At 50.0% G+C, this 71,578-nt stretch overlaps 1 protein-coding gene across 1 annotated transcript; it reads right to left on the minus strand.

Moving 5' to 3' along the window:
• Positions 1-28,047: 28,047 nt before the first annotated feature.
• LOC147116782 (hyaluronan synthase 3-like) lies at positions 28,048-54,616 on the minus strand. The gene is made up of 3 exons (XM_085991966.1): positions 53,682-54,616; positions 39,207-39,308; positions 28,048-30,013 (listed from the first exon to the last, which is right to left on the minus strand). The coding sequence occupies exons 1-3, from the start codon at positions 54,303-54,305 to the stop codon at positions 29,084-29,086; spliced, it is 1,656 nt and encodes a 551-aa protein (XP_085848092.1). The 5' UTR covers positions 54,306-54,616; the 3' UTR covers positions 28,048-29,083.
• Between the last annotated feature and the right edge of the window lie 16,962 nt (positions 54,617-71,578).

Raw genomic sequence — 71,578 nt, forward strand, 5'->3', positions numbered from 1 at the left:
TAGAGACCTTACTTTGACTTTAACGACTGGACTGTAGAAATACTCACCAGGTCCTACTTACCAATTAGCTCCTTCCCTGGTTGTGACGTCACTTTAGCGGTTTCGCAGTTGTTGTTTGACTGCTCCCGCTCTCGGACTCTTTCCTTGGTGCACAGTAAGAACCAATTCTTACAGGGTGAAATGTTAGGCTTCTACAAGTATGCAAAAAGGAAGAGATTAGCAAAAGTAAACGTTGGTCCCTTAGAGGCTGAGACAGGAGAAATTATTATGGGGAATAAGGAAATGGCACAAACGTTAAACAAATATTTTGTATCTGTCTTCACAGCAGAAAACACAAAAAGCATACCAAAAATGGTGGGGAACCAAGGGTCTAATGAGGGTGAGGAACTTAGCGTAATTCATATAAGTACAGAAAAAGTACTAGAGAAACTAATGGGATTAAAAGCCGACAAATCCCCTGGACCTGACGGCCTACATCCTCGGGATCTAAAAGAGGTGGCTGAAGAGATAGTGGATGCATTGGTTTTGATCTTCCAAAATTCCCTAGATTCTAGAATGGTCTCAGCGGATTGGAAGGTCGCAAATGTAACACCGCTATTCAAGAAAGGAGGGAGAGAATAAACGGAACTACAGGCCAGTTAGCCTGACATCAGTCATCGGGAAAATGCTGGAATCCATTGTTAAGAAGTGTGATGGGCCTTCAATAACCACAAAACTAGAAGTTATAGACTTAAACAAGTTGGCTTTTAATCACTAAGATCAGAGCTAACATCTCAACACGCCGACTGGTTCACAGGAATGAGTCATACAGATCCTGGGATCTTTATGTAAGAGAAGTCAGGGGCGGAGCCAAGACCTGGAACCTCCCAGGTTAGTCGGGAAAGAGGAAGTGAAACTATACACAGTGGGGGAGGGTAATATACATGAGTGCAAAACGAATACAGGATCAAGACAAACAGATTTCATTACATTCACCCCTTCTATAGATTTAGGCCATCGGGGTGATGTTTCTTAAAAGTTGGTATAAGTGAGTGTCAGGAGGTTTTGCAGTTCTCAGTGATCGTCGCAGAGCCGGTTGGGGTGCCTCTAGGGGAGTGGATTCTGGTTCCTCCGCTGTCCGGGCCTCCGCAGTGTCTTCCAGGTTATCTGCAGTGTCCTCCAAGTTAAAGTTGGGTATTGATACCTCTGGGCGTCCTGTCTCTTTGTAGTGTAGGTCTTCATCGGGTAGTCTCCCATCGTTCTCTCCGCTCCCCGAGGGAGCGAGGTCTTTTATGGAAACAGTATCCTCTCGCCCGTCAGAGTATTCGATATAGGCGTACTGAGGGTTTGCATGGAGGAGCTGTACCTTTTCCACAAGGGGGTCCGTTTTATGGCCTCTCACGTGCTTCCGCAATAGTACTGTCCCCGGAGACGTCAGCCACGCGGGTAGAGATATGCCCGAGGTGGATTTCCGGGGGAAAACGAACATCTTTTCGTGAGGGGTAGCGTTAGTGGCAGTACATAACAGAGACCTTATGGAGTGGAGCACGTCTGGGAGGACTTCCTGCCAGCGGGAGGTCGGAAGGCCTTTTGACTTTAAGGCTAACGTGACAGCCTTCCAAACAGTAGCATTCTCCCTTTCCACTTGCCCATTACCCTGGGGGTTGTAGCTAGTGGTTCTGCTAGTGGCTATCCCCTTCGAGAGCAAGAACTGGCGCAGCTCGTCACTCATGAATGACGTCCCCCTATCGCTGTGTATGTAGTTCGGCATGCCAAACATGCAGAATAGATTACAGAGACACTTGATGACCGTGGCACTGGTCATGTCTGGGCAGGGAATGGCGAAGGGGAAGCGGGAATATTCATCAATGATATTGAGGAAGTATACGTTACGGTCGGCAGAGGGAAGGGGTCCCTTGAAGTCCAGACTTAGGCGCTTGAATGGCCGTGTGGCTTTGATAAGGTGTGCACGGTCAGGCCTGTAGAAACGAGGCTTGCATTCCGCACAGATGCGGCAGGCTCTGGTCATTGCCCTGACCTCCTCGATGGAGTGGGGCAGATTGCGGGACTTTATAAAATGGTATAGTCGGGTGACCCCTGGGTGACAGAGGTCGTTGTGGAGACCCTGTAATTTGTCCGTATGAATGCTGGCACACATTCCCCGCAATAGGGCGTCTGGGGGTTCATTAAGGGCTCCCGGCCTGTACATAATATCATAGTCGAACGTGGATAGTTCGATCCTCCACCTGAGTATTTTGTCATTCTTGATTTTCCCCCTTTGTTATTAAACATGAAAGCCACCGACCGCTGGTCGGTGAGCGGGGTGAAACGTTGCCGGCTAGGTAGTGTCTCCAGTGCCGCACTGCCTCCACTATAGCCTGTGCCTCCTTCTCGACAGAAGAGTGCCTGATTTCAGGTCCCTGAAGGGTTCGGGAGAAGAAGGCCACAGGTCTCCCAGCCTGATTGAGGGTCGCAGCTAAGGCAAAGTCTGACGCATCGCTTTCGACTTGAAAGGGAATGCATTCGTCCACTGCACACACTGCAGCCCTTTCAATGTCCTGTTTAATACTGGTGAAAGCCTCCCGAGCTTCAGCTGATAGTGGGAAGGACGTCGATTTAATGAGGGGTCGGGCCTTATCAGAGTAATTGGGCACCCATTGGGCATAATACGAAAAAAATCCCAGGCACCTTTTTAAAGCTTTGGGATTGTGTGGCAGGGGCAGTTCCTTTAAGGGGCGTAATCGGTCAGGGTCCGGTCCAATTACCCCATCTTCCACCACACAGCCGAGGATACAGAGACGGGTTGTGTTGAAGACACATTTGTCTTCGTTGTAGGTTAGATTCAGCTTTAGGGCAGTTTTTTAAAATCTCGCAAGATTTAGATCGTGGTCTTGCTGGTTGTGCCCGCAGATAGTGACATTGTCCAGATAGGGGTAGGTAGCTTGTAGTTTATTCTCGTCAACCATGCGGTCCATCTCACGTTGGAAGACCGAGACCCCATTTGTTACCCTGAAGGGCACTCTGAGAAAATGGTAGAGGCGCCCGTTCGCCTCGAAGGCGGTGTATGGGCGGTCCTCCGTTCTAATGGGGAGCTGGTGATACGCGGTTTTGAGGTCGATAGTCGAGAAGACTCGGTATTGCGCAATCTGGTTGACCATTTCTGATATGCGGGGTAAAGGGTAGGCGTCCAGCTGGGTATAAATATTAACAGTCTGGCTGTAGTCAATTACCATCCGTTTCTTTTCGCTATTTTTAACTATGACTACTTGGGCACGCCACGGACTGGTACTGTATTCAATAATGCCTTCCCGCAGGAGTCTGTCCACTTCCGCTTTGATAAAGTGTCTGTCTTCCAGACTGTACCGTCTACTTTTGGTCGCTATGGGCCTACAGTTCGGAGCGAGATTAGCGAATAAAGAGGGCGGGCTGATTTTTAAGGTTGATAGGCCACAGACTGTGAGTGGCGGCTGGGACCCGCCATATGCTAGCGTGACACTTTCGTGGTGGCACTGGAAGTCCAGGCCCAAGATTACATTAACACAAAGTTCTGGCATCACGAGGAGTTTAAAATCCTTGTAGTCCGTGCCTTTTACAGTCAGTGTTACCACACAATAGCCCAAAATGTCCGAAGTGTGGGGCTTAGCAGCCATAGCAATTCTGCTCCATGTAGGGGCTACCGTTAATGAGTGCCGCTGTACCAGGCTAGGGTGGATAAAACTCTCAGTACTCCCACAGTCAATTAAACATTTCGTTAAATTCCCATTTACCTGTATGTCCATCATGGATTTTGTCAACGGGTATGGCCTGGATTGATCCACCGTGATCGAAGCCACTGTTGGGCCCTGGGCGGCCGTTGAGTCGGGAAAAGATGGCGGATCCCAAGATGGCGGCCCGCACAGCACGCACGAGGCGGTGACGGAGTTGGAAATCGGATTCCCCCTGCAGACTTTGCTAAAATGCCCCTTTTTCTTACATTTGAAGCATGTAGCGTCCTTCGCTGGGCATCGTTGTCTGGGGTGCTTGGCCTGGCCGCAGAAGTAGCATTTCGGGCCTCGAGACATTGCCGCTGTAGTAGGACTCCTGGGTGAACTTCTGTGTGGGGACTCCGGCGGCGTAGAGCTGGTCTGAGACCTGGATGGGGAAGATGGCTGATTCCAAGATGGCGGCCCCCTTGGCGCGCACGAGGCGGTGAGGGCCGCATGGCCGGAAGAATAAGAGTCAAGAGTTTCTCTGGGCCACGTCCAGCAATCGCGCAGTGGCCACTGCCTTTTTTAAGTCCAGGACCTCCTTCTCTAGCAGTCTCTGCCGGATATAATTTGATTTGAGGCCCGTGATGAAGGAATCGCGGACCAATTCGTCAGAGTACGCGTTGGCCGTCACGGCCTTGCAGTTACAGTCCCGGACCAGGTCCTTTAGGCCCTGTAAGAAATTGTCCATTGATTCCTCTGGTCGCTGCCTGCGTGTAGCCAGCAGATGTCTGGCGTACACTTCGTTTACCGGCCTCTGGTATTGGGCCTTCAGGATAGTGATGGCCTCCGTGTAAGAGGTGGCGTCCCGGATGAACGAATAAATCCGATGACTTACGCGAATAGTCAGTAGACTCAGTTTATCTACCTCGCTAGCGGATGAGGCCCCCCGCGAAGAGTTCGAAGCATTTGAGCCAGTGTCCAAATTGATTTGATGCTTCAGCAGAATGTGGATCCAAGTCCAGACGCTCTGGTTTTAGGAGTCGATCCATCCTAGTATTCTTTAGTGATTAAAATTGATGGGCCTTCAATAACCACAAAACTAGAAGTTATAGACTTAAACAAGTTGGCTTTTAATCACTAAGATCAGAGCTAACATCTCAACACGCCGACTGGTTCACAGGAATGAGTCATACAGATCCTGGGATCTTTATGTAAGAGAAGTCAGGGGCGGAGCCAAGAGCCAAGACCTGGAACCTCCCAGGTTAGTCGGGAAAGAGGAAGTGAAACTATACACAGTGGGGGAGGGTAATATACATGAGTGCAAAACGAATACAGGATCAAGACAAACAGATTTCATTACAAAGTGGTATCAGGGCACTTAGAAAATCGCAACATGATTAGGCAGAGTCAACATGGTTTTATGAAAGGGAAATCGTGTTTGACAAATTTATTAGAGTTTTTTGTGGATGTAACTAGCAGGGTAGATAAAGGGGAACCAGTGGATGTAGTATATTTTGATTTCCAAAAAGGCATTCGATAAGGGGCCACATAAAAGATTATTACACAAGATTAGTGCTCATGGGGTTGGGGGGTAATATAGTAGCATGGATAGAGGATTGGTTAACGGACAGAAAACAATAAGGATAAACGGATCTTTTTCAGGTTGGCAGGCTGTAACTAGTGGGGTGCTGCAAGGATCAGTGTTGGGCCTCAGCTATTTACAGTCTATATTAATGACCTATATGAAGGGACCGAGTGTAATGTATCCATGTTTTCTGATGATACAAAGCTAGGTGGGACAGTAAGCTGTGAGGAGAACACAGAGTCTGCAAAGGGATATAGATAGACTAAGTGAGTGGGCAGTAAGGTGGCAGATGGAGTATAATGTAGGGAAATGTGAGGTTATTCACTTTGGTAGGAAGAATAGAAAAACAGAATATTTTTGAAATGGTGAGAAACTTTCAAATGTTGGTGTTCAGAGAGATTTGGGTGTCCTCGTGCAAGAAACACAGAAAGCTAGCATGCAGGTACAGCAAGCAATAAGGAAGGTGTAAGATCTTAATGATCTCTGAGTCCTTGGACAAGACACCAATAGGCAGCAGCCAGTATGTTTGAGCAATAGATCAAGATTTATTAAGCATACAGCGTAATATACTTAATATTAGGCGATAGTTTTAATGAGTAGCTCGCAACCCTTGGTCTCTGGAACCTCTCGGACACAGATGACGTCGTCTTAAGTCTGTGTAAAGTAGTTCTTTGAGTATTGAGGTTTTAACCCTTTTCTTTCCAACAGTTTGTTTGGCCAGTGTCCATATATGGTCTTTAACAAAAGCACCTTTTATAATTGGTTCTAATGGTCAAAATACCATTGTCACTCAGACTAAGGTAGCATCCCGCCTTTCCAGTATTTTTCCACCAACTTTGCCATGTTCAGTGTTATCTTGTTTATAGTTTTTCACCCCATTGGAATTTACTTTATCTCTTTCATTTCTAGCTTCCCTGGTACAAGGCCTTTATACCAAGGGCCCATATCAGCGCTGTTTCACTAGTCTTGAGTTACCCAGGAGTAATTATGGGTAATATTATTTGGTCAATGGCTACACTTGAATTTATATGTATATGATTCTCGTCTACTAAATATCAGCCTTTCGTACAAGTCCCCACCTTGAGGATGAAATGTTTTAAACATTGATTCCTCAACTATTTCAATCTATTCTCTGGCTAGCATTGCTGCAAATCGGAGTCCTCTAATTGAGGGGAATGGAGCGCTTCTCAAATGAGGTTTTATCCCCCTTTTCATTATAGGCCTGGGTGCTAACGATGACACTCAGAGGGGCCGACCGCCTATCCTCATGGCTGGGGGACACCCCGGGGTCTCCTCAACCATCATATCAGCCGTGCTGATATGTCTTGCCTTCTAGTGCGTCCCAGTCTATCCTTTCTCTTCCGCCCGCTGCTCCTATTGCTGCATCATACGATCTGGCAGTATCGGCCCTGATCTGACCCCTTACTTAAATTCAATTCACTGTTCCGGTGTTCCAATTCTGCCCCGCCTGGGGTATCCTCTGTTTCTTCTATCTTTCCTGATGTTACCCCGCCTGGGGTCTCCTCTACATTGCTTCGGATCTTCTCTTTTGGTGTGCTCAATTAATTTGTTAGTGCTGGTTAGTCATAGGCCTGAGTACCCAATTGGCTTACATATCAAAGTCTTACTACACGGGTTACATATATCAAATACACTATCGTTATAAGTTGGAGAACTACCAGAGTGTGTGAAATAATACGAACCTAAGGGTGTGCTGATGTATTAAGCCCAATATCCCACCAGTGTGAGTTGTCCTCTATGCTGTCAATTTCAATATCTATTCTCGAGTTGTCTTGCTCCAAAACATAAAAATGTTTTAGGGAGTTCAGTTGCATCACGAGCTCACTGAAACCCTTAGACAACAGGGAATGTAGTATCCGAATTGTGCCACATAATTGTGCAGCTCATACTTAAGTATCTCATTTACTGTCAGTTTCACTTGAGCTTAGGTTTTGATATTGAGTAAAATGTGTTGGTTGATGGGACAGGTCCTGTTAGACCCATAAAGCATGGTAGTTGCGGTAGTAGTGACACAGGAGGCACCACCAAAATCACCTCACACTGGATTCGTACTGACTTTTCCCACGCTCTGTTACTTGCAAAACACAATTATTACAGTTACAAGTTATAATTCAGTCTTACAATCATTTCAAGCGACATTACAGTTTAACATCTAATTAACAAATCATGGACTTAAAAGATTCTCCAGATCTCTCTTTTACTCGTATCCATCTTGTGGATAATTCTTACTAAACATGATTTCTCCTTAGCCCTCAATTGTCCCAATCCAAATTCCACGTAATTCTCCACTTCAACGTCAATTTCAATCCCTCTAACAGGTACCAGTGTGTTTAGCTCTATTCTGATTGTTTCATTAATTAGATAGTTTCTTGATGGAGTATGTGTCAATGCTTTAAAAGTTGTCTTGCTTTCCTGAGCCACATTAACCATTTCATGTCTTGCTGTTGTCAAGTAACTGAGCATGTCTGAGACCCATTCTTCAGTGCAAATTCAACATACATTCCCAGATAGTAATTGCTTCATATGTAACAAATTACATTTGCACACTCATGTCGGTATCTCCATATTATGCCACACGTGCCATCCGATACAAGCCATTCTCGGGCTTTCAGGTGATCTTATCAAAAGATTGTAGTCGTCTAAAGATCTTTGCTCATCTTCCTCTGCATGGCCCCGATGTCTTGGATAGTGGCCAGACTATCAAATTCAGTTTTCTTAGAAAGTTCATTATAGGCAGGGACACAAATGTCTCCAAGAGAAAGCTATCAATTTACTATTCTTAACTACACTTTCTTGACTTTCACGAGAAAGTTTGGAAAATTCCCAATTGGTGGTGTAATTCTCCTGTTTCTATCTCACACCCTCAATCGCTTCCTCTCTCCATTTTACACATCCCATTAATTACCATTCATATCTCATTCATGAGCCCTGGAGGAACTGTACTGTCCAGTACAATATTGATTATTAACACTTTTTATTCATCATTATTTTAGAGGATCTTTTATTTTCCCAAAAGTAACCCAATATATAATGCCTGGGATCATTTTGTTATTTCAAACTGATCCCATATCCAAACAGCAGTATTGTTGAACTGACAGGTTTTGTCAATGTTCAATTTCATTTCTATCACTTTATCTTCCATTTCCAATTTCAGAAATGAGTGATTCCCAGGCTAGGTGGCTTACACAGTGTTTTAACATTAGAGACAGAAGTGCTGCAATTAATTTACAAGGTAACTTTCATATAACAAAAGAAAGAGGAGAATCTATTGTGGCTCTGCTTAGAGCTCAAGGGGTTAATTTATCAAATCATAATTTTCCTTCTGTCACTTTGGGGAAATAGTAACTTAAAATTAAGAAACTTAAATTTACTAATGTCCAATATCTTTAAATTTCATACTAAAGTTGTTGCTTGGTGAACTTAAACAGCTGTCAGTGGAAAGAGTTAAATCCTTTGCAGGTTTTTAAGACGGTGGAGCGAAACATTGTCAGGCGCATGCAATTGCATCACTCCACGTAAATTTAAAAAAACTTTCCCGATCGAAAAGACAGTTGTGTTTTCACACTTTAACTAAACACGAACAGAACAGATAAAACAAAACAAAATAGCACATGCTTGTAGAAAACAGTAAATTATGTCATATTTCTTATTCTTGGGTGGGAAAGCAAGTTGTGCAGAGGACTCAAAGAATCTGCAAAGGGATGTAGACAAGCTAAGTGAGTGGGCAAACATTTGGCTGATGGAGTATAATGTGGGAAAGTGCGAGGCTATCCACTTTGGCAAGAAAAATAAAAAAGCAAACTATTATTTAAATGGAGAGAGATTACAAAATGCTACAGTTCAGAGGGACCTGGGGATCCTTGTGCATGAAACACAAAAAGTTAGCATGCAGGTACAGCAAGTAATCAAAAAGGCAAATGGAATGTTGGCCTTTATTTCAAGGGGGTTGGAGTATAAAAGCAGGGAAGTCCTGCTACAACTGTACAAGGAATTGGTGAGACCGCACCTTGAGTACTGCGTACAGTTTTGGTCTCCTTATTTAAGGAAGGATACATTTGCATTGGAGGCAGTTCAGAGACGATTCACGAGGTTAATTCCAGAGATGAGGGGGTTGACTTATGAGGAAAGGTTGAGCAGGCTGGGCCTATACTCATTGGAATTTAGAAGAATAAGAGGTGACCTTACCGAAATATATAAGACTAGCTGAAGTGCCCGGCGGTGCCGAGGCTTTTTCGAGGGCATATTGTTGTTGGAAGAGAGAGAGAGAGAGCGACTGGGGGGGGGGGGGGAGAAGAGAGAGAGAGAGCGCGACTGGGGGGGAAGAGAGAGAGCGATTGGGGGTAGAGAGAGAGCGACTGGGGGGAAGAGAGAGCGACTGGGGGGAAGAGAGAGAGCGGGTGGGGGGAAGAGAGCGGGGGGGAAGGGAGGGCGGGGGGGAAGGGGCGGGGGGGAAGGGAGGGGGGCGGGAAGGGGAAGGGGGGGCGGGGGGGGTCCCAGGCCGAGAGCCCCGCTCTCCGAGCACCCCCCCCCCTCCAGCTGAGCCCGATTGCGGCTCTGAGAGACGGCCGGCGGCCGAGCCCCGCCCCCCCCCCCACCCCGGCCGAGCCCGATTGCGACTCTGAGAGACGGCCGGCGGCCGAGCCCCGCCCCCGGCCGAGCCCGATTGCGGCTCTGAGAGACGGCCGGCGGCCGAGCCACACCCCCTCTCCCCCCCGGCCGAGGCCGATTGCGGCTCTGAGAGACGGCCGGCGGCCGAGCCACGCCCCCCCCCGCCGAGCGCGGAACAGAGACGCCGCGTCTCACCTGCTCCTGCTGCGCGCGCACCCTGACCCTCGTGGCTGACGCCGTTGCCCTGGGTAACGTGACACGGCGGGGGGGGGGGGGGTGAGGAGCTTAGCAGAAGCGCAATCACCTAGCTTGGGCCTGGCTGGGCAAGAAAGGCGCAGGCTTTGAGGCCTAAGAAAAAAACGGGGAAAGGTAGGAAAAAGAATGTTCAGGTTAGGTTTACAAATGAGTGATTTTTTAAAAAACAATTTAATAAATTCAATTTTATTTTGGTGGAAATGTATATTTGAAAAGAAAGACGCAGAAAGCAGGAAAAAGAATGGAAGCAAGATGGCGGCGACTCACCTCGGTTCAGAACGATAAGGCCCGGCCACACACGCACTGATTGGCCCGGCGGCACACGCCAGCAACCCGGCGTACGATTGGTCGAGCTCGAGGTCACTCTGTCGCTAATGAGCGGATAATGAGATGCTAATGAGCGGAATGTTGAAGGTTTTTGGGAGACCGCGGGCGTGATTTTAGCCCGGCCGAAACGTAAATACGCTTAAAACCGTCTCGGAAGCGTAAGCTTTCCTTGGAGCTAACGCGCGCGTAGGTACGCCCTGTAACTTTCGAGCGCATAGCCCGACAGACGCACACGCGATGACAGACAGAAGTACCGATTTATATATATATAGAAGAAGCTGAAGTGCCCGGCGGTGCCGAGGCTTTTTCGAGGGCATGTTGTTGTTGGAAGAGAGAGAGAGAGAGCGACTGGGGGGGGGGGGGAGAAGAGAGAGAGAGCGCGACTGGGGGGGAAGAGAGAGAGCGACTGGGGGGGAAGAGAGAGAGCGACTGGGGTGTAGAGAGAGAGCGACTGGGGGGAAGAGAGAGCGACTGGGGGGAAGAGAGAGAGCGGGTGGGGAAGGGAGGGTGGGGGGAAGGGGCGGGTGGGAAGGGAGGGGAGCAGGGAGGGGGCGGGGGTGAAGGGGGGGGCGGGAAGGGGAAGGGGGGACGGGAAGGGGGGGGCGGGGGGGGGGGCCCAGGCCGAGAGCCCCGCCCCCCCCCGGCCGAGCCCGATTGCGGCTCTGAGAGACGGCCGGCGGCCGAGCCCCGCCCCCCCCCCCCCCCCCCGCCTGAGCCGAGCGCGGAACAGAGACGCCACGTCTCACCTTCTGCTGCGCGCGCACCCTGACCCTCGTGGTTGACGCCGTTGCCCCGGGTAACGTGACACGTGGGGGGGTGAGGAGCTTAGCAGAAGCCCTAGCTCGGGCCTGGATGGGCAAGAAAGGCCCAGGCTTTCAGGGCCTAACAAAAAAACGGGGAAAGGTAGCAAAAAGAATGTTGAGGTTAGAAAAAATATTTACAAATGAATGAAGTTTTTTTTAAAACAATTTAATAAATTCAATTTTATTTTGCTGGAAATGTATATTTGAAAAGAAAGACGCAGAAAGCAGGAAAAAGAACGGAAGCAAGATGGCGGCGACTCACCTCGGTTCAGAACGATAAGGCCCGCCCACACACGCACCGATTGGTCGACCGTCAGGTCACCAAAGCGTAGGATTGGTCAATCGTCCCGTCACTCGACCGTAGGAGGGCCCGGCCGCACGCGGCAGCAAGCCGCCGTACGATTGGTCGACCTCGAGGTCACTCTCGCTAATGAGCGGATAATGAGATGCTAATGAGCGGAACATTGAAGGGTTTTCGGATACCGCGGGCGCGATTTTAGCCCGGCCGAAACGTAAATACGCTTAAAACCGTCTTGGAAGCGTAAGCTTTCTTTGGAGGTAACGCGCGCGTAGGTACGCCCTGTAACTTTCGAGCGCATAGCCTGACAGACGCACACGCGATGACAGACAGAAGTACCGATTTATATATATAGACTAGCTGAAGTGCCCGGCGGTGCCGAGGCTTTTTCGAGGGCATGTTGTTGTTGGAAGAGAGAGAGAGAGAGCAACTGGTGGGGGGGGGAGAAGAGAGAGAGAGAGAGCGCGACTGGGGGGGAAGAGAGAGAGCGACTGGGGGGTAGAGAGAGAGCGACTGGGGGGTAGAGAGAGAGCGACTGGGGGGAAGAGAGAGAGCGACTGGGGGGAAGAGAGAGAGCGGGTGGGGGGAAGGGAGGGCGGGGGAAGGGAAGGGAGGGGGGGAAGGGGTTGGGGGGAAGGGAGGGGGGCAAGGGGCGGGGGGAAGGGAGGGGGGCAAGGGGCGGGGGGGAAGGGAGGGGGGCGGGGGGGGAGAAGGTGGGGGGAAGGGGGGGCGGCGGGGGGGGAGGGGGAAGGAGGTGCGGGGGGGGCGGCGGGGGGTGCCCAGGCCGAGAGCCCCGCTCTCCGAGCCCCGCCCCCCCCCCGGCTGAGCCCGATTGCGGCTCTGAGAGACGGCCGAGGCCGATTGCGGCTCTGAGAGACGGCCGGCGGCCGAGCCCCGCCCCCCCCCCCCCCCGCCGAGCACGGAACAGAGACGCCGCGTCTCTCCTGCTGCGCGCGCACCCTGACCCTCGTGGCTGACGCCGTTGCCCTGGGCAACGTGACACGGCGGGGGGGGGGTGAGGAGCTTAGCAGAAGCGCAATCACCTAGCTCGGGCCTGGCTGGGCAAGAAAGGCGCAGGCTTTGAGGCCTAAGAAAAAAACGGGGAAAGGTAGGAAAAAGAATGTTCAGGTTAGATAAAATATTTACAAATGAGTGATTTATTTTAAAAGAATTTAATAAATTGAATTTTATTTTGCTGGAAATGTATATTTGAAAAGAAAGACGCAGAAAGCAGGAAAAAGAATGGAAGCAAGATGGCGGCTACTCACCTCGGTTCAGAACGATAAGGCCCGGCCACACACGCACCGATTGGCCCGGCGGCACACGCCAGCAACCCGGCGTACGATTGGTCGAGCTCGAGGTCACTCTGTCGCTAATGAGCGGATAATGAGATGCTAATGAGCGGAATGTTGAAGGTTTTTGGGATACCACGGGCGCGATTTTAGCCCGGCCGAAACGTAAATACGCTTAAAACCGTCTCGGAAGCGTAAACTTTCTTTGGAGGTAACGCGTGCGTAGGTACGCCCTGTAACTTTCGAGCGCATAGCCCGACAGACGCACAGGCGATGACAGACAGACAGACAGAATGACAGACAGACAGAAGGATGTACCAATTTATATATAGATATAGATAGATTGAGGGGGCTCGACAGGGTAGATGCAGAGAGGATGTTTCCCCTCATGGGGAAATCTAGAACTCGGGGGCACAGTCTCAGAATAAAGGGTCGCCCTTTTAGAACTGAGATGAGGAGGAACTTCTTCTCTCAGAGGGTCGTAAATTTGTGGAATTCTCTGCCCCAGAGAGCTGTGGAGGCTGGGTCATTAAATACATTTAAAGTGGAGATAGACACATTTTTGCAAGATAAGGGAGTGAAGGGTTATGGGGAGCGGGCTGGGAAGTGGCTTTGAGCTCAAGGTCAGCCATGATCTTATTGAATGGCGGAGCAGGCTCGAGGGGCCAAGTGGCCTATTCCTGCTCCTATTTCTTATGTTCTTATGTCCTTTCTTCAGATGCCTTTCCAAAATACTGTAAAAACATTGAATATAACTGGAGGAAAATTAGTTTTTCACATTTAAACAAATCAAATCAAACTGCTTTGGAAGATTTCACCATAGCAACCGCAACTCCAAGGTTAAATCTTAGACTGAAACTTAATCTTTTGTTAAACAAACTTTTTGTTGTTCTTCTCAGTTTTAACACACCAGCTTAACTTAAATTGTACAGGAAACTTTTTTTTATCTGACACGGACGGGACCGACGTGGTGCTGGTTCATCAAAAAATCTGGATAACCGAACGCTATAGTAAAAGATACGGAGCTGAGAGCTCCGTATAAAGCAACAAACCCTGTTGCAACAGGTTCAAAACAATGGCCACAAGTTGCAAGCGTCTCTGTAGCTTAGCAACAGCTGCAGCCACACCCTTACACAGCAACACATGGAGGAAAGCAAGTAATAAAAGTTACCTGAACCTACTCCTGAATTTTGCCGGTTAACCGACATTTCCGGTTATTTAGGTGCCAGTTAATCTAAAGTTTCCTGTAGTTCAAAGTTTTTTTTTCAATTCTGGGTGCACAATCTTATTCGCACATTCTTAAAACTTCCAAAATCCAAGACAAGACAATAGTATTAAACGCTTTTAACACAGAGAAGTGGGTGGAGCTAAAACAAACATAACAGAATCTTTCTTTTAAAGAGAGACTTTCAGACAAAAGAAATACTGTAACTTCTTAAATATTTATAGTCAGGAAAACTTTCACACTTTAACACACACTTTCACACAAACTGAAATTCCAGCACTTTTTTAAGGTTCCTTTCACTCAGCAAATCTTGTGTTTTATTTGTCTCGGCACAGACGTTAATAGCTTCCATGTTGGTAAAACTTTAGGTTTCTCTCTTTTTTCGCTTTTTAAATCGGCATTTCAGTAGCTTTTTCTGATTTTCCAAATCCCTGTTTATTCCCTTCCTTTGCTGAGTTTTCAAATTGATTAGCCTGCAAATTAGATCTTTTTCCTTCTTTATCTCTCCCTCTCTCTCCTGCACTTTATGCTTAACCACCTGGCTATGTTTCCCTTTTAACTCGTGTTTTTTCTGAGACAGACTTTCCGGAATAAAGTTTATCACTTTTTCAAAGGGGACTCGGTCTCCTTTGATTAAACGTTCCGTCAATAATCCCTGCACTTCCTCCGCACAGGCGCCTCTGTCTCACTTACTCTTATATGCATTAACACAAATTTTACTAGCCATTTGGTGATTTTCTTAACAGACCTCTAACATCAATAACTATTGACGCACAATTCACGGGCACTCCCCACAGGGTTTATCCCTCCTCAAGAGCAGCAGCTGATCAGGAAGCTACTTTCGAGGTCCGATCTATTACACAATACTAGCCGCTTTGTCTTGTCCCATCTGGGGTGCCAATTTGTAAGATCGTAATGATCTCTGAGTTCCTGGACAAGACACCAATAGGCAGCAGCCAGTATGTTTGAGCAATAGATTAAGATTTATTAAGCATACAGCGTAATATACTTAATATTAGGCGATAGTTTTAACGAGTAGCTCACAACCCTTGGTCTCTGGAACCTCTCGGACACAAATGACATTGTCTTAAGTCTGTCCTTTATTCTCGCAGTACGTCTGTGTAAAGTAGTTCTTTGAGTATCGAGGTTTTAACCGTTTTCTTATCAACAGTGCATTTGCCAGTGTCCATATATGGTCTTTAACAAAAGCACCTTTTATAATTGGTTCTAATGGTCAAAATACCGTTGTCACTCAGACTAAGGTAGCATCCCGCCTTTCCAGTATTTTTCCACCAACTTTGCCATGCTCAGTGTTACCTTGTTTATAGTTTTTCACCCCATTGGAATTTACTTTATCTCTTTCATTTCTAGCTTCCCTGGTACAAGGACTTTATACCAAGGGCCCATATCAGCGCTGTTTCACTAGTCTTGAGTTGCCCAGGAGTAATTATGGGTAATATTATTTGGTCAATGGCTACACTTGAATTTATATGTATATGATTCTCGTCTACTAAATATCAGCCTTTCATACAAAGGCAAATGGCATGTTGGCCTTTACTGCAAGGGAGTTGAAGTATAAGAGTAAGGAAGTCTTGCTACAATTGTACAGGGCCTTGGTGAGACCACACCTGGAGTACTGTGCTCAGTTTTGGTCTCCTTATCTAAGGAAGGATATACTTGCCTTGGAGGCAGTGCAACAGAGGTTCACTAGATTGATTCCTGGGATGAGAGGGCTGTCCTATGATGAGAGATTGTGTAGAATTGGCCTATACTCTCTGGAGTTTAGAAGAATGAGTGGTGATCTCATTGAAACATATAAGATTCTGTGGGGGATTGACAGGGTAGATGCTGAGAGGTTGTTTCCCCTGGCTGGAGAGTCTAAGACTAGGAGGATAAGGGGTAGGCCATTTAAGACTGACTTGAGGAGGAATTTCTTCGCTCAGAGGTTTGTGAATCTTTGGAATTCTCTACCCCAATGGGCTGTGAATGCTGAATCGTTGAGCATATTCAAGGCTGTGATAGATAGATATTTGGACTCTAGGGGAATCAAAGGATAGAATCATAGAAATTTACGGCACAGAAGGAGGCCAAGCGACACATCGTGTCTCTGCCAGCTGAAAAAGAGCTCTCCAGCCTATGGGGATCGGGTGGGAAAGTGGAGTTGAGGTCGAAGATCAGCTATGATCTTATTGAATGGCAGAGCAGGCTCGAGGGGCCATATGGCCTACTCCTGCTCCTAATTCCTATCTTCTTATGTTGAAGTGGTAATAGTACTACAATATCTACTGTTTATTATGGAAGGAATTGTTTCTGACTCTTTCCCAACAAGCACTCGTTCAGATTAATCAGGTTGAAATTGATTAGCTGTGGCTCAGTGGACAGCATGCTTTACTCTGAGTCAGAAGACCATGGGTTCAAATCCCACTCTAGAGACAAAAATCTAGGCTGACACTCCAGTACAGTACAGAGGGAGGCTGCACTGTCGGAGGGGCAGTACTGAGGGAGCGCTGCACTGTCGGAGGGGCAGTACTGAGGGAGCGCCACACCGTCGGAGGGGCAGTACTGATGGAGCGCTGCACTGTTGGGGGGCAGTACTGAGGGAGCACAGTACTGAGGGAGTGCTGCACTGTCAGAGGGGCAGTACTGAGGGAGCGCTGCACTGTCGGAGGGTCAGTACTGAGGGAGCGCTGCACTGTCAGAGGGGCAGTACTGAGGGAGCGCCGCACTGTCGGAGGGGCAGTACTGAGGGAGAGCTGCACTGTCGGAGGGTCAGTACTGAGGGAGCGCTGCACTGTCGGAGGGGCAGTACTGAGGGAGCGCCGCACTGTCGGAGGGGCAGTACTGAGGGAGAGCTGCACTGTCGGAGGGGTAGTAATGAGGGAGTGCTGCACTGTCAGAGGGGCGGTACTGAGGGAGCGCTGCACTGTCGGAGGGTCAGTACTGAGGGAGCGCCGCACTGTCGGAAGGGCAGTACTGAAGGAGCGCCGCACTGTCGGAGGTGCTGTTTTCTGGATGAGACGTTAAGCCGAGGCCCCGTCTGCTCTCAGATGGATGTAAAAGATCCCATGGTACTATTTCGAAGAAGAGCAGGGGAAGTTATGCCCGGTGTCCTGGCCAATATTTATCCCTCAATCAACATCACTAAAACAGATTATCACATTGCTGTTTATGGGAGCTTGATGTGCCCAAATTGGCTGCCGCCTTTCCTACATTACAACAGTGATTACACTGCAAAAAAGAAAGTACTTCATTGGCTATAAAGTGCTTTGGACGTCCGGTGGTAGTGAAAGGCGCTGTATAGATGCAAGTCTTTCTTTTTTTCGACAAAAATCCAGCACCTGATCAGTGGGATAGATCAGCAGCCAGAAACTTATTAATGAGAGCCAGTCTTGCTGCACAGCAGGATCATATTTCAACTTAATGCAATAGAAACAAGTCCAGGGAGTCTTAAACTACAAATTAAATCTTATTGAACAATCTTATCCAAACTGGTTTAAATTTAGTGGGAGTGCATTTATAACCCGAGATCTCGCCTACTTTAAAGTGAAGCTTTTTAAACAAACGTTAAATAGCACAGCATTAAAGATTTCCTTCTCATCCATCAGCTCATGTTCTGCTCTTGAACTTCATAAGAATTAGAAGCAGGAGTAGGGCATACGGCCCTTCGAGCCAGCTCCACCATTCGAGCAAAGTGAGAAAGCAGTGATGCTGTGAACGTGCCCTAAAATGCATCGCTCACCAAACTGTTGAGATTTTTTAAATGTTAAATTTTTAAAACTTTTCCTTTCTCTTTTTTCTCTCTCTCTTAACCCAATCTTTCTTTGCCTCTTTATTCCTCTTTCTGTTCCTGATTTGACTCTAATTCACCCAATTTCCTTCTCCGTCATCCCCGTCGTCCTTAAATCTCAAAAGGGTGGTAGAAGTTTGGAACTCTCTTCCACAAACGGCAATTGATGCTAGATTAATTGTTAATTTTAAATCGGAGATTGATAGCTTTTCGTTAACCAAAAGTATTAAGGGATATGGACCAAAGGCGGGTATATGGAGTTAGGTCGCAGACCAGCCATGATCGCATTGAATGGCGGAACAGGCTCGAGGGGCTGAATGGCCTCCTGTTCTTATGTTCCTATGGTTAAGGAGAGACATGGTTAGTCCCATCGTTCACCAAGGTCCCAGATGCCCCGTTGCCCTCGCCACGCCGTTATCAGCTCACACTTCCAGCAATTCACAGCTCAAAAAATTGTTGAGGTGACGGGTGAAGGAAAAAGTCAAACTATCGGGGCTCGCCACAAGATGCCCCACTCCAGCGAAATCGGGGACAATATAATTAACCCTAACCATAACGGGGCTCGCCGCGAGATACCCCGCTCCCACAAAACCATTATAATTAACTTTGATGAAGTAACCGAGGGAGTTGATAAGGGTAATGCGGTTGATGTGTATATGGACTTTCTAAAGGCATTTGGCAAACTATGACATAATAGACTTGGCTGCATGGATAAGAAATTGGCTAAGTCACAGAAAAATTGATTCCTGGGATGGGAATGTTGTCCGAGGAGGAGAGATTGTGTAGAATGGGCCTATACTCTCTGGAGTTTAGAAGAATGAGAGGTGATCTCATTGAAACATACAAGTTTCTGAAGGGGATTGACAGGGCAGAGGCTGAGAGATTGTTTCCCCCTGGCTGGAGTGTCTAGAACTAGGGGGCATAGTCTCAGGATAAGGGGTTGGCCATTTAACAACAACAACTTGTATTTATATAGCACCTTTAACATAGTAAAACATCCCAAGACAAAAATTGACACGAGCCACATAAGGAGAAATTAGGGCAGATGACCAAAAGCTTGGCCAAAGAGGTAGGATTTATTTAAGACTGAGATGAGGAGGAATTTCTTCACTCAGAGGGTTGTGAATCTTTGGAATTCTCTGCCCCAGAGGGCTGTGAATACTGAATCGTTAAGTATATTCAAGGCTGAGATAGATAGATTTTTGGACTCTGGGGAATCAAGGGATATGGAGATTGAGCGGGAAAGTGGAGTTGAGGTCGAAGATCAGCCATGATCTTATTGAATGGTGGAGCAGCCTCGAGAGGCCGTATAACCTTCTCCTGCTCCTAATTCTTATGTTCTTAATTAAACGGTACAATTTTAAAGGAGGTGGAGGAACAGAGAGACCTGGGGGTGAATGTACACAAAGGTGGCAGGACGAGTTGAGAAGGCTTTTTTTTAGACATTCATGGGATGTAAGCGTCGCTGGCAAGGCCAGTATTTATTGCCCATCCCTAGTTGCCCTTGAGAAGGTGGTGGTGAGCCTCCTTCTTGAAGCACTGCAGTTTGTGTGATGAAGGTATTCCCACAGTGCTGTTAGGTAAGTAGTTCCAGGATTTTGACCCAGCGACGATGAAGGAACGGTGTGTGACTTGGAGGGAAACTTGGAGGTGGAGGTGTTCCCATGCTGCCCTTGTCCTACTAGGTGGTAGAGGTCGTGGGTTTGGGAGGTGCTGTTGAAGATGCCTTGGCAAGTTGCTGCAGTGCATCTTGTAGATGGTACACACTGCAGACATGGTGCACTGGTGGTGGAGGGAGTGAATGTTTAAGATGGTGGATGGGGTGCCAATCAATCGGCTGCTTTGTCCTGGATGGTGTCGAGCTTCTTGAGTGTTGTTAGAGCTGCACTCATCCAGGCAAGTAGAGAGTATTCCATTACACTCCTGACTTGTGCCTTGTAGATGGTAGAAAGGCTTTGGGGAGTCAGGGGGTAGGACACTCGCTGCAGAATACCCAGCCTCTGACCTGGTCTTGTAGCCACAGTATTTATGTGGTTGTTCCAGTTAAGTTTCTGGTCAATGGTGACCCCCAGGATGTTGAAGGTGGGGGATTCATTAAACGTCATGGGGAGGTGGTTAGACTCTTTTGTTGGAGATCATGTGGAGATGCCGGTGTTGGACTGGGGTGGACAAATGTGAGAAGTCACACAACACCAGGTTATAGTCCAACAGCTTTATTTGAAATCACAAGCTTTCGGAGCGCTACTCCTTCATCAGGTGAAGTGAAGAGATGCATACAGACACAGCATATATAGTCAGAGAACACTGCCAGATGATTACAGGTAATCTTTCTAACTGCCCTCTATCACACCTCGGCAGAGAGATAATCACAGCAGTTTTTCATACAGACCCCAGCATCTGCAACATTTGACCCCACCTCATTGTTCTTTGATGTAATGTTTTCCTGACTGAGATGTTTGGACACAATTCACACCTTTGATTGCTGTGATTATCTCTCTGCCGAGGTGTGATAGAGGGCAGTTAGAAAGATTACCTGTAATCATCTGGCAGTGTTCTCTGACTATATATGCTGTGTCTGTATGCATCTCTTCACTTCACCTGACGAAGGAGCAGCACTCCGAAAGCTTGTGATTTCAAATAAAGCCGTTGGACTATAACCTGGTGTTGTGTGACTTCTCACATTTGTTGGAGATGGTCATTGCCTGGCACTTGTATGGTGCGAATGTTGCTTGCCACTTATCTCCCTCATCATCCAAGGAGCCCTTGCTTTGGTTCCCTTACCCTTCCCTCTTATTGGAATGTACCTAGCCTGTACTTGGAACATCTCCTCCTTAAAGATCACCCATTGTTCCATTACAGTTTTTCCTGTCAGTCTTTGGTTCCATTTTACCCTGGCTAGATCCTTTCGCATCCCATTGAAGTTAGCCCTATTCCAGTTTAGAAGTTCCACTCTAGATTGTTCCTTGCTCCTCTCCATTACTAATCTAAATCTTATGATACGATGATCACTCGTACCCAGGTGCGGCTAGTTCTGGAGCACAAGCCGGGATGTTGTCGGGGCCCATAGCCTTTGCTGCATCCAGTGCGCTCAGCTGTTTCTTGATATCACGTGGAGTGAATCGAATTGGCTGAAGACTGGCCTCTGTGATGGTGGGGACCTCAGGAGGAGGCAGAGATGGATCATCCACTTGGCACTTCTGGTTGAAGATGGTTGCAAACGCTTCAGCCTTGTCTTTTGCACTCATGTACTGGGTTCCGCCATCATTGAGGATGGGGATGTTCTTGGAGCCTCCTCCTCCCATTAGTTGTTTAATTATTCACCACCATTCATGACTGGATGTGGCAGGGCTGCAGGGCTTTGATCTGTTGGTTGTGGCATCGCTTAGCCTTGTCTATAACATGCTGCTTCTGCTGTTTGGCATGCATGTAGTCCTGTGTTGTAGCTTCACAAGGTCAGCATTTTTAAATATGCCTGGTGCTGCTCCTGGCATGCTCTTCTACACTCCTTATTGAACCAGTGTTGGTCCCCTGGCTTGATGGTAATGGTAGAGTGAGGGATATGCCGGGCCATGAGTTTACAGATTGTGGTGGAATACAATTCTGCTGCTGCTGATGGCCCACAGCGCCTCATGGATGCACAGTTTTGAGCTGCTAGATCTGTTTTGAATCTATCCCATTCAGCACGGTGGTAGTGCCACACAACACAGTGGAGGGTGTCTTCATTTTGAAGACGGGACTTCGTCACCACAATGACTGTGCGATGGTCACTGCTACCAATGCTGTCATGGACAGATGCGCAGACTGGTAGCTATGTCCTTCAGGACTCGGCCAGCTCAGTCAGTAGTGGTGCGACCAAGCCATTCCTGGTGATGGACATTGAAGTCCCCCACCCAGAGTACATTCTGCACCCTTGCCACTCTCAGTGCTTCTTCCCAGTGGTGTTCAACATGGCGGAGTACTGATTCATCAACTGAGGGAGGGCAGTAGGTGGTAATCAGCAGGCGGTTTCCTTGCCCATACTTGACCTGAAGCCATGAGACTTCATGGGGTCTGGAGTCGATGTTAAGGACTCCCAGGGCCACTCTTTCCCCACTGTATACCACTGTGCCGCCACCCCTGGTGGGTCTGTCCTGCCGGTGGGACAGGACATACCCAGGGATGGTGATGGAGGAGTCTGGGACATTGGCTGAAAGGTATGATTCTGTGAGTATGACTATGTCAGGCCGTTGCTTGTCTAGTCTGTGGGACAGCTCTCCCAATTTTGGCACCAGTCCCCAGATGTTGGTGAGGAGGACTTTGCAGGGTTGACTGGGCTGGGTGTGCCATTGCCGTGTCCGTAGCCGGTGCCGAGGTCGATGCCAAGTGGTCCGTCTGGTTTCATTCTTATTATTTTGTTTCGAGCAGTTTGTTACAACTGAGTGACTTGCTCGGCCATGTCAGAGGGCAATTAAGAGTCAAGCACATTGCTGTGGGTCTGGACTCACATATAGGCCAGACCAGGTGAGGACAGCAGATTTCCTTCCCTAAAAGACATTAGTGAACCAGATGGGTTTTTACAACAATCCGATAGTTTCATGGTTACCATTACTAGTAATTATTACTGATTTTTATTTAATTAACTGAATTTAAATTCCCCAGCTGCCGTGGTAGGATTTGAACTCACGTCTCTGGATCATTAGTCCAGGCCCCTGTGATTACTAGCCCAGTGATATTACCACTATGCTACCAGTGGCAGAAGGAATGGTAATCAGAGGACACAGATTTAAGATGATTGGCAGGGGAACCAGAGGAGAAATTAGGAGAATTTTTTTTTACACAGCGAGTTGTTATGATCTGGAATGCGCTGCCTGAAAGGCTGGTGGAAGCAGATCCAATCATAACTTTCAAAAGGTGTTAAATCTCAAGAGTTTAATAACCTTGCTTGTATAACAATTAAAAGAGTACGCAGGAGACAGAGTTCAGTTAACAGCCATGCCTTTCCAGAGAATCTTCTCAACTTTTATACACTCTATTTCCCATAGTGCATTGCACATCACAACTACGGTAAGCTATGTGGGACAATTCAAATACAACATTCAAAATACACAACATCTCCCCTCTTACATTAGATGTCCCAATAGAACCACAAAATTTTTAAAACACAATAACCTGGGAGGGTAGACTTCCTCCAACCATGGCTATACCCATGGGGATTATTCTGCCCCAGATAAAGGGTAAGCCTCTGAACTATAAGTTCAAACGTATAGGGGCCCGCCGCTCTGGTAGGATACTGGCGGTCAACCTGGCTCTCCAGTTCATTGTCTCTCACAGGTGACGTCAACACAGGTGTAGGCAGCTGAGGTGCCTGTATACAGGTCTCCCTTGCTGATGAGATAGGGGCTGAAGCGGCTGCTTCCTCAGAAGGTGAGCCTCTCGGTGTAGAAGGTGGATGGCCCACAGCGTCACCCAATGGCAGATAAACTGCTGTTGGTGGTTCAGTGGGTGTTGCTGCACTTCGTAAAAGCTGATCGGTGTGTCTCTTCCAGACAATGTCCTCGGGTGTCTGTATAGTGTAGGATACTGGACCAGTCTGTGCAATGACAGTAGCAGGAACCCACTTAGGTCCACCACTGTAGTTCCGTGCCAACACATGTTCACCTGGACTGAAGACTCTGTCTTTGGAGCGTTGTTCACGTCGCTTGATCTGCTTGTCCTGCTGATACTGTACCACGTCTTTCACCTTTGGCGGTTTCAGCAGGTCGAAGTTGGTTCATAGCTCTCTTTTGAGCAGTAGGGTGGCAGGTGATGCTTTTGTGGTCGCATGTGGTGTGTTCCTGTAACTCAACAGGAAACTATTCAGGCGCTGATGAAGCGGTCCTGGCCTTGCGATGCCTTTAGAGAGTGTTTCATGGTCTGAACAAACCTCTCAGCTAGACCATTGGTCGCAGGGTGGTATGGTGCAGCCCTGATATGTTGTACGCCATTCACCTGCAGGAATGTAGCCATTTCTTGTGACACCCACTGTGGACCGTTGTCTGAGACAAGTTGCATCGGAGATCCAAATCGGCTGAACACCTCACCTAACTTCTCGATGGTCTTCTCAGCGGTGGTGGACCTCATTATAACAACCTCTGGCCACTTACTGTGCGCGTCAACAGCCACCAGAAACATTCTCTCCTCGAATGGACCTGCAAAGTCTACATGAATGCGGTGCCATGCTTCCTCCGGAAGGTCCCAGGGGTGCAGAGGTGCAAGCTGTGGCACATTACGAACTCTCTGACATGAGGAACAGGTTTTAGCTTTGTCCTCAATCTGTCCATCCATACCCGGCCACCAGAAGTAGCTCCTCGCTATTTCTTTCATACGAACCATTCCGCAGTGTCCAGAGTGTAGTTGCTGTAACACTGGTTTCCATAGCGATGGTGGAATAACCACTCTCCTCCCCCACAGCAAACATCCAGACTGCACCGACAGTTCATTTCTCCTTAAGAGATACGGTTTCAGGTTTGGGTCATCGCTGTTAAGCTTGCCCTTGACGATAATGTCCAGCACTGCAGACAACACTGGGTCGTTTCTGGTGTTTTGTCGGACCTGTGTTGAAGTAACAGGCGCGTTCTCCACATGCCTAAAATAGCAGATGTCCATGCTACGCGTCATAGGCTTGGTGACAGGCAGCGGCAACCTGAAAAGACCATCAGTGTTGCCGTGCAGGTCAGACTTGCGATATCTAATGTCAAATGTGTGTGCAGACAACAGCAGCGCCCACCTTTGCATTCTGCTCGCAGCAAGTGACGGAATCCCTGTATGTGGCCCGAAGATGGTCGTGAGAGGGCGGTGATCTGTTAGTAGGGTGAACTGTCTCCCGTACAAATATTGGTGAAACTTGCGAACGCCAAAAACGATGCTCAGTGCTTCTCGTTCTATTTGGGCGTAGTTAGTTTCAGCTCTGTTCAAAGTCCTAGATGCGAATGCTATCGGCTTCTCTTCTCCGTTTGGCATGATATGAGAAATGACCGCTCCCACACCATATGACGATGCATTGCAAGCTAACTGTATTGGTAATGAAGGTGTTGCGTTTGCAAAGATAATCCAGAGGCCGTCTGCAGAGCTCAGTTCATGTTGCTTTTAATGGCTGATCCAAACACACTCTACAAGGAAAAGCAATCGAATACCTATATCCAATGTCAGACACAATACAATGATAACAGCACTATCAAACTCCATGTGCTCAGGCCAAGGCAATCGAGTACCCATCACCAATGTCAGACATAACAGAAGGGTTAAAATGCGTCAAAGCCTCTGACTTCAGGAGCATGTCCTTTGCTGTTATGAACGCCTCCTGGCACTTGTTAGTCCATTCCCACTTCTTGTCTTTACATAGCAACCAATGCAGCGGCCTCAGCATCGAGGCTAGGTTCGGTATGAACCGTCCATAGTAGTTCAGTAACCCTAGAAAACAACGCAGCTGGCTGATATTTTCAGGTGCTGGAGCATCCACGATTGCCTTGGTCTTGGACGGTGCCTTGTGAAGGCCTGTGGCATCGATCATATGACCGAGGTACTCAACTGATGCCTGAAAAAAATTTGCATTTATCCCTGCGAACTCTGAGTCCGTAATCCCTCAGTCTCTGTAGCGTTGCGTCCAAGTTACACAGATGGTCTTGGTCATCACACCCGGTAACTAAGATATCATCTAAGTAGCACTGGACTCCAGGCAATCCACTAAGGATCTGGTCCATAGCACGTTGGAAAAGCGCTGGAGCTGATGTAATTCCAAAAGGAAGTCGACGGTACCTAAATAGGCCCTTGTGCGTCACAATAGTCAGCATTTCTCGTGACTGTTCATCCACATGCATTTGCAGGTAGGCTTGATAGAGGTCGATTGTGCTAAACTTCTGGCCCCCAGCAAGTCCCGCAAACAAATCATCAATATGGGGAAGCGGATATTGCTCCACTGACAATACAGGGTTAACAGTTACTTTAAAATCGCCACATATCCTAACTCCACCCCCTTTCTTGAGCACTGGTACGATGGGCATTGCCCATTCACTCACGCTGACTGGTTCTGGTACTCCGCTTTCAACTAGGGCTTCTAAGTCAGCCTCGACTTTTGGTCTGATGGCATAAGGTACGGGTCGTGCCTTCATGAACTTGGGTTTGCTATCCTGCTTAATACGAAGCTTCACAGTAATATCTTTCATACTACCCAGTTCTCCATTAAAGACTTCTGCATGTTTCTTTAAGATGGCGGGTAAGCCTAGATCACTGTGTGACATCATGTAGACTGATGACCAGTCTAATTTTATTCTCTCCATCCACGAACGTCCCAGCAGGGAGGGGTAGTCTCCTTTAACTACGTAGAGTGGTAACTTCCTAGTTTGTCCATTCAACTGAACTGTGACCTCAGTGATACCTCTCACAGTTACTCTTTCACCGGTATATGTCTTTAACGCTATGTTAGCTGGCTGAAGTGGAAGCTGTTTTAATGTCTTTTTGTAGACTGTCTCTGACATGAGAGATACTGCTGCCCCGGTATCGATCTGCATTCACACAGGCTGCCCCTCTAGCAAGGGTGAGACCCAGTAGCCATGCGAATCCCCAGTTACAGTCAGCACGTTCAGTGATAGTTCCTCCTCTGAAGTGTCACTTGCCTCTGTTTTCTCCTGTTCTACAGAGCGGACAAGCTTCTTTGTCTTTTGTCTGAATATTTTTTTTCTTCCTTCCGTCTTTGACGTTTTCTCTGTGTCCTTTTTATTTCTGCATGCGCGCTGAATATGTCCCTTTTTACCACAGCTGTGGCAATCCATGTCCACACACCAGCATGCAGACGCAAGATGCCCCGTTTTGCCACAACGGAAGCATGGCCCTTGGCTCTCTGTTCTTACTTTGTGCACTTTTTCTGTTGCACCCAACTGTTGAGCTTCCTTAGCTGCCAATTCCATGGAAATACTGATTTCAATGGCCTTTTGTAGAGTCAGATTACTCTCCGTTAATAGTCTCCTCTGTATGGCTTCAGTTCTCATACCACACACTAGCCTGTCTCTTATAGTATCATTTAGCACGTCATTAAACTCACAGTGCTCTGATAGTCTTTTTAGTGCAGCTACAAACATGGTCACTGTTTCTCCTTCTTCCTGGTTACGCCTGTGGAACCTAAACCTCTCAGCTATGACTAGGGGTTTGGGTGAAAAATGCCCTTTTAGTATCTCCACAATTTCACTATATTGTTTAGTCCCTGGTTTATCTGGATGCACTAAAGTACGCAAAAGATTAAAAGTCTTTGGTCCCATCACACTTAACAATGTAGGCACTACTTTGTTCCCTCCAATGTCATTTGCTTGTGTGAAGTATTCAAATCATTCTGTGTATGAGCTCCATTGTTCGACATTCTCATCAAACGGTCCAATGTTACCGATAATTCCAGCCATTTTCCTTCTCTCAGGCTCCTAATTATCATTCACTAAGGATCCTTCCAATGTTGAACTCAACTAAAATCACTATCAGTTATTTAGTGCTTCAATTCACAGATCGTTTCACAGTTGAATAAATGTCCTTCCCGATTTACTCACTGCTTTTCCTCCCCTTCCTCAAGTCGTTAGTACCTTATATGCCGTTTCGTCTTCCCGCCATTGCAAGCTCCTTTATCCTCGAGCCAGCCTCACTTTAATTAACTGTCCACGGCAAAAATAACAGTTTTAAACACGTAAAACCCGACTATCTTCTGCACAGCAGAGCCACGTAAGTTCAGACGTCCTCGTCGCCACTTTTGTTAAATCTCAAGAGTTTAATAACCTTGCTTGTATAACAATTAAAAGAGTACGCAGGAAACAGAGTTCAGTTAACAGCCATCTTTCCAGAGAATCTTCTCAACTTTTATACACTCTATTTCCCATAGTGTATTGCACATCACAACTACGGTAAGCTATGTGGGACAATTCAAATACAACATTCAAAATGCACAACAAAAGGGAATTGGATAAATACTTGAAGTTGAAAAATTGCAGGGCTATGGGGAAAGAGTAGGGGAGTGGGACTAATTGAATAGCTCTCTCAGCTGGTATAGGCACGATGGGCTGGATGGCCTCCTCTGCGCCTGTATCATTCTATGATTCTAACTGTTCAGTGTTTTGGTGACAGGGAAATGGTGGATAAGCAGAAGTCCCAGCGAATTATGATGTTGCGTAAGCAACTTACCCCATAGTTTCCTGGGACTCGTGCTGGTCATAATTTCCTGGGACTTTCCTGGGTCCTACAATGTAGATGCGCCATTACACTGACACAAGTCTACAGGAAATTCTGGCGTTAACGTTTTATCTTGCCCCACAGATGCTGCCTGACCTGCTGAGTGTTTCCAGCATTTTTTGTTTTTGTAGCAGTTCAGAGTTGATAGCGTTGATGATTCTAACACACGGACTGGACACACCAACAGCAAGCTTCAGGTATTAAATCTTTATTTTGATAAAAGTTCATAAAAAACATCAGAATTTAAAACCCCAAAGTGATTGTAAAAAATAAATAGAAGTTTTGGATACGAGCCTGGGGCAGGGATACAGTCACCGTCTCCCCAACACTCACCCAGGAGTAAACCTTACAAACATTGCCCATGGCTTTTCACTGCGAATGGAACACAATGTTTTCAGTTAAAATCTGTCCACCTGCAGTAAGTGAAGTACAGGTGTTTATTAAATACAGAGTCTGACAAATACATTCATACAAAAATAAAATTATTTACATTTTAGAAAAACTGATCAATATTGTAAACATGAGGCTGCTGTCAGTGACTCGTTTCCCCCGGGAACGAGGAGTTTCTCATCCACACATGAGCCTCTGGGAACGTCAGCAAAACCTAGCTGAGCTTCAGCATAAATTTGCAAATAGGCTCGAACATGAAGGATTAGGAGCTGTGTCAACATCCAGCTCTGAATAGCAGCATCTGTTCAATACTAACCTTCTATACACACCCCCACCCTAGGGTGCTAACTCACCCCCACCGCCACCCTAGGGTGCTAACACCCACCGACGCTCCTGTAGAAATATTGCTCAATGCCTTTTTTTAAAAACATTTACAGTTTTTGTTTATTGAACAAAATTATTAATTTAGAAGAAAAACCGACTCTTGGCCAGGCAGCGGGAGGCCTGATGGTGGCGAGAGCACTGGTGGCGGCAGACCCTGCAGATACTGCCAGGGGTGTGGGCGGCTCCCAGGCCAGTGTGGGTGTCGTCCGGGCCTGGGGCTCAGACCTCCAGGAAGGCCAGGTCGCAGTGTTGCTGCTTGCGGCCGCAGGGCTTGGCCACGATGCCCAGGTAGAGGGCGAGCAGCAGCAGCCAGTAACAGGCGTAGACGGCAGCACCGATGATGAGGAAAGGTCGCTCGGTGTCGGGCAGCGGCTGCCGGCTCTCCCGGTAGATGGTGTAGCCCAGACCCCCAGCCAGCACTGCGAACCAGACGGAGACGGGCAACAGGCCCACCAGGTTAACTACGAGCCTGCGGCGGCCCGACGTGCCCCAGCCAGGCCGGTTTATGGTGAGCAGGGCGAAGAGTTTGGCTGGCAGCAGGCTGGACATGTAGAGCAGCGAGTAGAGGGACAGGAAGAGCATTTGTGCTGAGCCCCGGAGCAGGCAGGCGAAGCCGGCCTTCAGCACCCCCACCCCTTGCACAGCCAGCAGGAAGAGCAGGATGTTCCACAGCCGGCCTCGGTAGAAGAGCTGCAGCACGGTGACCGTCAGAAAGAAGGGGAAGAAGCCACTGACCACAGCCTCGTAGGTCATCCAGGGGTGGTGTTTGTGGAAGCAGAGCGCGCCATACAGCCACTCACGGAAGTAGGACTTGCTCCAGCGGGTCTGCTGGTTGAGCCAGCGGAGGTAGCGGCTTGGGGTCTCCGTCAGGCAGCGGGAACGGGCTGTGTACTTGGTCTTGAAGCCCAGGCCCAGCACTCGGTTGGTGAGGTGTCGGTCGTCTCCAAAGCTGCACTTGGAGCCCAGGAACTGCTGGCTGTACCAGTCCTGCAAGAAGAGGCGCAGCAGTGGGTTGCGGTACATGCCCAGCGGCCCACTGATGCACTGCACGCAACCAAAGTAGGACTGACAGGCCCGCTCCACGTTAAAGGCCATCCAGTAACGCACGCTGCTCAGGAAGGAGATCCACGAGTCATACTGGTTCAGGATCTGCGGACAGGCAAAGGAGAGCAGAGTTATACTGTACCGGCTGAGGCTCGCAGGGCCCTGAGCCCAACACACAACATTGCAGGGAAACTGGTTAATGGGGACAACGGGGCGACAACTTGTATTTATATAGCGCCTTTAACGTAGTAAAACGTCCCAAGGCGCTTCACAGGAGTATTATAAGACAAAATTTGACATCGAGCCACATGAGATAGTAGGACAGATGACCCAAAGCTTGGTCAAAGAGGTGGGTTTTAAGGAGAGTCTTAAAGGAGGAAAGGCAGAGAGGTTTAGGGAGGGAATTCCAGAGCTTAGGGCCCAGGCAGCTGAAGGCACAGCCGCCATTGCTTGAGTAATTAAAATTGGGGATGCTCAAGAGGGCAGAATTAGAGGAGTGCAGAGATCTCAGGGGGTTGTGGGGCTGGAGAAGATTACAGAGATAGGGAGGGGCGAGGCCATGGAGGGATTTGAAAACAAGGATGAGAATTTTAAAAATCGAGGCGTTGCTTAACCGGGAGCCAATGTAGGTTAGTGAGCACAGGGGTGATGGGTGAACGGGACTTGGTGCAAGTTAGGGTACGTGCAGCCGAATTTTGGATGACCTCAAGTAGAGTAGAACATGGGAGGCTGGCCAGGCGAGTGTTGAATCGTCAAGTCTAGAGTAACAAAGGCATGGATGAGGGTTTCAGCAGCAGATGAGCTGAGGCAGGGGCTTGAGTATTGTGTGCAGTTTTGGTCACCTTATCTGAGGAAGGACGTTCTTGCCATGGAAGGAGTGCAGCGAAGATTCACCAGGCTGATACCTGGGATGGCAGGAATGACGTATAAGGAGAGATTGTGTCGATTAGGCTTATACTCACTGGAGTTTAGAAGATTGAGAGGGGATCTCATCGAAACCTATAAAATTCTGTCAGGCCTGGACAGACTAGATGCTGGAAGGATGTTCCCGATGGTCGGGGAGTCCAGAACCAGGGGTCATAGTCTAAGGATAAGGGGTAAACCATTTAGGACTGAAATTAGGAGGAATTTCTTCACCCAGAGAGTGGTGAACCTGTGGAATTCTCTGCCACAGAGGGCGGTGGAGGCCAGTTCATTAAATATATTCAAGAAAGAGTTGAATATATTTCTTAAGGCGAAAGGGATCAAGGGATATGGGGAGAAGGCAGGGACAGGGTACTGAATTTGAATGATCAGCCATGATCTCATTGAATGGCGGAGCAGGCTCGAAGGGCCGAATGGCCTACTCCTGCTCCTATCTTCTATGTTTCTAAGACAGGCAATGTTACGGAGGTGGAAATAGTTGGTCTTAGTGATGATGCGGATATGTGGTCAGAAGGTCATTTCATGGTCAACTAGGACACCAAGGTTGTGAAAGGTCTGGCTCAGCCTCAGACAGTGACCAGGGAGAAGGCTGCAGTCGGCGGCTAAGGGATGGAGTTTGTGGCGGGGACTGAAGACAATGGCGACTGGTTAATGGGGACAGCAGGGGTGAGACTGGTTAATGGGGACAGCAGGGGGTGAGACTAGTTAATGGGGACAGCAGGGAGTGAGACTGGTTAATGGGGACAGCAGAGTGTGAAACTGGTTAATGGGGACAGCAGGGTGTGAGACTGGTTAATGGGGACAGCAGGGAGTGAGACTGGTTAATGGGGACAGCAGGGTGTGAGACTAGTTAATGGGGACAGCAGAGTGTGAAACTGGTTAATGGGGACAGCAGGGTGTGAGACTGGTTAATGGGGACAGCAGGGTGTGAGACTGGTTACTGGGGACAGCAGGGTGTGAGACTAGTTAATGGGGACAGCAGGGAGTGAGACTGGTTAATGGGGACAGCAGGGTGTGAGACTAGTTAATGGGGACAGCAGGGTGTGAGACTGGTTAATGGGGACAGCAGAGTGAAACTGGTTAATGGGGACAGCAGGGTGTGAGACTGGTTAATGGGGACAGCATAGTGTGAAACTGGTTAATGGGGACAGCGGGGTGTGAGTGGTTAATGGGGACAGCAGGGTGTGAGGGTTAATGGGGACAGCAGGGTGTGAGACTGGTTAATGGGGACAGCAGGGGTGAGACTGGTTAATGGGGACAGCAGGGGTGAGACTGGTTAATAAGGACAGCAGGAGTGAGACTGGTTAATGAGGACAGTAGGGGTGAGACTGGTTAATGAGGACAGTAGGGGTTAGACTGGTTAATGGGGACAGCAGGGGTGAGACTGGTTAATAGGGACAGCAGTAGTGAGACTGGTTAATGGGGATAGCAGGGTGTGAGACTGGTTAATGAGGACAGCAGGGGTGAGACTGGTTAATGGGGACAGCAGGGGTGAGACTGGTTAATAGGGACAGCAGGAGTGAGACTGGTTAATGAGGGCAGCAGGGGTGAGACTGGTTAATAGGGACAGCAGGGGTGAGACTGGTTAATAGGGACAGCAGGAGTGAGACTGGTTAATGGGGACAGCAGGGGTGAGACTGGTTAATAGGGACAGCAGGAGTGAGACTGGTTAATAGGGACAGCAGGAGTGAGACTGGTTAATGGGGACAGCAGGAGTGAGACTGGTTAATAGGGACAGCAGGAGTGAGACTGGTTAATGGGGACAGCAGGGGTGAGACTTTTTGCTTTTATGCAGCGCCTTTAACCTAGAATCATTTAAAAAATAAACACCAAGCCAAAGGAGGAGATATTAGGAGAGTAACTGAAAGGTTGGTCAAAAAGTTTTAAGGAGGGTCTTAATAGAGGAGAGGGAGATGGAGAGGTTTAAGGAGGGAATTCCACAGTGTGGGCTTCACTTTGTGATTTTGGTCTTCCCAACGGAGGAGATTAGCTGGAGGACTGGTCTTCAGACCAGCCATCCGACAATACAGAGGCAGTGGAGGGTCGTGATATGATTGGGATTACAGAAACATGGCTCAAGGGGGACCAAGGCTGGGAACTCAGCATCCAGGAGTATTCAATATTCAGGAAAGATAGGCAAAAAGGAAAAGGAGGTGGGGTAGCATTGCTGGTTAACGAGGGGATTAACACAATTGTAAGGAAAGATATTAGCTCTGATGATGTGGAATCTGTATGGGTAGAACTGAGAAATACCAAAGGGCAGAAAACGTTAGTGGGAGTGGTGTATAGACCTCCAAACAGTAATGCAGAGGTTGGGGATGGCATTAAAAGGGAAATTAGAGAAGCGTGCAATAAGGGCACAGCAATCATCATGGGTGACATTAATCTACATACAGATTCGGCTAACCAAATTAGTAACAATACTGTGGAGGAGGAATTCCTGGCGTGTATACGGGATGGTTTCCTGGACCAATATGTCGAGGAACCAACTAGGGATCAGGCCATCTTAGACTGGGTATTATGCAATGAGAAAGGATTAATTAGCAATCTTGTTGTGCGAGGCTCCTTGGGTCACAGCGATCATAATATGATAGAATTCTTCATTAAGATGGAGAGTGAAGTAGTTGACTCAGAGACTAAGGTCCTGAATTTAAATAAAGGGAACTATGATGGTATGAGACGCGAGTTGGGTAGGATTGATTGGGTAATGTCACTCAAAGGGTTGACGGTGGATAGGCAATGGCAAACATTCAAAGATCGCATGGATGAACTATAGAATTTGTTTATCCCAGTTTGGCATAAAAATAAATCAAAAAAGGTGACTCAACCATGGCTAACAAGGGAAATTAGGGATAACATAAGATCCAAAGAGAGGACATATAAATTGGCCAAAAAAAGCAGCAAACCTGAGGGTTGGGAGCAGTTTAGGATTCAGCAAAGGAGGACAAAGGGATTAATTAAGAGGGGGAAAATAGATTATGAAAGTAAGCTTGCAGGGAACATAAAAACTGACTGTAAAAGCTTTTATAGATATGTGAAGAAAAAAAGATTGGTGAAGTCAAGCGTAGGTCCCTTACAGTCAGAATCAGGGGAATTTATAATGGGGAACAAAGAAATGGCAGACCAATTAAATACATATTTTGGTTCTGTCTTCACAAAGGAGGACACAAATAACCTCCCAGAGATGTCGGGGAACATAGGGACTAATGAGAGGGAGGAACTGAAAGAAATCAGTATTTGTAGGGAAATGGTGTTGGGGAAGTTGACGGGATTGAAGGCCGATAAATCCCCAGGGCCTGATAATCTACATCTTAGGGTACTTAAGGAAGTGGCCCTGGAGATAGTAGATGCATTGCTGGTCATCTTCCAGAACTCGATAGACTCTGGAACAGTACCCATGGATTGGAGGGTAGCTAATGTTACCCCACTATTCAAAAAAGGTGGTCGAGAAAAAGCGGGGAATTATAGACCGGTAAGCCTGACATCGGTAGTGGGGAAAATGCTAGAGTCCATTATAAAAGATGTAATAGCAGAGCACTTGGAAAGCAGTGACAGGATCGGACAAAGTCAACATGGATTTACAAAAGGTAAATCGTGCTTGACTAATCTACTGGAAGTTTTTGAGGATGTAACTGGTAAAATAGATAAGGGAGAACCAGTGGATGTGGTGTATTTGGACTTTCAGAAGGCTTTTGATAAGGTCCCGCATAAGAGATTAGCGTGCAAAATTAAGGCACATGGGATTGGGGGCAAGGTATTGACTTGGATAGTGAACTGGTTAGCAGATAGAAAGCAAAGAGTTGGAATAAACGGGTCGTTTTCCGAGTGGCAACAGTGACTAGTGGGGTACCGCAAGGATCGGTCCTAGCACCCCAGCTGTTCACAATATAAATGATCTGGACGAGGGAATTGGATGTAGTATCTCCAAATTTGCAGACGACACTAAGTTGGGTGGGAGGGTATGCTGTGAGGAGGATGTCGTGAAACTCCAGTACAATTTGGACAGGTTGGGTGATTGGGCAGAAACATGGCAAATGCACTATAATGTGGATAAATGTGAGGTTATCCACTTTGGTGGCAAAAACAGGAAGGCAGATTATTATCTGTGGCAATAGATTGGGAGAAGGGGAAGTGCAAAGAGACCTGGGTGTTCTTGTGCACCAGTCGCTGAAGGTAAGCATGCAGGTGCAGCAGACGGTTAAGAAGGCAAATGGTATGTTGGCCTTCGTAGCAAGAGGGTTCGAGTACAGGAACAAGGATGTCTTGCTGCAGTTGTACAGGGCCTTGGTGAGACCGCACCTTGAGTATTGTGTGCAGTTTTGGTCGCCTTATCTGAGGAAGGATGTTCTTGCCATGGAAGGAGTGCAGCAAAGATTCACCAGACTGATACCTGGGATGGCAGGAATGACGTATGAGGAGAGATTGTGTCGATTGGGCTTATACTCACTGGAGTTTAGAAGATTGAGAGGGGATCTCATCGAAACCTATAAAATTCTGTCAGGCCTGGACAGACTAGATGCAGGAAGGATGTTCCCGATGGCCGGGGAGTCCAGAACCAGGGGTCATAGTCTAAGGATAAGGGGTAAACCATTTAGGACTGAGATGAGGAGGAATTTCTTCACCCAGAGAGTGGTGAACCCGTGGAATTCTCTGCCACAGAGGGCAGTGGAGGCCAGTTCATTAAATATATTCAAGAAGGAGTTGGATATATTTCTTAAGGCTCAAGGGATATGGGGAGAAGGCAGGGACAGGGTACTGAATTTGGATGATCAGCCATGATCTCATTGAATGGTGGAGCAGGCTCGAGGGGCCGAATGGCCTACTCCTGCTCCTATCTTCTATGTTTCTATGAGAGAGGTGGTGGAGAGGTAGAGCTGGGGGTCGCCAGCGTACATGTGGAAGCTGTTGTCATATCTGCAGAGCGGGGCCAAGAATAGAACTGGAGGGATTCCAGAGGAAACAGTTTGGGAGCGAGAAGAGAAACCAGTGCAGGAGATGCTCTGGCTGTGATCGGATAGGCAAGAGTGGAACCAGGCGAGGGCATTCCCACTGAGCTGGAGACCAGCTGATATTTCAGAAAGGGAGGGTGGTGATGGGGCGAAGTGACGAGACGACTAGGGAAAAATTAGAGAGAAACGGGGATTAAATAAATTTTTTAAAACACAGAAAATGCTGGAGACACTGGGCTCTGGAGAGAGCAGCTGGATCTCACACGGACCCGTCTCCCAAACTGGAACATAAGATGTGAGCAGGCTTTCTAATACAATCAGAAAAAGGGAGGAGAAAACTAGGCCTGTATTCTCTTGGATTCAGAAGAATGAGAGGGGATTTCATTGCAGCATACAAAATTATTACAGGGCTTGATAGGATGGATGCTGGGAGAATGTTTCCCTTGGCTGGGGAGTCTAGAACCAGGGGCCACAGCCTCAGGATAAAGGGTCGGCCATTCAGGACTGAGATGAGAAGAAATTTCTTCACACAGAGGGTGGTGAATCTTTGGAATTCTCTACCCCAGAGGACTGTGGAGGCTCAGTCATTGGGTATATTCAAAACAGAAGTCGATAGATTTCTGACTAGTAAAGGCATCAAGGGATATGGCGATAGGGCCGGTGAATGGAGTTGAGGCAGAAGATCAGCCATGATCTCATTGAATGGCGGAGCAGGCTCGAAGGGCCGAATGGCCTACTCCTGCTCCTATTTCTTATGTTCTTAAAATATTTTAAATGGACTGACCCAGAGATGAACCACATAACAAGCCATGGACAGAGATACTGAGGCAAAGCAGTGGGGGAGCTCGGAGGACGGGGGGACCGAGGGCAGGAAAAGGGAGCCCGGGGGATGGAGGGCAGGAAGAGGGGGGAACAGGAGGAGCCCATGGGACCGAGGGTGTCCGGGGGACAGGGGGAGCCGGGGTACGGTGAGGGCCCAGGGGGAACATAAGAAATAGGAGCAGGAGTTGGCCATTTGGCCCCTCGAACCTGCTCCGCCATTCAGTAAGATCATGGCTGATCTTTGACCTCAACTCCACTTTCCTGCCCTATTTCCATATCCCTTGATTCCCTTAATATTCAAAAATGTATCATTCTCTGTTTTGAATATACCCAATGACTGAGCCTCCACAGCCCTCTGGGGTAGAGAATTCCTAAGATTCACCACCCTCTGTGTGAAGAAATTTCTCCTCATCTCAGTCCTAAATGGCCGACCCCTTATTCTGTTACTGGGGGACAGAGGGAGTCAGGGGACGGGGGAGGTTGGGAGGGATCCAAGGGAGCCCCAGGGCAGACGGGGGATGGGGGGTGCCGAGGTGGGGGTACCGAAGGAGACTGGGGGAGGACGGGGGAAGCCCGAGGGGAACGAGCGGAGCCAGGGGGACTGAGGCGGCCCGCTGGATGGAGGGCAGGAAGAGGGAGCCCAGGGGACCGAGGGACAGAAAACCTTGGTCAGGTGTGAAGTTAAAACAGGTTTGAAAATGACGATACAGCGAAAGTCAACTTCCTGAAATCAGTGTCTGGAGCAGGAAGTTGCAGGGTGCCATGGGGAAATATCGCTCAAGAACCGAGGATGGGTCTCTCCACAAATACTGACTGACCCTCATTCATTTTCTACTTCTCAGTGCCCGGAAATTACCCCCCACCCCGCCGCTGTCCCCACACTCTGGCTAGAACGTGCAGCCAAAATGATTGGCTACACCGTCCGCCTCCTGTTGTTGAAGAGCCCGACGCCACTCATAGAAACATAGAAGATAGGAGCAGGAGTAGGCCATTCGGCCCCTCGAGCCTGTTCCGCCATTTAATGAGATCATGGCTGATCATCCAAATTCAGTACCCTGTCCCTGCCTTCTCCCCATATCCCTTGATCCCTTTAGCCTTAAGAAATATATCCAACTCCTTCTTGAATATATTTAATGAATTGGCCTCAACTGCCTTCTGTGGCAGAGAATTCCACAGGTTCACCACTCCCTGGGTGAAGAAATTCCTCCTCATCTCAGTCCTAAATGGCTTACCCCTTATCCTTAGACTGTGACCCCTGGTTCGGGACTCCCCCGCCATCGGGAACATCCTTCCTGCATCTAGTCTGTCTAGTCCTGTTAGAATTTTATAAGTTTCAATGAGATCCCCTCTCATTCTTCTAAACTCTAGCAAATAGAAACATAGAAGATAGGAGCAGGAGTAGGACCGATCCTTGCGGTACCCCACTAGTCACTGCCTGCCACTCGGAAAATGACCTGTTTAGTCCAACTCTTTGCTTTCTATCTGCCAACCAGTTCTCTATCCAAGTCAATACCTTGCCCCCAATCCCATGTGCCTTAATTTTGCACGCTAATCTCTTATGCGGGACCTTATCGAAAGCCTTCTGAAAGTCCAAATACACCACATCCACTGGTTCTCCCTCATCTATTTTACCAGTTACATCCTCAAAAAATTCCAGTAGATTAGTCAAGCACGATTTACCTTTTATAAATCCATGCTGACTTTGTCCGATCCTGTCACTGTTTTCCAAGTGCTCTGCTATTACATCTTTTATAATGGACTCTAGCATTTTCCCCACGACCGGTGTCAGGCTTACCGGTCTGTAATTCCCTGTTTTCTCTCTACCACCTTTATAAAATAGTGGCGTTACATTAGCTACCCTCCAATCCATGGGAACTGTTCCAGAATCTATAGAATTTTGGAAGATGACCAGCAATGTATCTACTATTTCTAGGGCCACTTCCTTAAGTACCCTAGGATGTAGATTATCAGGCCCTGGGGATTTATCGGCCTTCAATGCCGCTAATTTCCCTAACAGCATTTCCCTACAAATACTGATTTCATTCAGTTTCTCCCTCTCATTAAACCCTATGTTCCCCGACATCTCTGGGAGGTTATTCGTGTCCTCCTTTGTGAAGACAGAACCAAAGTATGTATTTAATTGGTCAGCCATTTCTTTGTTCCCCATTATAAATTCCCCTGATTCTGACTGCAAGGGACCTATGCTTGACTTCACCAATCTTTTTCTCGTCACATATCTATAGAAGCTTTTACAGTCAGTTTTTATGTTCCCTACAAGCATACTCTCATACCCTATTTCCCCCCTCTTAATTAATCCCTTTGTCCTCCTTTGCTGAATCCTAAACTGCTCCCAATCCTCAGGTTTGCTGCTTTTTCTGGCCAATTTATATGTCCTCTCTTTGGATCTTATGCTATCCCTAATTTCCTTTGTTAGCCACGGTTGAGTCACAATTTTTGTTTTATTTTGTCGGTCAGTCTAAATAATGGTGGGGGGGCACAGGGTCAACCAATCCCTCCCTCCCCCGGGAGGGAGGGTAAACCAACCAGGTTTCCTGCGCCTCATCACTGTCGCAGCTCAGACATTAACAGGAATCTGCACCAACCTGCACATCCCCGCCCACTCCCCCTACACCGGGGTCTCCGTCCAGCACTCTCACCATCTCCGCGGTGCAGGCCGGGTCCAGTACTGTGTCTGAATCACACACCTGAGGAGAAACACCAGAGGGAATGTCATTTACAGCTCAGTTATAAGCACGGGAATCGCACAGTGATGGGCGTTTATAACGGAGCTACCTTACCTGAATGGGCCATTGTGCCAAGCGCCTGCATAGTACAGTATCTGAGCTACACTGTCTAGTCCAGTCCCAGGCTGTCTTCAGTTACACAATCGCGTCAAGGTGTCAGTAGAGCTGCTGCAATTGGGCCCCTGTATGCTTTGGCTAGGAAATCAGCCAGGGTTCCTGCTCCTGATCACTGCCCAGTGACCCCTGGGTTAGAGAGAGGGGAAATCAGCCAGGGTTCCTGCTCCTGATCACTGCCCAGTGACCCCTGGGTTAGAGAGAGGGGAAATCAGCCAGGGTTCCTGCTCCTGATCACTGCCCAGTGACCCCTGGGTTAGAGAGTGGGGAAATCAGCCAGGGTTCCTGCTCCTGATCACTGCCCAGAGACCCTAAGGTTAGAATGGACGGGAAATCAGCCCTGGTTCCTGCTCCTGATCAATGCCCAGTGACCCCTGGGTTAGAGAGAGGGGAAATCAGCCCTGGTTCCTGCTCCTGATCAATGCCCAGTGACCCCTGGGTTAGAGAGAGGGGAAATCAGCCAGGGTTCCTGCTCCTGATCAATGCCCAGTGATCCCTGGGTTAGAGAGAGGGGAAATCAGCCAGGGTTGCTGCTCCTGATCAATGCCCAGTGACCCCTGGGTTAGAGAGAGGGGAAATCAGCCAGGGTTGCTGCTCCTGATCACTGTCCAGTGACCCCTGGGTTAGAGAGAGGGGAAATCAGCCAGGGTTCCTGCTCCTGATCACTGTCCAGTGATTCCTGGGGAAGAGAGAGAGGATATCAGCTGGGGTTTCAGCTCCTGGTCACTGTTCAAGGATCACTGGGTGGGTTAGAGGGGAAATCCTAAGTGTTCCTGCTCCTGATCACTGCCCCGTGACCCATGGGTTAGAGTGAGGGTAAACCAACCAGGTTTCCTGCGCCTCATCACTGTCCAGTGACCCCAATGTTAGAAAGACGGGAAATCAGCCCTGGCTCCTGCTCCTGATCAATGCCCAGTGACCCCAGGGTCAGAGACAAGGGGAAATTAGCCAGGGTTCCTGCTCCTGATCACTGTCCAGTGACCCCAGGGTTTTTGAGAGGGGGAAATCAGACATTGTTCCTGCTCCTGATCACTGTCCAGTGATCCCTGGGTTAGACAGAAGGGAATCAGAAGGGTTCCTGTTCCTGATCACTGCCCAGTGACCCCTGGGTTACAGAGAGGGTAAATCAGCCAGGGTTCCTGCTCCTGATCACTGCCCAGTGACCCCTGGGTTAGAGAGAGGGGAAATAGAGTCATAGAGTTATACAGCACAGAAAGAGGCCCTTTGGCCCATCGTGTCCGCGCCAGCCATCAAGCCCTGTCTATTCTAATCCCATTTTCCAGCACTTGGTCCGTAGCCTTGTATGCTATGGCGTTTCAAGTGCTCATCTAAATGCTTCTTGAATGTTGTGAGGGTTCCTGCCTCTACCACCCTTTCAGGCAGTGAGTTCCAGATTCCAGCCACCCTCTGGGTGAAAACGTTTTTCCTCCAATCTCCTCTAAACCTCCTGCCCCTTATCTTGAAACTACGCCCCCTGGTTATTGACCCCTCTACTAAGGGGAAAAGTTCCTTTCTATCTACCCTATCTATGCCCCTCATCATTTTGTACACCTCAATCAGGTCCCCCCTCAGCCTTCTCTGCTCTAAGGAAAACAACCCTAGCCTGACCAGTCTCTCTTCATAGCTGAAGCGCTCCAGCCCAGGTAACATCCTGGTGAATCTCCTCTGCACCCTCTCCAATGCAATCACATCCTTCCTATAGTGTGGCGACCAGAACTGCACACAGTATTCCAGCTGTGGCCTAACTAGCGTTTTGTACAGCTCCATCATAACCTCCCTGCTCTTATATTCTATGCCTTGGCTAATGAAGGCAAGTATCCCATATGCCTTTTTAAGCACCTTATCTACCTGTCCTGCTGCCTTCAGGGATCTATGTACATGCACACCAAGGTCCCTCTGATCCTCTGTCCTTCCTAGGGTCCTACCATTCATTGTGTATTCCCTTGCCTTGTTAGTCCTTCCAAAATGCATCACCTCACACTTTTCGGGGTTAAATTCCATTTGCCACTGTTCTGCCCATCTAACCAACCCATCTATATCGTCCTGTAGCCTGAGGCTTCCCTCCTCACTATTTACCACTCCACCAATTTTCGTGTCATCTGCGAACTTACTGATCATACCTCCTACATTCATATCTAAATCATTAATGTACACTTCAAACAGCAAAGGACCCAGCACCGATCCCTGCGATACACCACTGGACACAGGCTTCCAGTCACAAAAACGACCTTCGACCATCACCCTCTGCCTCCTGAAACTAAGCCAATTTTGGATCCAATGTGCCAAATTGCCCTGGATCCCATGGGCTCTTACCTTCTTGACCAGTCTCCCATGCGGGACTTTGTCAAAAGCCTTACTGAAGTCCATGTAGACCACATCAACTGCACTGCCCTCATCCACAAACCTAGTCACCCCCTTGAAAAATTCAATCAAATTGGTCAGATATGATCTCCCCTTGACAAAGCCATGCTGACTATCCTTGATTAATCCTTGCCTCTCCAAGTGGAGACTAATACTGTCCCTCAGAATTTTTTCCAATAATTTCCCTACAACTGATTTTAGGCTCACTGGCCTGTAATTCCCCGGTTTATCCATACTACCCTTCTTGAATAATGGTACTACGTTAGCTGTCCTCCAGTCCTCTGGCACCTCCCCTGTGGCCAGAGAGGTTCTGAAAATTTGTGTCAGAGCCCCTGCAATCTCCTCCCTTGCCTCACACAGCAGCCTGGGATACATCTGATCCGGGCCTGGGGATTTATCCACTTTTAAGCCCACTAAAACCGCTAGTACCTCCTCCCTCTCAATACTAATTTGTTCAAGTATATCACAATCCCCCTGCCTGATTTCTATGCCTACATCGTCCTTCTCCATAGTGATGGTGTGGAGATGCCGGTGTTGGACTGGGGTGGACAAATGTAAGAAATCACACAACACCAGGTTATAGTCCAACAGCTTTATTTGAAATCACAAGCTTTCGGAGCGCTGCTCCTTCGTCAGGTGAAGTGGAGAGATGCATAAAAGCACAGCTTATATAGTCAGAGAATAATGTCAGATGTTTACAGGTAATCTTTCTAACTGCCATTTATCACACCTCGGCAGAGAGATAATCACAGCAATCAAAGGTGTAAATGGTGTCCAAACAGGTCAGTCAGGAAAACATTACATCAAAGAACAATGAGGTGGGGTCACAAGGGGTCAAATGTTGCAGATGCTGGGGTCTGTATGAAAAACAAAAAAAGACAAAAAACATTTTTTTTTGCTGGAAATCACAGCAGGTCCCGCCGCATCTGTGTGCAGAGAACAAGCCAACGACGACTCGAGTCTGGATGACCCTACGTCAGGTGGGGTTACATGTAGCGTGACATGAACCCAAGATCCCGGTTGAGGCCGTCCTCATGGGTGCGGAACTTGGCTATCAGTTTCTGCTTGACGATTTTGCGTTGTCGTGTGTCTCGAAGGCCGCCTTGGAGAATCCTTACCCGAAGATCCGTGGCTGAATGTCCTTGACTGCTGAAGTGTTCCCCGACTGGGAGGGAACACTCCTGCCTGGCGATTGTTGTGCGGTGTCCGTTCATCCGTTGTCGCAGTGTCTGCATGGTCTCGCCGATGTACCATGCTCCGGGGCATCCTTTCCTGCAACGTATGAGGTAGACAACGTTGGCCGAGTCACATGAGTATGTACCATGTACCTGGTGGGTGGTGTCCTCGTGTGATGATGGTATCTGTGTTGATGATCTGGCATGTCTTGCAGAGGTTGCTGTGGCAGGGTTGTGTGGTGTTGTGATCGCTGTTCTCCTGAAAGCTGGGTAATTTGCTGCGAACGATGGTCTGTTTGAGGTTAGGCGGCTGTTTGAAGGCAAGTAGTGGAGGCGTGGGGATGGCCTTAGCGAGGTGTTCGTCGTCATCAATGACATGTTGAAGGCTGCGAAGAACATGGCGTAGTTTCTCCGCTCCGGGGAAGTACTGGACGACGAAGGGAACTCTGTTGGTTGTGTCCCGTGTTTGTCTTCTGAGGCCAACGTTGTCTACCTCATACGTTGCAGGAAAGGATGCCCCGGAGCATGGTACATCGGCAAGACCATGCAGACACTGCGACAACGGATGAATGGACACCGCGCAACAATCGCCAGGCAGGAGTGTTCCCTCCCAGTCGGGGAACACTTCAGCAGTCAAGGACATTCAGCTTCCGATCTTCGGGTAAGCATTCTCCAAGGCGGCCTTCGAGACACATGACAACGCAAAATCGTCGAGCAGAAACTGATAGCCAAGTTCCGCACCCATGAGGACGGCCTCAACCGGGATCTTGGGTTCATGTCACGCTACATGTAACCCCACCTGACGTAGGGTCATCCAGACTCGAGTCGTCGTTGGCTTGTTCTCTTCACACAGATGCGGCCGGACTTGCTGTGATTTCCAGCAAAAAAAATGTTTTTTGTCTGTTTTTTTGTTTTTCATACAGACCCCAGCATCTGCAACATTTGACCCCTTGTGCCCCCACCTCATTGTTCTTTGATGTAATGTTTTCCTGACTGACCTGTTTGGACACCATTTACACCTTTGATTGCTGTGATTATCTCTCTGCCGAGGTGTGATAAATGGCAGCTAGAAAGATTACCTGTAAACATCTGACATTATTCTCTGACTATATAAGCTGTGTATTTATGCATCTCTCCACTTCACCTGACGAAGGAGCAGCGCACCGAAAGCTTGTGATTTCAAATAAAGCTGTTGGACTATAACCTGGTGTTGTGTGATTTCTTACATTTCTCCATAGTGAACACAGATGCAAAATATTCATTGAAAACCTCACCTACATCTTCCGGCTCTACACACAGATTGCTCCTGATCACTTTCCAGTGACCCCTGGGTTAGAGAGGGGGGAAATCAGCCAGGGACCCTGCTCGTGATCACTGCTCAATGAACCCAGGATCAGAGAGAGGGGAAATGAACCAGGTTTCCTGCGCCTGATCACTGTTCAGTGATCCCAAGGTTAGAGAGATGGGAAATCAGCCCTGGTTCCTACTCCTGATCAATGCCCAGTGACCATTGGGTTAGAGAGAGGGGAAATCAGCCATGGTTCCTGCTCCTAATCAGTGTCCAGTGACTCCTGGTTTGAGGGAGGGGAAATCAGCCGGGGTTCCTGCTCCTAATCATTGCACAGCGACTCCTGGGTTAGAGAGAGGGAAAATCAGCCAGGGTTCCTGCTCCTGATCACTGTCCAGTGACCCCTGGGTTGGAGAGGGGAAATCAGCCAGGGTTCCTGCTCCTGATCACTGTCCAGTGACCCCTGGGTTAGAAAGAGCCAAAATCAGCCAGGGTTCCTGCTCCTGATCACTGTCCAGTGACATCTGAGTTAGAGAGAGATGAAAGCAGCCAGGGTTCCTGCTCCTGATCACTGTCCAGTGACATCTGAGTTAGAGAGAGGGGAAATCAGCGGAGTTCCTGCTCCTGATCACTGTCCACTGACCCCAGGGTTAGACAGGGGGGAATCAGCCAGGGTTCCTGCTCCTGATCACTGTCCATTGACCCCCAAGGTTAGAGAGATGGGAAATCAACCCTGGCTCCTGCTCCTGATCAATGCCCAGTGACCCCAGGGTCAGAGAGAAGGGGAAATTAGCCAGGGTTCCTGCACCTGATCACTGTCCAGTGATCCCAGGGTTAGAGAGGGGGGAAATTAGCCAAAATTCCTGCTCCTGATCACTGACCCCAGGGTTAGAGAGAGGGGAAATCGGCCAGGGTTCCTGCTCCTGATCATTGCCCAGTGACCCCTGGGTTAGAGAGAGGGGAATTCAGCCAGGGATGCTGCTCCTGATCACTGCCCAATGACCCTAGGATCAGAGAGAGGGGAAATCAGACAGGGTTCCTGCTCCTGATCACTGACCCCTGGGTTAGAGAGAGAGGAAAACTGCCCTGGCTCCTCCTCCTGATCACTGTCCAGTGACCCCTGGGTTAGAGAGAGGGGAGATCAGCCAGGGTTCCTGCTCCTGATCACTGCCCAGTGACCCCTGGGTTAGAGAGAGGGAAAATCATCCAGGGTTCCTGATCACTGTCCAGTGACCCCTGGGTTAGAGAGAGGGGAATTCAGCCAGGGATGCTGCTCCTGATCACTGCCCAGTGACCCCTGGGTTAGAGAGAGGGGAATCGGCCAGGGTTCCTGCTCCTGATCACTGCCCAGTGACCCCTGGGTTAGAGAGAGGGGAATTCAGCCAGGGATGCTGCTCCTGATCACTGCCCAATGACCCTAGGATCAGAGAGAGGGGAAATCAGACAGGGTTCCTGCTCCTGATCACTGACCCCTGGGTTAGAGAGAGAGGAAAACTGCCCTGGCTCCTCCTCCTGATCACTGTCCAGTGACCCCTGGGTTAGAGAGAGGGAAAATCATCCAGGGTTCCTGCTCCTGATCACTGCCCAGTGACTCCTGGGTTAGAGGGAGGGAAAATCAGCCAGGGCTCCTGCTCCTGATCACTGTCCAGTGACCCCTGGGTTAGAGAGAGGGGAAATCAGCCAGGGTTCCTGCTCCTGATCACTGTCCAGTGACCCCTGGGTTCGAGAGGGGAAATCATCCAGGGTTCCTGCTCCTGATCACTGTCCAGTGACCCCTGGGTTAGAGAGAGGGGAAATCATCCAGGGTTCCTGCTCCTGATCACTGTCCAGTGACCCCTGGGTTAGAGAGAGGGGAAATCAGCCAGGGTTCCTGCTCCTGATCATTGTCCAGTGACCCCAGGGGAAGAGAGAGGGGAAATCAGCCAGGTTTCCTACGCCTGATCACTGTCCAGTAACCCTTAAGTTAGAGAGAGGGGAAATCAGCCAGGGTTGCTGCTCCTGATCACTGTCCAGAGACCCCTGGGTTAGAGAGAGGGGAAATCATCCAGGGTTCCTGTTCCTGTTGATTGCAGAGTGACCCCTGGGTTAAGAGAGGGAAAATCAGCCAGGGATCCTGCTCCTGATCAATGCCCAGAGACTCCAAGGTTAGAGAGACAGGAAAACTGCCCTGGCACCTGCTCCTGATCAATGCCCAGTGACCCCTTGGTTAAAGAGAGGGGATATCAGCCAGGGTTCCTGATCACTGTCCAGTGACCCCAGGAGAAGGGAGAGGGGAAATCAGCCAGGGTTCCTGCTCCTGATCACTGTCCAGTGACCCCTGGGTTAGAACAGAAGGGGAAATCAGCCAGGGTTCCTGCTCTTGATCACTGTCCAGTGACCCCAATGGTTAGAGAGATGGGAAAACTGCCCTGGCTTCTGCTCCTGATCAATGCCCAGTGACCCCTGGGTTAGAGAGAGGGGGAATCCGCCGGGGTTCCTGGTCCTGATTACTGTCCAGTGACCCCTGCTGCAAAGTGTGTGTGTGTTGTGAGAGGATAGGATCAAGGATCAACTGACGTCCCGAATAGACCGACGTCATCTCTGTCTGGGTTCACACATGAAAGTGATGAGGAATGGAGGGTGATCAGAGCCCCACAGCCTGTCCCGTTATCCCCCAGCAGAGGCCGTTCCCGCAACCCCTACCCCAGCCTGTTCCCCCCGGACCTGTATCCCAATATGCTCCCCCCCAAGCCTGAACCCCAACCTGTTCCCCACCCAGAGCCTGAACCCCAACCTGTTCCCCACCCAGAGCCTGAACCCCAACCTGTTCCCCACCACCCAGAGCCTGAACCCCAACCTGTTCCCCACCACCCAGAGCCTGAACCCCAACCTGTTCCCCCCCACCCAGAGCCTGAACCCCAACCTGTTCCCCCCACCCAGAGCCTGAACCCCAACCTGTTCCCCCCAGCCTGAACCCCAACCTGTTCCCCACCACCCAGAGCCTGAACCCCAACCTGTTCCCCCCCCAGAGCCTGAACCCCAACCTGTTCCCCCCGCCCAGAGCCTGAACCCCAACCTGTTCCCCCCCCCAGAGCCTGAACCCCAACCTGTTCCCCACCCAGAGCCTGAACCCCAACCTGTTCCCCCCACCCAGAGCCTGAACCCCAACCTGTTCCCCCCCAGAGCCTGAACCCCAACCTGTTCCCCCCCAGAGCCTGAACCCCAACCTGTTCCCCACCCAGAGCCTGAACCCCAACCTGTTCCCCCCCAGAGCCTGAACCCCAACCTGTTCCCCACCCAGAGCCTGAACCCCAACCTGTTCCCCCCACCCAGAGCCTGAACCCCAACCTGTTCCCCACCCAGAGCCTGAACCCCAACCTGTTCCCCCCCCAGAGCCTGAACCCCAACCTGTTCCCCCCCCACCCAGAGCCTGAACCCCAACCTGTTCCCCACCCAGAGCCTGAACCCCAACCTGTTCCCCACCCAGAGCCTGAACCCCAACCTGTTCCCCACCCAGAGCCTGAACGCCAACCTGTTCCCCCCCACCCAGAGCCTGAACCCCAACCTGTTCCCCCCCACCCAGAGCCTGAACCCCAACCTGTTCCCCCCCACCGAGCCTGAACCCCAACCTGTTCCCCCCCACCCAGAGCCTGAACCCCAACCTGTTCCCCACCCAGAGCCTGAACCCCAACCTGTTCCCCCCACCCAGAGCTTGAACCCCAAACTGTTCCCCCCACCCAGAGCCTGAACCCCAACCTGTTCCCCCCACCCAGAGCCTGAACCCCAACCTGTTCCCCCCCACCCAGAGCCTGAACCCCAACCTGTTCCCCCCACCCAGAGCCTGAACCCCAACCTGTTCCCCACCCAGAGCCTGAACCCCAACCTGTTCCCCCCACCCAGAGCTTGAACCCCAACCTGTTCCCCCCACCCAGAGCCTGAACCCCAACCTGTTCCCCCCGCCCAGAGCCTGAACCCCAACCTGTTCCCCACCCAGAGCCTGAACCCCAACCTGTTCCCCACCCAGAGCCTGAACCCCAACCTGTTCCCCACCCAGAGCCTGAACCCCAACCTGTTCCCCCCGCCCAGAGCCTGAACCCCAACCTGTTCCCCACCCAGAGCCTGAACCCCAACCTGTTCCCCCCGCCCAGAGCCTGAACCCCAACCTGTTCCCCCCCACCCAGAGCCTGAACCCCAACCTGTTCCCCCCACCCAGAGCCTGAACCCCAACCTGTTCCCCCCGCCCAGAGCCTGAACACTAACCTGTTCCCCCCCCACCCAGAGCCTGAACCCCAACCTGTTCCCCCCGCCCAGAGCCTGAACCCCAACCTGTTCCCCACCCAGAGCTTGAACCCCAACCTGTTCCCCCCCCACCCAGAGCCTGAACCCTAACCTGTTCCCCACCCAGAGCCTGAACCCCAACCTGTTCCCCCCGCCCAGAGCCTGAACCCCAACGTGTTCCCCCCCAGAGCCTGAACCCCAACCTGTTCCCCACCCAGAGCCTGAACCCCAACCTGTTCCCCACCCACCCAGAGCCTGAACCCCAACCTGTTCCCCACCCAGAGCCTGAACCCTAACCTGTTCCCCCCCACCCAGAGCCTGAACCCCAACCTGTTCCCCACCCAGAGCCTGAACCCCAACCTGTTCCCCACCCAGAGCCTGAACCCCAACCTGTTCCCCCCACCCAGAGCCCCAACCTGTTCCCCCCCACCCAGAGCCTGAACCCCAACCTGTTCCCCACCCAGAGCCTGAACCCTAACCTGTTCCCCACCCAGAGCCTGAACCCCAACCTGTTCCCCACCCAGAGCCTGAACCCTAACCTGTTCCCCCCACCCAGAGCCTGAACCCCAACCTGTTCCCCCCCACCCAGAGCCTGAACCCCAACCTGTTCCCCACCCAGAGCCTGAACCCCAACCTGTTCCCCCCACCCAGAGCCTGAACCCCAACCTGTTCCCCACCCAGAGCCTGAACCCCAACCTGTTCCCCACCCAGAGCCTGAACCCCAACCTGTTCCCCACCCAGAGCCTGAACCCCAACCTGTTCCCCCCACCCAGAGCCTGAACCCCAACCTGTTCCCCACCCAGAGCCTGAACCCCAACCTGTTCCCCCCCACCCAGAGCCTGAACCCCAACCTGTTCCCCCCCACCCAGAGCCTGAACCCTAACCTGTTCCCCACCCAGAGCCTGAACCCCAACCTGTTCCCCCCCACCCAGAGCCTGAACCCTAACCTGTTCCCCACCCAGAGCCTGAACCCCAACCTGTTCCCCACCCAGAGCCTGAACCCCAACCTGTTCCCCCCACCCAGAGCCTGAACCCCAACCTGTTCCCCCCCACCCAGAGCCTGAACCCCAACCTGTTCCCCACCCAGAGCCTGAACCCCAACCTGTTCCCCACCCAGAGCCTGAACCCCAACCTGTTACCCCCCACCCAGAGCCTGAACCCCAACCTGTTCCCCCCCACCCAGAGCCTGAACCCCAACCTGTTCCCCCCCACCCAGAGCCTGAACCCCAACCTGTTCCCCACCCAGAGCCTGAACCCCAACCTGTTCCCCCCCCACCCAGAGCCTGAACCCCAACCTGTTCCCCACCCAGAGCCTGAACCCCAACCTGTTCCCCCCACCCAGAGCCTGAACCCCAACCTGTTCCCCACCCAGAGCCTGAACCCCAACCTGTTCCCCACCCAGAGCCTGAACCCCAACCTGTTCCCCACCCAGAGCCTGAACCCCAAACTGTTACCCCCACCCAGAGCCTGAACCCCAACCTGTTCCCCACCCAGAGCCTGAACCCCAACCTGTTCCCCCCCACCCAGAGCCTGAACCCCAACCTGTTCCCCCCCACCCAGAGCCTGAACCCTAACCTGTTCCCCACCCAGAGCCTGAACCCCAACCTGTTCCCCCCCACCCAGAGCCTGAACCCTAACCTGTTCCCCACCCAGAGCCTGAACCCCAACCTGTTCCCCACCCAGAGCCTGAACCCCAACCTGTTCCCACCACCCAGAGCCTGAACCCCAACCTGTTCCCCACCCAGAGCCTGAACCCCAACCTGTTCCCCCCCAGAGCCTGAACCCCAACCTGTTCCCCCCCACCCAGAGCCTGAACCCCAACCTGTTCCCCACCCAGAGCCTGAACCCCAACCTGTTCCCCACCCAGAGCCTGAACCCCAACCTGTTCCCCACCCAGAGCCTGAACCCCAACCTGTTCCCCACCCAGAGCCTGAACCCTAACCTGTTCCCCCCCACCCAGAGCCTGAACCCTAACCTGTTCCCCCCCACCCAGAGCCTGAACCCTAACCTGTTCCCCCCCACCCAGAGCCTGAACCCCAACCTGTTCCCCCCCACCCAGAGCCTGAACCCTAACCTGTTCCCCACCCAGAGCCTGAACCCCAACCTGTTCCCCACCCAGAGCCTGAACCCTAACCTGTTCCCCACCCAGAGCCTGAACCCCAACCTGTTCCCCACCCAGAGCCTGAACCCCAACCTGTTCCCACCACCCAGAGCCTGAACCCCAACCTGTTCCCCACCCAGAGCCTGAACCCCAACCTGTTCCCCCCCAGAGCCTGAACCCCAACCTGTTCCCCCCCACCCAGAGCCTGAACCCCAACCTGTTCCCCACCCAGAGCCTGAACCCCAACCTGTTCCCCACCCAGAGCCTGAACCCCAACCTGTTCCCCACCCAGAGCCTGAACCCCAACCTGTTCCCCACCCAGAGCCTGAACCCTAACCTGTTCCCCCCCACCCAGAGCCTGAACCCTAACCTGTTCCCCCCCACCCAGAGCCTGAACCCTAACCTGTTCCCCCCCACCCAGAGCCTGAACCCCAACCTGTTCCCCCCCACCCAGAGCCTGAACCCTAACCTGTTCCCCACCCAGAGCCTGAACCCCAACCTGTTCCCCACCCAGAGCCTGAACCCTAACCTGTTCCCCCCACCCAGAGCCTGAACCCTAACCTGTTCCCCCCCAGCCAGAGCCTGAACCCTAACCTGTTCCCCTATTGAGGGTCTGCTGCTCGGGGAGTCTGCTTACAGCTGTAGGACGACTGATGCATTTTACACAGAATTTCATAGAAATTACAACAGAAACAGGCCATTCGGCCCATCCGGTCCATGATGGTGTTTATCCTCCACACGAGCATTATCCTGATCCCATGTCCCCGCCTTGCTCCTTAATCTCTTTATTCTCCTTTTTCTTCATCAGTCTATCTAACTTATTAAGTGTTGGCAAAGTCTGTGCTTCGATCACTTTGCTGCACATAAACTAATTGATTGTGTGAGGTGCTGGACACAATATAAACTCAAATATTTCAAAATCATGATTTTTCCAAAGAAAACATGCGGAACTTTCATAACCTTTCCTTGAATTTGAAATGACTCCCTGTCAGCTGTTTATTCCTTTCTGTTATAATTATGAGCAGGGAGTTTGGTATCTGCTGTTCCACCACCCACCAGCAGATGATGCAACAACACCACTTTCATCATCCTGTCCCCATTTAACTGCACACTTGAGGTTGTACAACACTTCGGGGCTCTAGTTAAGATGTTTTGAATGAGATTTAGTTAACAGCCTAACAGTGCATGAACATCTATTTAAAAGTGATCATATTATGATCGGGTTCCACGTTGTGTTTGAAAGAGAGAAATGTGAAACAGCTACTAAGATTCTACATTTAGGTAAGGCCGACTTCAATGCGATGAGACAGAGGCTGTCCACAGTAAACTGGGCAAATCTGTTAATGGTAAATCGAAAGAAGATCAGTGGGAGGTGTTCAAAAAATTGAAAGAAAAAGCATACAAAAATGCAAAAAATAGCACAGATTCTGTCGACTGGGAGAGATACAAAGAACAACAAACGGTGACAAAACAGATAGTAAGAGATACAACTTGCAAGGGATATCAAAATCAACACTTTTACGATTATATTAGGAAAAAAGTCGGTCAGGAGCAATGTGGACCCCTTAAAAACTGATAAATGTGATATTGTCAATGATAATAAGGAATCATAGAATGTTTACAGCACAGAAGGAGGCCATTTGGCCTGTTGAGCCCGTGCCGGCGCTCTGCAAGAGCGCCTCAGCCAGTTCCTTTCCCTGTAGCCCTGCAAATTTTTTTCTTTCAGGTACTTATCCAACCCCCAGGAAATGGCGGACATGTTGAATAATTACTTTGTGTCAGTATTTACAGTAGAGGAAGCATGTCAGACATCCCAAGGAAACTAATATTGAATCAGGGACAGGGCCTCAATAAAATTAACGTAAGTAAAATAACTAATAAAGAAAATAATGGCACTAAAGGGTGACAAATCCCCAGGACCAGATGGTTTCCATCGCAGGGTTTTAAAGGAAGTCGGTGAGAACATTGCAGATGCCCAAACTATAATCTTCCAAAGTTCTCTTGATTCAGGAACCGTTCCTTTAGATTGGAAAATTGCACATGTCACTCAGCTATTTAAGAATGGCGAGAGAGGGAAAACCAGGGAATTATAGACCAGTTAGCCTAACATCTGTTATCGGGAAATTGCTAGAGTCTATAATTAAGGATAGGGTGACTGAACACCTCGAAAATTTTCAGTTGATCAGAGAGAGCCAGCATGGATTTGTGAAAGGTAGGTCATGCCCGACAAACCTGATTGAATTTTTTGAAGAGGTGACTGAAGTAGTGGACAGGGGAATGTCTGTGGATGTTATTTATATGGACTTCCAGAAGGCATTTGATAAAGTTCCTCATAAGAGACTGTTAACTAAGGTAGAAGCCCATGGAGCTGAGGGCAAATTATTGACCCAGTTAGGAAATTGGCTGAGTGGCAGGAAACTCCAAGGGTTAAGTTACGAGGAGAGATTACACAAATTAGGGTTGTATTCCCTGGAATTTAGAAGGTTAAGAGGTGATTTGATCAAAGTTTTCAGGATATTAAGGGGAACTGATAGGGTAGAGAGAAACTATCTCCGCTGGTTGGGGATTCTAGGACTAGGGGGCATAGTCTAAAAATTAGAGCCAGACCTTTCAGGAGTGAAATTAGGAAACACTTCTACACACAAAGGGTGGTAGAAGTTTGGAACTCTCTTCTGCAAATATCAATTGATGCGAGATCAATTGTTAATTTTAAATCTGAGATTGCTAGATTTTTGTTAACCAAAGGTATTAAGAGATATGGGGCAAAGGCAGGTATATGGAGTTAGATCACAGATCAGCCATGATCTCATTGAATGGCAGATCAGGCTCGAGGGGTTAGGGTCAGACTGCCCATTCCATGCTTGGTTCCCATAGGAGGTGAATCTGGCAGAAATTCTGAACACTGCCTCTGCATGGCAGGAGCGGGATCGCTGCCTCACCACCTGTTACAGCGAGTTTGTGGGGACAGTGTCCCAATAAAGGTCTCCCGGTAAATCAGCCCCGCTCCCAAATCAGCCCTGCTCCCGGTACATCATTACCTGTATATAATCCACCGAGTCCCCAAGTGCGGCGAACGCGGTGAACATCACCTCTCGCTTCCCTCCCCACTTCTGCATGATGCAGGAGAATTTGGAGCGAGTCACGATTTCCTCCACCCTCCTCCTGCCCTCGGCCAGGGTAAAGTCCGTCTCCCCGGGCCCCTTCTCGTGGAAATTACTCTTCCAGATGTAGGAGCCGGTGCTCTCCATGCCCATCAGCTCGTTGAATATCTCCAACATGTAAAGGTCCTCCTCGCTGTTGCCATCAATGACCATCACCACCTTGAGGTTGGGATAGGCGATCCGCTTCACCGACACCAGACATTTCTTCAGGTAATCAGGGTCCTCCTGGAAGGCGGCGATGCAAAGAGCGACCGACTTGTTAAATTTCAGGGGTCGATTCTCCTTCCTCATCCTCCTGTGCTCCAGGAAGGCGAAGAGACTCTGGATAATGAGGTGTAGGGCAAGGATGGCCCCGTACAGCCCAAAGGACAGGTGGTAGTTCTCCGTGTACCCGAACTGGTAACCCTTCACATAGGTGCAGGTAATAGCCCCCAGCACTGACACGGCAAACAAGGTGCTTGCTATGATTCGCAGAGTGGTGCAAAGTCTCTCACAAGACATGTTCTATAATGTAAAAGAGAATCAGCTGAGACACAGTAACCCGGGGAATATCCAGCATCAATGTGGGAGGGTCAGAGAGGCACAGAGACATCGGATTACATAGGATATACGGCACAGAAACAGGCCATTTGGCACAACCCGTCCATGTCGGTGTTTATGCTCCACTCGAGCCTCCTCCCGTCTTTCCTCATCTAAATCTATCAGCGTAACCCTCTATTCCCTTCTCCCTTATATGCTTATCTAACCTCCCCTTAAATGCATCGATACTATTCGCTTCAACCACTCCCTGTGGTAGCGAGTTCCACATTCTCACCACTCTCTGGGTAAAGAAGTTTCTTCTGAATTCCCAATTGGGTTTCTTGGTGACTATCTTATATTGATGGCCTCTAGTTTTGCTCTTCTCCATGAGTGGAAACATTCTCTCTGTGTCTACTCTATCAAAACCTTTCATAATTTTAAAGACCTCTATTAGGTCTTTAAAGACTGACGAGACTGTAAAATACTTCCACAATCCCTCACAGCCTACTTTCTACTTCCTCCCAAGATCCAAAACAGGACTGTCCCCGGCTCCTGCCCCACCAAACTTATTTCCTCATCTCAACTCCATTTTCCCCACCCTAGTTCAGTTCCTACCTACCTACATCAGCAACTCTTCTGACACCTTCCGTCACTTGACCTAATCCCAGTCTCCTGACCCTAACCATTTCCTTCTCACCGGGACATTCAGTCCCTCTACACCTCCATCCCTCACCAGATGCTCCACTGTGGTTAGCAGGATCCTTGGCCGAGTTCATTCCATTTCCTGCACTTCTGCCCTCACCCCTTCTACCTCCCAGAACCACGATAGGGTCCCCCTTGTCCTCACCTTCCACATTCAATGGATCATCCTCTGCCATTTCCACCACCTCCTGCGTGATGCCACCAAACATATCTTCCCCTCCCTTCCCCATTCCAAAGGGACCGTTCCCTCAATGACACCCTGGTCCAATCACCCATTAACCCACTCCCCTTCCCACGGTATCTTCCCATGCAAGCGCAGGAGATACAACACATGTCCTTTCACCTCCTCCCTTCCCACCGTCCAGGGCCCCAAACACTCCGTCCAGGTGAGACAGTGATTTACTTGTACGTCCTCCACCCCAGTATGTTCACTCCTTACGATGTGGTCTCCTCCACATCAAGAAGACCAAAAGCACATTGGGTGATCGCTGAACAACTCCATTCAGTCCGCAAGCATGACCCTGAGCTTCTAGTCGCTTGCCACTTTAATTCTCCATCCCACTCCGACCTTGGTCTCCTACACTGTTCCGATGAAGCTCAACGCAAGCTTGAGGAACAGCACCTTGTCTTTCTACTGGGCACTTTACAGCCTTCCGGCCTCATCAATCTCAAGACTTTGAACACCACTCCCACTTTCCTTCTGACAGCAGGTGCTGGCAATGGGTACACGAGCGTTTCTGGGTATAGGACCTGGGAGAGGGGGGGGCGTTGGGAGGGGATGGTTGGTGCTTGGGATGGGGATCCCCTATCGATACACGGGTGGGGGGGGTGTATAGAAACATAGGAGCAGGAGTAGGCCATTCGGCCCCTCGAGCCTGCTCCACCATTCAATGCGATCATGGCTGATCATCTAAATTCAGTACCCTGTCCCTGCTTTCTCCCCATATCCCTTGATCCCTTTAGCCTTAAGAAATATATCCAACTCCTTCTTGAATATATTTAATGAATTGGCCTCTACTGCCTTCTGTGGTAGAGAATTCCACAGGTTCACCACTCTCTGGGTGAAGAAATTCCTCCTCATTTCTGCCCTAAATGGCTTACCCCTTATCTTTAGACTGTGACCCCTGGTTCTGGACTCCCCGACCATCAAGAACATCCTTCCTGCATCTAGTCTGTCCAGTCCTGATCTGCACCCGTGGGGTCTACCAAACATTCCTTGTGCCTTGGCTACATCTCTACAGCACAGAAGGAGGCCATTTGACCCATTGTGCCTCTGCTGGCTCTTTGGTAGAGCTATCCAATAAGTCCCACTTCCCTGCTCTTTCCCCATAGCCTGTCAGTTTATTCACTTCAAGTATTTATCCAATTCCCTTTTGAAAGTTATCTGCTTCCACCACCCTTTCAGGCAGTGCATTCCAGGTCACAACTCGCTGTGTAAAAAATATTCTCATCTCACCTCTGGTTCTTTTGCCAATTATCTTAAATCTGTGTCCTCTGGTAACTGACCCTCCTGCCACTGGAAATAATTTCTCATAGAGTTTTACAGCACAGAAAGAGGCCCTTCGGCCCATCGTGTCTGCGCCGCCCATCCATCCTTATTTCTCCTTATTTTTTCTATCAAAATCCTTCATTTGATCCCTAGGGTACACCTTCTCTGCTCTAAGGAAAACAGCCCCAGCTTCTCCAGTCTCTCCACATAACTGAAGTCCCTCATCCCTGGCACCATTCTAGTAAATAGCATGGACTGGTTGGGTCGAATGGCCTGTTTCTGTGCTGTATCTATGTATATCTCTTGTGCACGCTCTCCAAGGCCTTGACATTTTGTTTTTGTACTCTATGTCTCTATTAATAAAGCCAAGGATCCCGTATGCTTTTTAACAGCCTTCTCAACCTATCTTGCCACCTTCAAAGATTTGTGTACACACACCCCAGGTCTCTCTGTTCCTGCACACCACTTCTCTGCATTAAATTTCATCTGCCATGTGTCTGCCCATTTCACCAGTCTGTCTATGTCCTCCTGAAGTCTGTTACTGTCCTCATTGTTTACTACATTTCTGAGTTTCATGTCATCTCCAAACTTTGAAACGATGCCCTGTATAGACAAGTCCAGGTCATTAATATATATCAATGGTCCTAATACCGACCCCTGGGGAACACCACTGTACACCTCCCTCCAGTCTGAAAAATAACCCTTCACCACTGCCCTCTGCTTTCTGTCCCTTAGCCAATTTTGTATGCGTTGCCAATGTCCCTTTAATCCCAGGGGCTTTAGTTTTGCTAACAAGTCTATTTTGTGACACTTTGTGAAACGCCTTTTGAAAGTCCATATACACAACATCAACCTCACTACCTTCATCAACCCTCTCCCTTACTGCATCAAATAACTCAATCAGGCTGGTCAAACACGATTTGAAGTTAACAAATTAGTGCTGACTTTCATTTATTAACTCATTTTTCGAAGTGACAATTCATTTTCTCCCAGATTATTTTCTCTGAAAGTGTCTCCCTCTTTCGATTACTGCCCTGTATTTCTCTCTCTCTATTGTACAGTGTCTTTGTCTTTCTCTCTATCATTACTATATTTCTGTTACCGGGAACCGCTGGGATTTCTCCGGCCGGACACCGAGTGCCCGGTCTGAGTGTCGGTGTGTCCCGGTGCGGCTCCTCACTGCGGTTGGAGCGGGACAAAGGATCGCCGCCGCTCCCGGAGATCGGGCTCCTCCCGGTCAGATCGGAGCAAAGCGGCTGGAAGCTTTCACCGGAGACCCGGACCCAATCCGGACTGAACCTGAACCTGGATCTGCACCTGAACCGCTCCATCCACATCAACTGAAGCGCAAACCCGGTCCCGTCTCACCTGTGCGGCGGTGCCCGGCTCCGCTCCCACCGACTCGCTCCTCCCCAGAATGCGCGGAGCGGCAGCAACTTTACTCTTAAACCCGCGGCGCCGAGCGGGGAGGATCGAAGCTCGAATCACAGAAAGATCCGCCTCAACCCACCGAGAAAGAGCAGAGCGCGTCACCGGCCGGGGCAGGGAGGGAGGGAGAGGGAGGTAAAGGAGGGAGAGAGAGGGGGATGTGAGGGAGATGGGGGAAAGGAGGGAGGGAGGGAGGGGGGGAAAGGAGGGAGAGAGAGGGGAAAGGAGGGGAGGGACGGGGATGAGAGAAAGGGGAGGGATGGCAGGAGGGGAGGGAGGTTGAGAGAAAAGGAAGGTGGGGGAGAGAGGGAGGATAGAGAGATGAAGGAGAGTGATGTAGATGGGAGAGAGAGAACAAGGAGAGGGATGGATTGAGAGACAGGAAGAGTGAGCAGAGAGAGGGAAAGGGGCAGCAGCAGAATAGTTGGTAACCAGACGACACAAATTTAAGGAGATTGGCAAATTGGTGCTTGAAACTTTTTAACGCAGCGAGTTGTTGTGATCTGGAACGCGCTGCCAGAAAGGGCGGTGGAAGCAGTTTCAATGATAACTTTCAAAAGGGAATTGGATAAATACTTGAAAAGGAAAAAATTGCAGGGCTGTGGGGAAAGAGCGGGTGAGTGGGACTAATTGGAGAGCTCGACCAAAGAGCCGGCACAGGCTCGATGAAAGAAAGACTTGCATTTCTCCAGCGCCTTTTACAACCTCAGGACATCCCAAAGTGCTTTACAGCCAATGAAGTACTTTTTGAAGCGTAGTCACTGTTGTAATGTAGAAAACGCAGCAGTCAATTTCCACACAGCAAGCTCCCACAAATAGCAATGTCATAATGACCAGATAATGGCCTAGAAATTCAGTCTGGACACTTTTGGGGCGCTAAAGTCGGGCGCTCGCTAAAGTTAGCGCCCGCCGGAAAGTGTAGGCCACATCGCCGAAATTCAGTAGAGTTGGCCCTAAGTTTGGCCGAGCGCTGAAACGCGTTGAAATGCTGTGTTCCGGCGCTAAGCCGGCGATGCGGCCTAATAACGCCGAAGCCGGGCGCAGCGCAGGTGCGGTCATGTTTTGATTGACAGCAGACACCCTGACGCCGGCCAGCTCTTAAAGGGGGAAGGGTCAACTTTGACTGCTGCCACACCCTGCATACTGGAGCCCTGCAGCTAGGCCTCAGCACTACTGGTGTGCCAAAATAGCGCCTGGAGCAATGGAGAGGGCCCGTGAGCGAGCGCAGCGCTTCTCAGAGCGTGCTCTGAGTGTGCTCATTCATGGTGTGGAGAAGAGAAGAGAGATCCTGTGCCCGGACAGTGGCAGGAAGGCTCCCAGGAGCCAGTAAAGGAGAGCCTGGGGCAAAATCGCCCGCAGGGTGTCATCCACCTGTGATGTCCCCAGGAGTGCGGACCAATGCCGCAAGAAGTTCAACGACCTCACTCGGATGGTGAAGGTGAGTACCCTTTCCAGTGTCCCCCTCACCCTTGCATGTGCACCTCACATTATGGGCAAAGGGACCTCAAAGGCCTAATGGGCAGCCCTCCTCCTGCAGCAATGGCACTTGCATGTTCATCAATAGCACTTTCTGCACTTAACACACTGGCCAAGCTATTCGACCATGGGAGGCAGTGCACCCAGCAACAGGGCACCACACTGGCCAAGCTATTCCACCATGGGAGGCAGTGCACACAGCGACAGGGCACCACACTGTACTTAGAGGCCGTCCTTTCTCTTGCAGGCCAAGCTGGCGAGCAATGTAAGGAGCCAGGCTGTCACTGGTGGAGGCCGTCCCGAGTACCAGGCGCTCACTGATCTGGAGGAGAGCGTGGCACGACTCATGCGTGGCCGGGTGACTGGCCCTGTCGCGATCGGCGAGGCGGACCCTGTACTGGTACCCACTGGTAAGGACATGACCGGTTGCACCTCTCTCGTTGCCCTCGCACTTCAGATCTACATCCTTTCCCACTGACCGACAAATGCGCATAATGCACCACTCAGGCCTCCCTCGCTGACGGCCTGTCCTCACTCTAAAGCTACTCTTGTGCCTTCCTGCTTTCAGCTGGTGAGGAGGAGGTGGTCCCTGAAGCGCAGAGAGCCAGGCCCTTGGAGGAGGAGGACGTCGAGGACCAGGAGGAAGGCGGCACATCGGGGGAACCCTCCTCCGCGCCAGGGGATGGCAATGGAGGGGAGACGTCTGGCCTGCAGGAGAGCCAGGGGGAGGTGTTGGAGGGGAGGGCCGAAGCTGGTCCCAGTAGGGTGGACGCACGCGGGAAGGCTCCGGCAGCACGCCGGCCTTCTGCCCAGAGGGGGGAGGCGTTGGAGGGGAGGGCACAACCTGGCCCAAGTGGGGTCGACGCACGCGGGAAGGGTCGGCCAGCTCGGCGGCCTTCTCCCCGGAGGGAGAGTCCGCCCTCCAGTCCGGACACGGTCCTCACCCAGGAGGTGCGCGTCCTCGATGAGATGTCGGCGGCGTCTGAGCGGCGCCACCAAGAGTTCATGGGGGTGGTCGAACAGATGTCTCACGCCATTGAGTCCCTGGCTCAGAGTGTGGTGGCTTTCGGGGAATCACAGGCCAGGGGGTTCGAACAACTCACGGCAGCGCACGACAGGGGTGTCCAGCAACCGGCCGCAGCGCACGACGGGTGTGCAGCAACTCGCGGCAGCGCAGGACGCGGGTGTGCAGCAACTGGCGGCAGCGCAGGACGCGGGTGTGCAGCAACTGGCGGCAGCGCAGGACGCGACTCGCGAGATGAGTGGTGCCGTCCACACACTGGCAGAGCTGATGCGGGCACATACCAGGGCAGTTCGGGCACTCACTTCTGCAACACTCGCTGTGGCACAGAGGCATCGCCATGGCACCCGCCGCCCTGCTGCAGCACAGCGGTCTGGCCTCCCCCAGATTGCTGCGCTTGCTACACTGCCAGCCCGGCCGAGTGCCAGTGTCTCTGGCGAGCAGCGCGCACCTGCCATCAGCCAGCTTGCCCCCAATGGTGCTGCCGACACTGCCACTCCCCCAGCCAAGGTGCGACGAGCTGCTGCTAAGACTGATGCTGCCCAGCTGCAGCAGTCAGCAGGCAGCCCCTCCCGGGCCAGGCCTCGTCTAGGCCGACCCCCAAGGGCATCTGCCGACACGCTTTGTGGCCCTCATGAGCCTTCCCCCAGCCTCGCCACACCCGCAGGGCCCAGGTTGAGGCGGAGCAGCAGGTCGGCCAGGGGCCGGAGAAGCCTGTCTAAGGACTCGCCCTCTCGGCACACCCATTAGAGTGTGGTGAGAGCGGTTTCTTTTATATTGGGGGGCTTGTGTTGTGGGGGGCATTATTTTGTTAAGGCCGAGGATCAAGGCATTTTTTGTTCTCATGGGGGTGTCTCTGTTGTGGGGGGGGGCTTATTTTTGTAAGGCTGCTGTTGAAGGCCTTTTGGATGGGCAAGTTTTGTCAGTCCTCCCCAGGTTTTGGGAGTGACAGATGTTTTTGACTGTTTTTTGGGGGTCTTGTCTGTTTTTCTGTTTCATGTGGGAAGGGCCCTGAGTTTGTGAAATAAAGCTTTTGATTTATTCAGCATGTCCAGGTGTCATGTTTGAAGTGGTTGTTGCGTTAACCGGCTGAGGGCTTGCGGAGCGGCTGCCTCAGGTGCGTTCATTGCCACAGGCCATTCCCTGACAGGGGGCCTAGAAGTGTCGATCAATAAGCCCCCGGCGGACGGCCCTTGGCCCTTGTCGCTCCCTCCTGGGCTGGTCCTCCTCCTCCTCCTCCTGCTCGTCCTCCTGAGGTGGTGGTGCAATGCCAGGTGGCAGTGCCTGAGTCCTGCGGATAGCCAGGTTGTGCAGCATGCAGCACACGACGACGAACTGGGAGACTCTATCCGGCGAATACTGAAGAGATCCTCCGGAACGATCCAGGCAGCGGAACCGTTGCTTGAGGACGCCTATCGTTTGCTCGATGATGTTCCTTGTGGCTTGATGGCTTTCGTTGTATGCCTCCTCCGCTGGGGTCCTGGGCGCGCGGAGCGGGGTCATGAGCCATGTACACAAAGGGTAGCCCTTGTCCCCGATAAGCCATCCCTTTGGTGGAGGCTGTGCCTCGAACATGTCAGCCACAGTAGTCTGGCGCAGGATAAATGCATCGTGGCTGCTTCCTGGGAAGCGGGCATTGACAGCTAGGATGCGCTGCCTGTGGTCACACACCAGCTGTACATTTAGGGAATGGTAGCCCTTCCGGTTGCGGTAATCCTCGGCATTGTGGATAGGTGCCCGCATAGCCACATGCGTGCAGTCAATGGCGCCCTGCACCATGGGGAAGCCCGCGATCCTGCCAAATCCGACTGCATGCTGCTCCTGCCTCTGTCGGGTCATGGGGAAGGAGATGAATTGGTGTCTCCTCGCGTAAAGTGCATCGGTGACCTGCCGGATGCAGCGATGCGCGGCGAACTGGGAGATGTTCGCTATGTCCGCAGCAGCGGCTTGGAAGGAGCCGCTTGCATAAAAGTTCAGAGCCACCGTGACCTTCACTTCCACCGAGAGAGACATCCTGCACATCAGCTGTGGACGCAGATCTGTGTGAAGCAGCTGGCAGATCTCTGCAACCACCTCCCTTCTGAAGCGCAGCCTCTTCACACAATGCGCCGCAGTCATGGTGAGATAGGACACCTGCTGCCGGTATTGCCTGAGTGGGTAAGGCCTACGTTGCCGACGCCTGATGGCCCCTCTGCGTCTAGGCATGGCTGGCCCTCTCTCACAGCATCTGCGAGCCCTTCGCACATAATGCTGCAACTGAGGGTTGGCCCCCCATACAGCCCCCATAATAAAGTTGAGAACAGATAAATCACAATGAATCAAATGTCAATGCACTGGCCAGAAGCCAAAAATACCTCTCCTATGTTGTCCCAAATCAGTAACCTCTGTCCCTTGGTCTCTGACCAGAAATCCAAAGCAGTAAAGTCATTGCAGCAAAATGGCTGGGCTTTATAGGTCAGTGTAAGTGCCCTTTAATTTGCGCTCCCCGAGGCCCACAGGGCCTCTTTTGCGTTCCACCTCACAGTTCTTAGCAGCGCCACGCCCACATTGGGCGGGCGCCACTGAATTTCCGGTTTGGGGCGCACAAACAGCGTTGCGCGACGATATGACGTCATAAGCTGCGCGCGCACCTGAGCGGGCGCAAACACTTTGCGCCGGCGCTAAATTTCAACTGAATTTGGGCGTCGGCGCAGATCGGACTGCGTTCAGGCGCTAAGTGTCTAGCGCCGGAAATATAGCCCTTTTATGGCGTTAGCGGCTGGCGCAACCCACTGAATTTCTAGGCCAATCTGTTTTTCAGTGATGTTGATTAAGGGATAAATATTCGCCCAGATACTGGGGAGAACTCACCTGCTCTTCTTCAAAATAGTGACATGGGATCTTTTACATCCACCTGAGAGAGCAGACGGGGTCTCGGTTTAACATCTCATCCAAAAGACAGCATCGCTGACAGTGCAGCACTCCTTCAGTACTGCACTAAAGTGACAGCCTAGACTTTTGTGTGGAAGTCTCTGGAGAACGACTGAACCCACAACCTTCTGACTTTTTTTTATTTATGGGATGTGAGCGTCGCTGGCAAGGCCAGCATTTGTTGCCTATCCCTAGTTGTCCTTGAGAAGGTGGTGGTGAGCTGCCTTCTTGAACTGCTGCAGTCCGTGTGGTGAAGGTACTCCCACAGTGCTGTTAGGGAGAGAGTTCCAGGATTTTGACCCAGCGACGATGACGGAACGGCGATATACTTCCAAGTCAGGATGTTGTGTGACTTGGAGGTGGTGGTGTTCCCCATGCGCCTGTTGCCCTTGTCCTTCTAGGTGGTAGAGGTCGCGGGTTTGGGAGGTGCTGCCGAAGAAGCCTTGGCGAGTTGCTGCAGTGAATCTTGTAGATGGTACACACTGCAGCCACGGTATGCCGGTGGTGGAGGGAGTGAATGTTTAAGGTGGTGGATGGGGTGCCAATCAAGCGGGCTGCTTTGTCCTGGATGGTGTCGAGCTTCTTCAGTGTTGTTGGAGCTGCACTCATCCAGGCAAGTGGAGAGTATTCCATCACAATCCTGACTTGTGCCTTGTAGACGGTGGAAAGGCTTTGGGGAGTCAGGAGGTGAGACACTCGCCGCAGAATACCCAGCCTCTGACCTGCCCTTGTTGCCACAGTATTTATGTGGCTGGTCCAGTTAAGTTTCTGGTCAGACTCAGAGGCGAGAGTGCTACCCACTGAGCCATGGCTGACATTCATGGGCCAAATGGCCTCCTTCTATGCTGTATGATTTTATGAGGTAAGAAGGGGAGAGAGGGAGAGTTGAAGGAGAGGGAGGGACAGAGGGGAAGAAGGAAGAGTAGAGTGACAGAGACATGGGAGAGAAAGCCAGAGTAGGAGAGGAAGAGGGTCCTCTTTTTATTGTCTTATCGAAAGAACGGCACTTTGAGCAATGCAGCATTCCTTAAATACTGCACTGGAATATCATTCTAGATTATGCGTTCAAATACGGTAGTTTTGGATTGATACAGAGCTATGGGGATGGAGTGGGATAGTTGGGATTAATATGGGGAGAGGGCAGGGCAGTGAAATTGGTTTGGGATTGATACAGGGCTATGGGGAGACAGCGGGGCAGTGGGATTAGTTTGGGATTGATACAGGGCTATGGGGAAAGAGTGGGACAGTGGGATTAGTTTGGGATTGATACAAGGCTATGTGGAGAGAACAGGGTAGTGGGATTAGTTTGGGATTGCTAAAGGGCTATGGGGAGAGAGCAGGGCAGTGGGATTAGTTTGAGACTGATACAGGGCTATGTGGAGAGAGCAGGGCAGTGGGATTAGTTTGAGATTGATAAAGGGCTATGGGGAGAGAGCAGGGCAGTGGGATTAGTTTGGGGATTGATACAGGGCTATGGGAGAGGGCGGGGCAGTGTGATTAGTTTGGGATTGATATAGGGCTATGGGGAGAGCAGGGCAGTGGGATTAGTTTGGGATTGATACAGGGCTATGGGGAGAGAGCGGGGCAGTGGGATTAGTTTGAGATTGATACAGGGCTATGGGGAGAGCGGGGCAGTGGGATTAGTTGGGATTGATACAGGGCTATGGGGAGAGAGCGGGGCAGTGGGATTAGTTTGGGATTGATACAGGGCTATGGGGAGAGGGGCAGAGGGATTAGTTGGGATTGATACAGGGCTATGGGGAGAGTGGGGCAGAGGGATTAGTTTGGGATTGATACAGGGCTGTGGGGCAGAGGGATTAGTTGGGATTGATACAGGACTATGGGGAGAGAGCGGGGCAGTGGGATTAGTTGGGATTGATACAGGGCTATGGGGAGGGCGGGGCAGAGGGATTCGTTTGAGATTGATACAGGGCTATGGGGGGAGAGCGGGACAGTGGGATTAGTTTGGGATTGATACAGGGCTATGGGGAGACAGCGGGGCAGTGGGATTAGTTTGGGATTGATACAGGGCTATGGGGAAAGAGTGGGACAGTGGGATTAGTTTGGGATTGATACAAGGCTATGTGGAGAGAACAGGGTAGTGGGATTAGTTTGGGATTGCTAAAGGGCTATGGGGAGAGAGCAGGGCAGTGGGATTAGTTTGAGACTGATACAGGGCTATGTGGAGAGAGCAGGGCAGTGGGATTAGTTTGAGATTGATAAAGGGCTATGGGGAGAGAGCAGGGCAGTGGGATTAGTTTGGGGATTGATACAGGGCTATGGGAGAGGGCGGGGCAGTGTGATTAGTTTGGGATTGATATAGGGCTATGGGGAGAGCAGGGCAGTGGGATTAGTTTGGGATTGATACAGGGCTATGGGGAGAGAGCGGGGCAGTGGGATTAGTTTGAGATTGATACAGGGCTATGGGGAGAGCGGGGCAGTGGGATTAGTTGGGATTGATACAGGGCTATGGGGAGAGAGCGGGGCAGTGGGATTAGTTTGGGATTGATACAGGGCTATGGGGAGAGGGGCAGAGGGATTAGTTGGGATTGATACAGGGCTATGGGGAGAGTGGGGCAGAGGGATTAGTTTGGGATTGATACAGGGCTGTGGGGCAGAGGGATTAGTTGGGATTGATACAGGACTATGGGGAGAGAGCGGGGCAGTGGGATTAGTTGGGATTGATACAGGGCTATGGGGAGGGCGGGGCAGAGGGATTCGTTTGGGGATTGATACAGGGCTATGGGGAGAGTGGGGCAGAGGGATTAGTTGGGATTGATACAGGGCTATGGGGAGAGTGGGGCAGTGGGATTAGTTTGGGATTGATACAGGTCTATGGGGAGAGAGTGGGGCAGTGGGATTAGTTTGGGATTGATACAGGGCTATGGGGGGAGAGCGGGACAGTGGGATTAGTTTGAGATTGATACAGGGCTATGGGGGGAGAGCGGGACAGTGGGATTAGTTTGGGATTGATACAGGGCTATGGGGAGAGCGGGGCAGTGGGATTAGTTTGGGATTGATACAGGGCTATGGGGAGAGCGGGGCAGTGGGATTAGTTTGGATTGATACAGGGCTATGGGGAGAGCGGGGTAGAGGGATTAGTTTGGGATTGATACAGGGCAATGGGGAGAGAGCGGGGCAGTGGGATTAGTTTGGGATTGATACAGGGCTATGGGGAGAGAGCGGGACAGTGGGATTAGTTGGGATTGATAGTTAACAGCCGGCACACATACAATGGGCCGAACGGCCTTCTGTACTGTAAATTTCTTATGGTTCTAAGGTAGAAATAGGTGATCTTGGTAATGAATAGAAACAAAATGAATCTCTGCCAACTCTGTCCATGCTGCCGCCCCATGAGGCTAAACAGACTGAAAGCTGTGTGACCTGTCCGCATTATCGACTAATCGGTTTAAAGATGGAATTCTGTACTTTTAATTAAAGCTTCCCGATGTGTTTTTGACGAAGGCGGTATCCCGAACACTGGCAGAGGTTTGGTCAATGGAGCAACATCGAAGGACGCCTTAACTTCAAATGTTTCAGATCTCCGTGTCACGGACCCGGAACCGCCCGCCTGTCGCAGCGTCGAATCCCCAGGCAGCAGGTGGCGCTCGCCGCAAGAGACCGGACCCAGGGAGCAGCCTGATCAATACTGTAAACCAATACTGCACTGTCCAATACTGCACTAACCAATGCTGCACTGTCCAATACTGCACTGATCAATACTGCACTGTCCAATACTGCAAACCAATACTGCGCTGATCAATACTGCAAACCAATACTGCGCTGATCAATACTGCAAACCAATACTGCGCTGATCAATACTGCAAACCAATACTGCACTGACCAATGCTGCAAACCAATACTGCGCTGATCAATACTGCACTGACCAATACTGCAAACCAATGCAGGTGGCAGGACAGGTTGAGAAAGCAGTTAAAAAATCATACAAAAAACTGGGCTTCATAAATAGAGGCATAGAGTACAAAAGCAAGGAAGTTATGATGAACCTTTATAAAACTAGTTCAGCCTCAACTGGAGTATTGTGTCCAATTCTGGGCACCACACTTTAGGAAGGATGTGAAGGCCTTAGAGAGGGTGCAGAAAAGATTTACGAGAATGATTCCTGGGTTAAGGGGCTTCAGTTACATGGATAGACTAGAGAAGCTGAGTTTCTCCTTAGAGCAGAGAAGGTTGAGAGGAGATTTGATAGAGGTATTCAAAATCATGAGGGGTCCAGACAGAGTAGATAGAGATGGGGAATTAATAATGGGGAATGGGGAAATGGCAGAGACTCTGAACAAATATTTTGTATCTGTGTTCAAGGTAGAAGACACTAACAACATCCCAATAATGGATAATCAATGGGCCACAGGAAGGGGGGAACTAAAGACAATCACTATCACTAAGGAAAAAGTACTTAGTAAAATAATGGGACTAAAAGACGACAAGTCCCCTGGACCGGATGGCCTGCATCCCAGGGTCTTAAAAGAAGTGGCCGCAGAGATAGTGGATGCATTGGTTGCAATATACCAAAATTCCCTGGACTCTGGAGAGGTCCCAGCGGTTTGGAAAACTGCAAATGTAACAGCCCTATTTAAGAAAGGAGGGAGACAGAAAACAGGAAACAATAGACCAGTTAGCCTAACATCTGTTGTTCGGAAAATGCTGGAGTCCTTCATTAAGGAAGCAGTAGCAGGGCATTTGGAAAATCATAATGCAGTTAAACAGAGTCAGCATGGTTTTATGAAAGGGAAATCATGTTTAACAAATTTGCTGGAGTTCTTTGAGGATGTAACGAGCAGGGTGGACAAGGGTGAACCAGTGGATGTGGTGTATTTGGATTTCCAGAAGGCATTCGATAAGGTGCCGCATAAAAGGTTACTGCATAAGATAAGAGCTCACGGAGTTGGGGGTAATATATTAGCATGGATAGAGAATTGGCTAACTAACAGAAAACAGAGAGTCGGGATAAATGGGTCATTTTCTGGTTGGCAAACAGTAACTAGTGGAGTGCCACAAGGATCGGTGCTGGGGCCTCAACTATTTACAATCTACATTAATGACTTGGATGAAGGGACCAAGTGCGATGTAGCCAAGTTTGCAGATAATACAAAGATGGGTGGGAAAGCAAGTTGTGCAGAGGACTCAAAGAACCTGCAAAGGGATATAGACAGGCTAAGTGAGTGGGCAAACATTTGGCAGATGGAATATCATGTGGGAAAGTGCGAGGTTATCCACTATGGCAGGAAAAATAAAAAAGCGAATTATTATTTAAATGGAGAGAGATTACAAAATGCTACAGTTCAGAGGGACCTGACATGCAGGTACAGCAAATAATCAAAAAGGCAAATGGAATGTTGGCCTTTATTTCAAGGGGGTTGGAGTATAAAAGCAGGGAAGTCCTGTTACAACTGTACAGGGTATTGGTGAGACCACACCTGGAGTACTGCGTACAGTTTTGGTCTCCTTATTTAAGGAATGATATACTTGCATTGGAGGCAGTTCAGAGACGATTCACTAGGTTAATTCCAGAGATGAGGGGGGTTGACTTATGAGGAAAGGTTGAGCAGGCTGGGCCTATACTCATTGGAATTTAGAAGAATGAGAGGGGATCTTACTGAAACATATAAGATACTGAGGGGGCCGACAAGGTAGATGCAGAGAGGATGTTTCCCCTCGTGGGGAAATCTAGAACTCGGGGGCACAGTTTCAGAATAAAGGGTCACCCTTTTAGAACTAAGATGAGGGGGAATTTCTTCTCTCAGAGGGTCATAAATCTGTGGAATTATCTGCCCCAGAGAGCTGTGGAGGCTGGGTCATTAAATACATTTAAGGTGGAGATAAGACAGATTTTTGCAAGATAAGGGAGTGAAGGGTTATGGGGAGCGGGCAGGGAAGTGGCTTTGAGCCCAAGATCAGCCATAATCTTATTGAATGGCGAAGCAGGCTCGAGGGGGCAAGTGGCCTATTCCTGCTCCTATTTCTTATGTTCTTAACTGTTCCCATTGACGGAAGGGTTGAGAACCAGAGGACACAGATTCAAGGTGATTAGCAAAATAACCAAAGGCGACATGAGGAAAAACTTTTTTATGAAGCGAGTGGTTAGGATCTGTAATGCACTGCCTGAAAGGGTGATGGAGGCAGACTCAATCGGGGCTTTCAAAAGGGAATTGGATAAGTACCTGAGGGGAATAAATTTGTAGGGCTACAGGGAAGGGCAGTGGAGTGGGACTAGCTGAAGTGTTTTTGCAGAGAGCCGGCATGTGCTCGACAGGCCGAATGATCTCTTTCTGTGCTGTAGCCATTCTATGATTCTAAAAGTAGCAGTATCAATATTTGCTGGAAATGGGATTGAGGGTGAAAGAAAGATTAACAGTATTGCTGGATTGATTTTCATTGCCCCACCATGCCTACAGCTGCCAAGGCCCTAAGTTCTGGAATTCCTTCCCTAAACCTCTCTTCCCTCCTTCACGACGTTCCTTAAAACCTGCCTCTTTGATCTGGACCCTTCCGTCAATGGGAACAGTTTTTCTCTATCTACTCTGTCTAGATCCCTCATGATCTTGAATACCTCTATCAATCTCCTCTCAACCTTCTCTGCTCTAAGGAGAACAACCCCAGCTTCTCTAGTCTATCCACGTAACTGAAGTCCCTCAACCCTGGAATCATTCTCGTAAATCTTTTCTGCACCTTCTCTAAGGCCTTCACATCCTTCCTAAAGTGCGATGCCCAGAATTGGACACAATACTCCAGTTGAGGCCGAACCAGGGCTTTATAAAGGTTCATCATAACTTCCTTGCTTTTGTACTCTATGCCTCTATTTATGAAGCCCAGGATCCCGTATGCTTTTTTAACCGCTTTCTCAACCTGCCCTGCCACCTTCAACGATTTGTGCACACATACCCCCAGGTCTCTCTGTTCATGCACCCCCTTTAGGATTGTACCCTTTAGTTTATATTGCCTCTCCTCGTTCTTCCTACCAAAAGGTATCACTTCACACATTTCTGCGTTAAATTTCATCTACCACGTATCCTCCCATTTCACCAGCCTGTCTATGTCTTCCTGAAGTCTATCACTCTCCTCTTCACTGTTCACTATACTTCCAAGTTTTGTGTCATCTGCAAATTTTGAAATTGTGCCCTGTACTCCCAAGTCCAAGTCATTAAAATATATCAAGAAAAGCATTAGTCCTAGAACCGACCCCTGGGGAACACCACTGTAGACCTTCCTCCAGTCAGAAAAATAATCATTCACCACTATCTCTGTTTAAAACAGCGGGAAACCAGGCAGCGCGGATCTAATTGGAGGTGTTATCATCGGCGGCGGTAGTTTTTAAAAATTTGCTTATGGGATCTGGGCGTCGCTGGCAAGGCCGGAATTTATTGCCCATCCCTAGTTGCCCTTGAGAAGGTGGTGGTGAGCCTCCTTCTTGAACTGCTGCAGTCTGTGTGGTGAAGGTACTCCCACAGTGCTGTTAGGGAGGGAGTCCCAGGATTTTGACCCAGCGACGATGAAGGATTGGTGATATACTTCTGAGTCAGGATGGTGTGTGACTTAGAGGGGAACTTGGGAGGTGGTGGTGTTCCCATGCGCCTGCTGCCCTTGTCCTTCTAGGTGGAAGAGGTTGCGGGTTTGGGAGGTGCTGCTGAAGAAGCCTTGGTGAGTTGTTGCGGTAGATCTTGTAGATAGTACACACTGCAGCAATGGTACGCCAGTGGTGGGGGGAGTGAATGTTTAAGGTGGTGGATGGGGTGCCAATCAAGCGGGCTGCTTTGTCCTGGATGGTGTCAAGCATCTTGAGTGTTGTTGGAGCTGCACTCATCCAGGCAAGTGGAGAGTATTCCATCACACTCCTTACTTGCGTCTTGTAGACGGTGGAAAGGCTTTGGGGAGGCAGGAGGTGAGACACTCGCCGCAGAATACCTAGCCTCTGACCTGCTTTTGTTGCCACAGTATTTATGTGGCTGGTCCAGTTAAGTTTCTGGTCAATGGTGACCCTCAGGATGTTGATGGTGGGGGATTCAGCGATAGTAATACCGTTGAATGTCAAGGGGAGGTGGTTAGTCTCTCGCGTGTTGGAGATAGTCATTGCCTGGCACTCTGTGGCACGAATGTTACCTGCCACTTATCAGCCCAAGCCTGAACATCGTCCCGGTCTTGTTGCATGCGGGCATGGACTGCTTCATTATCTAAGGAGTTGTGAGTGGCGCTGAACACTGTGCAGTCATC

The sequence above is a fragment of the Somniosus microcephalus genome, chromosome 6 (genome assembly GCF_052327205.1).
Source record: "Somniosus microcephalus isolate GS21.2 chromosome 6, FLI_Smic_1.0, whole genome shotgun sequence".
Taxonomy (NCBI): Eukaryota; Metazoa; Chordata; class Chondrichthyes; order Squaliformes; family Somniosidae; genus Somniosus; species Somniosus microcephalus.

What these genes read in the sequence shown, in the direction of transcription:
- LOC147116782 (XM_085991966.1), bottom strand. Translation starts at nt 54,305, where the DNA reads ATGTCTTGTGAGAGACTTTGCACCACTCTGCGAATCATAGCAAGCACC. An exon ending in ACTCGGTGGATTATATACAG is followed by an intron (nt 39,309 to 53,681) that starts GTAATGATGTAC and finishes GTTTCTCCTCAG; the next exon opens with GTGTGTGATTCAGACACAGT. An exon ending in GAGTGGGCGGGGATGTGCAG is followed by an intron (nt 30,014 to 39,206) that starts GTTGGTGCAGAT and finishes GCCTGTCCGCAG; the next exon opens with ATCCTGAACCAGTATGACTC.